The 72,089-nt window shown below is 39.4% G+C and overlaps 1 protein-coding gene and 6 gene segments (V, D, J or C); 4 read left to right on the forward strand and 3 right to left on the reverse strand.

The window, feature by feature from the left end:
* The first annotated feature begins 22,150 nt into the window (after nt 1–22,150).
* On the forward strand, nt 22,151–23,469 carry LOC128539803 (Ig kappa-b4 chain C region-like). The segment is given in 3 exon segments: nt 22,151–22,161; nt 22,281–22,315; nt 23,059–23,469. Coding segments are annotated over 3 exon segments (366 nt in total).
* A 3,775-nt stretch (nt 23,470–27,244) lies between these two features.
* On the reverse strand, nt 27,245–33,148 carry LOC128539820 (immunoglobulin kappa light chain-like). The gene is made up of 4 exons (XM_053510692.1): nt 33,130–33,148; nt 32,581–32,904; nt 27,712–27,780; nt 27,245–27,606 (listed from the first exon to the last, which is right to left on the reverse strand). The coding sequence occupies exons 1-4, from the start codon at nt 33,146–33,148 to the stop codon at nt 27,245–27,247; spliced, it is 774 nt and encodes a 257-aa protein (XP_053366667.1).
* A 245-nt stretch (nt 33,149–33,393) lies between these two features.
* On the forward strand, nt 33,394–35,206 carry LOC128539836 (Ig kappa-b4 chain C region-like). The segment is given in 3 exon segments: nt 33,394–33,423; nt 33,874–33,958; nt 34,712–35,206. Coding segments are annotated over 3 exon segments (435 nt in total).
* A 646-nt stretch (nt 35,207–35,852) lies between these two features.
* LOC128539852 (Ig kappa-b4 chain C region-like) lies at nt 35,853–40,446 on the forward strand. The segment is given in 4 exon segments: nt 35,853–35,861; nt 37,847–37,908; nt 39,175–39,254; nt 39,982–40,446. Coding segments are annotated over 4 exon segments (471 nt in total).
* Nucleotides 40,447–58,752: 18,306 nt separating this feature from the next.
* Nucleotides 58,753–60,185, reverse strand: LOC128510779 (probable non-functional immunoglobulin kappa variable 6D-41). The segment is given in 2 exon segments: nt 58,753–60,003; nt 60,116–60,185. Coding segments are annotated over 2 exon segments (423 nt in total).
* Nucleotides 60,186–60,501: 316 nt separating this feature from the next.
* On the forward strand, nt 60,502–62,184 carry LOC128539868 (Ig kappa-b4 chain C region-like). The segment is given in 3 exon segments: nt 60,502–60,522; nt 60,892–60,976; nt 61,760–62,184. Coding segments are annotated over 3 exon segments (426 nt in total).
* Nucleotides 62,185–65,433: 3,249 nt separating this feature from the next.
* LOC128510757 (immunoglobulin kappa variable 6D-21-like) lies at nt 65,434–66,834 on the reverse strand. The segment is given in 2 exon segments: nt 65,434–66,545; nt 66,658–66,834. Coding segments are annotated over 2 exon segments (447 nt in total).
* Between the last annotated feature and the right edge of the window lie 5,255 nt (nt 66,835–72,089).

Genomic DNA, 72,089 nt, shown 5'->3' on the forward strand with positions numbered 1-72,089 from the left:
TTTTAGACAAATTTAAAATAGTTTTTAGTAGATCAAATTTTGCTTTGTTTTGCTCTAATTTATTAATTGTACTGAAAATGTGTGTAAGAATAAATCATGAGCAATGTTGGTTTATTGATTATTTTTGATTGATGATAAGCCACAAAAAAGATTTTTAACATCATGTAAAAAAGATAAACATAGTTTAACCGTTACTGGGAAGTGATGCTAATTCATACACAGTGTGTTTTGTTCAGAAGATGGAGATTGTTTTGTTCAGCTGCAGGTTGGTTGGGTGACGTTATCAGAATTGTGCTTTGTTTTACAATGTGCAGATAAACTTCTGCATCTGCTCCACATTAACGTTAATATGACTGTGTGTGTGTGTGTGTGTGTGTGTGTGTGTGTGTTTTCTCCAGCTGGTCCGGTGGTGAAGCCCTCCGTGTCTCTGCTCCCTCCCTCCTCTCTGCAGCTCTCTGAGGGATCGGCCTCACTGTTCTGCCTGCTCTCAGCCTATTCTCCACAGGGGGCGCTGCTGACCTGGACCGTGGATGGTGCCGAGGTGAACGAGGGGATTGTGACCAGCACAGAAGAACAGAAGAACGGCTTCTACAGCCGCAGCAGCACCCTGACCCTCAGCAAAGAACGCTGGGAAGAGGCCGAGGTGTTCGGCTGTACCGTCTCCTACCACGACACGACTCAGATCACCTCGTTCCGAAAGAGTCGCTGTGACGCTCACTAGAAATCAAGTGTACACTTTAAAGCATGCTTAGTGGTCTAAAATGGTGTCAATGGTGTAGCTATGCTGAAATAAAGCTTTAATGTGGAAAGCATGTCTCCTTTTTCAGTTGTGAAGTGTCTTTGACAGCGATTTGGAACAGCAGCTTTAACAGCAGGTCGAGTGCAGTGTGTGTGTTGTGCTTGAGTGAGTTTGTCAGAAGAACCATGAACATCTGCTGAAAGTGCAGATCTATTTTGAGGACTGTTCATGCAAATGTGTGTGTGTGTGCGTGTGTGTGTGTGTGTGTGTGTGTGTGATCACTGAGTATCTGATGGTTAATGTGCTACTGGGTAAGGAGGATCACACTCATTTCTCATTTTTCTGACTGGTTAAAATGTGCCTAAAACTTTTAATAAAATCTCATGGAATAAAATATCAGGAATTTTCTGATCATAATGAAGCATTTACTGCTTTATTTAAAAAGTAATAGAGTCTTGATCTTTCTTTTCTAGAATTTGATCTTTCTCTCTGAGTCGATGTACATCATAGGAAATTTCCTGAATGTAAATGTAATTAAAGGAGCCTTCCACTGTAATATATGAGCAGAGCAGGTAATGCACTACACACACTAATCCCTACTTACCTCCTGCTGTGTATTAGGAACACATGGCTGTCTCTCAGCCCACTTTGTAGCCTGTTATTCACATAAATGTATTAGATTGTTTCATCGAGTGAATGCAGAATTTCGAGCAAACAGTGTAAATGACGGCTGGCTCTCAAAGCTCCTGATATCTGTTACTGAAGGTCTCCCTCTCCTCTCTTTAGGACAGAAGAAAGAGCTTGAACTGATATTTAATCTTTATTTAGTTCTGGTCATGTAATAATGAGTCTGTCAGCATCATCAAGCCCAGAGATAACAGACTGCTCTGAGTTAATAATGCTACTACTCAGCATATACGTACAGGAATGATGTGTATAACTTTTATCCAATTTTGAATGTGTTGATGTTGCAAAAGTCCTCAACCAAAACATTTGCTTTAAGCATGTTCATATACTGTATTTTTCGAGTAAATTTAGGAAATAATACTTTAGGGATGGAAGGAATTCAGTGTATTGTGCTAAGGACCACTGAACAGAATGTGGATGTAGTTTATCAACTTTGCAATGTGTCCTTATTTAACACATGGTTAGCTCATTAGTTAAGGTGTTGGACTAAAATTGGGAAGTCACAGGTTCAAACTATTGAGTAAGGCTCTTAACTCCTCAGATGTACAATGACGTGAATGTATGTCACTCTGGATAAGGGCATCTACCAAATGCAGTAATCTTCTCTAATAAAGTGAAAAGCAGCAAAGAGCACCAGGATAAAAACAGAACAAAACACAGGTGGGCAAACTGATGATAAAACTTCTATAAAGACAGGACAAGATAAAAAAAAGTGGTAAAGAGTTGTGTATAAAACTTGGCCATTAGCTGGAGAAATCAGATCACATTAAAACAACACCTTAATGTTATGTGATTCCTGACTCAATAAACCATCAAACAGGAGCGAGACCTGAACCGCAGCACAAGAAGTAGTATTGTCTCTCAAGCCTATTTACATCTACAGCACTGGGCACATCCCCTTATCCAGAGTGACTTACAGACATACATGTGTTTTTGTGGTCTATGATAAAATACCATCATAGACTAATGAAATATCATGTATGAATATTTATCAAGCTGAATTCATCTTAGGAAGGAGTTGATATTAGTGCTCATTTTAGTGCTTGGTGACTGAATGAATTTGGTATTTGTTTGAAGCCTGATAGTGATGCAGATGTTCAGTTATTCCATCACCTGTGGGCCAGGACAATAAAAAAGTTGTGAAAAATATGAGAAGAGAAAGTTATCTACTTTTGTAAAACTACCCAAAGTTTGCGGATCCTGTCAGATGTTAAACAATAGTTCTCCCAACAATCACTAAATACATCATAGTGATGCATCTCTAGTAATATACAGCACTTCAAACTTGATGAGATTTAGTTTCAGCTTAGGAGCTGCCATCAAGTATGAGTTGTCTGCCAAAGACACTGACATTCATACAGAAAAAAAATGAATACTGAAATCCACAGAGAAAGAAGAGAAGAAGGGGAGGACTGAGGGAGTGAGGAAGAGGTATAGTTACTTGTAGGAAGAGCAGAAAGAAGAAGAGTGCAGGATACAAAGGCCTGTTTGGAAAATAAAGCGGGATAACACTGATCCTGTTAAGAAATCAGAACGGACACAAGCGCAGCTCTCCTTCAATATTTTATTTGTTGCAGAGATGCCTTGATTCAGGCAGAAAAAACTAAAAATAATAATGATAAAAATAATAAAATCAGGAACAAGCTGCACTGTTCTTTTTAATCAAAATCCAGGAGCGCCAACATCCCAAAAAAACAAAAAACACTCCGAAGAGGAAAAAGGCCTTGACCAGAAGACATGGCTCTAGTTCCTAGTTCCTTCGGCGGCCAGCAGGCAATAGGGCCGAAGTCCGCTGAACTACACGGCTGCGGAGAAGAGCAAGAGCAAGCCGGCTTCGGGACAGGAAAAGAAAAACAGGACCCAGCCTGGATGCAAAAAGACCAAAAACAACGGGAGAGAGGGGGGAAAAAAGGGTGAAAAAAGCTAAACTGGAGGATACTAGCTTGAAGCCAAATTAGACTACACATACAGGACTAGACAGGACACGAAACGAGCAGGCGATATGGCTAGCGACATGGGACAACGATCTGACACAGGACAACGGACAGGAGGGAATAAATAGGGCGAATGATTATATAAAAAAAAAGGGAAACAGGTGAGTGAAATCATCTTGATAGAGTAATGAAGAAAAAGTGGGAGGGATGGTGGTGACATCACAGAGACGCAAGCAGATGGCGAAGGATCAAAACAAATGCCATGTGCTTGAATAGACATGTAAACACGGGGAGAGAGAGAGAAAGAAAAGATGAAAACCTTAACGTTCAGACCTGGGATTTGGCAGTATCCCATCTGTGATCCGGTACAGGCCGATGAACTTCGGAGCCAACTTGCGTGAGGCTACCCTGAGAGTCAAGTCCTTGGTAGAAAGCCATACTCTTTGACCACTAACATAGTTAGCGGCAGGAGTCCGGTGGCGATCGGCCGCGGCTTTGGTCTGTTTACTAGCCCGGGCCAAGACCTCCTTAGCTTTTCTCCAGGTGCGCCAGCAACGTTGAACAAAAACCAAGGCAGACGGAACTGCCACTTCGAGTTCCTGTAAAGGGAACAGAGGGGGTTGTTAGCTAACAGAACACTGAAATGGCGACATACCTGTGGCAGAAACCGGTAGAGTATTGAGGGCATACTCTACCCAGGACAGCTGGTAACACCAGGAGGTTGGATTGTGGGATGCCAGGCAGCGGAGAGCCTGTTCCAAATCCTGGTTAGCCCATTGACTGCCCATTGGTCAGGGGATGGAATCCAGATGACAGACTCGTTGAGGCCCCGATCTGTCTGAAAAATTCCTTTCAAAACCGAGAGACGAACTGTGGGCCCCTATCGGAGACCACTCCTACCAGAAGACCATGAATCTGGAATACTTGGTCAACCACCACCTAAGCAGTCTCTTTGGCGGAGGGGAGCTTGGGAAAAGGGATGAAGTGGGCTGCTTTGGAGAAGCGGTCTACCACCATGAGAATGACGGTGTTCCCCCTTGACTCAGGGAGGCCAGTGACAAAATCAAGAGCTAGATGTGACCATGGGCGGGTGGGGATGGCTTAATGGGCAAAGCAGACCAACGGGAGGCGAAGATGAACTCTTGTTTTGGGTGCAAACTGAGCAAGCTGCCACGAACTCCCTGACATCCTTGGTCATGGAGGGCCACCAAAATCGCTGACAGATGGAGGCCAGTGATCTCCACACTCCTGGGTGACAAACTAGTCTAGATGAGTGACACCACTGGATGACTTTGAAGCGCAGTATCAAAGGAACATACAACTTGCCTGCTGGAATCCCTCTGGGTACACGCAGGGCCTCCTGAACCTTCCTCTCGACATCCCATAAGAGTGCGCCACCTCCACGCCCTTGGGCAGGATGGTGTTGATGGAGACCTCTTCTCAGGGGTTTCAAACAGGCGAGAAAGGGAGTCCGGTTTGGTGTTTTTAGACCCAGCCCTGTAGGAGAGTGTAAAATTTAAACGGCCTAAGGAAAGGGACCAGCCGACCTGTCTAGAATTTAGTCTCCTGGCCGAATTAATGTATTAAAAATTTTTGTGGTCGGTCCAGACCATGAATGGTTAGACTGCGCCCTCCAGCAGTGACGCCACCCACCCAAAGCCAGTCTGTCTGCCAACAACTCCCAATTACCTATGTCATAGTTCCGCTCAATAATAAACTGTCGTTCAGGATCTGGAGTAGACAAGACAGGAGCAGAGACAAACCAGGACTTTAATTTATCGAAGGCCTCCTGGGCCTCATTACTTCATTTAAACAGTACCTTTGGAGAGGTGAGCACTGTTAAGGGTGCAGCCATCTGACTGAAGTTCCGGATGAAGCGCCGATAAAAGTTAGCGAACCCCAGGAACCGCTGCAGAGCCTTCCGAGACTCAGGAGTTGGCCACTCAGCTAAAGATGTCGCCATTAAGACTGCGCATGTTTTCCCGCGAGATGCCGCAATTTAGCGCGCAGCGTGCCACAACTTGCTGGAGGCAACATTCGGGAATTTAAAATAAATGTTTTGTGCTTCACTGAACATCCGCCAGATGGCGCATGGAAGGACTTTATGAATGCTGAAGCAAACATGAATTTTATTTTGTTTTACAACAGATATTTCATAATGAACGTGTTCATATGTGCTTCGTGTTATTTTCATAATGATGAAATGAGATACCCAAATTCGTCCTTTAAAAGTTTTTTATATAGTTTTTGTGATGTCTTAACAGGGACAAAATAATGAAAGACATTGCAATGCCTCGGTTTAAATGGTATTGAAATTATAATAAAATTTCCTGATAGTAGGCTATCTGATAGTGGTAACTATGCAAATGTCTGAGATCGTGAATATGCCAACATATCTTATTTAAAACATTAAATATTGGCAGGGGAAACTGGCAGAATTGAGAATTATTTAACAAGACTGAGCAGACGTCTCTGCCTAAAATGTATGTTGCCAGCAAAACGTAGAATAGGCCTATATAGAAATAAAATGTTTAATAGTACCAATCAAATCAGACTTCATTATTACTTTGAGTGTAATTCACAAATTTATACAGTATGTGTTTGTATGTGAATATATTATATAAGTATGTGTTTGTGCGCGTGTCTTATATGTAACATATCATATTAAATGCAGTTCATAATAAGTGCATGTTGTTAAAGTGCACTTATGTGCAGATTTGTGGATATGTATGTACAGTAATGACGCAGCTCGTGCGGGGGGCAGTGCCGCACATAAACAGTTTAGTGTGCGCTCTCGGGTTAAAACGCACAGAGCACAAACTCTCTTTTGCTATAAATCCTCGGTAAAGGCATACAGTAAGCCCCGAGAACATCTTTAGTTTTTTTTTTTTTTTTAGTTTCCAGAATCCCGTCCGTTCTCGCGTAGACGGCGGAGCTCTGGTTATTTTTATTTTTATATTTTAAGGTGTGTGTGTGTGTGTGTGTGTGCGGAGAGTTTGTGTGTGTCCGTGCACGCGTCTCATATACAATGTATGTACTTCATATTATTTTCATAAGGATGAAACGAGATGCCCAAATTCGTGCTTTGAAATAGTTTTTGTAATGTCTTAACAGGAACAAATTTATAAAAGACGCGGCAATGCCTTAGTTTAAATGGTCTTAAATTAATTTAATTACCTGATAGTAGGTACCTTATAATCTGATAGTGTTACCTATGCGAATGTCCTGATTCGTGAATATGCCAACATGTCTTATTTAAAACGCAAAAATGTGTCGTCATCATCAGAAGACATGAATGAACTATATATATATATATATATATATATATATATATATATATATATATATATATGTGTGTGTGTGTGTGTGTGTGTGTGCAGTATATACAACGAGACAGCATGCTCACATCCCTGTTCTCACATTTGATGTAGGTGTGAAGTTATCAAACCGGTTTCGCGGATGGGGGAATTGGCAGAATTAAGGTTTAAAACTAATTAACAAGACCAAGCCGACGTCTCTGACTAAAATGTATTTCGCCAGCAAAACAGAGAAAAAATAGAAATAAAATGTTTAATGGTCCAATTAAATCAGCCTAATTACTTTGAGTGTATTTTACAAATTTATTGAATATATTATGTTTTTATGTGTATACAGCATGTGTTTGTATGTGAATATATTATAGGCCTATAAGTATGTGTTTGTGCGCGAGTCTCATTTGTAACATTCATATAAAATGCAATTCATGATAACACGGAGAGTTTCTGTTGATAAGTGTATGTCAAAGTATTTGTGTACATGTAATTAGGAGAAAAATCTCAATTAAGAATGTCTTGAAACATAATGCAGTAACTCTATAAGCCCGCAATCTTATTAAAGTTAATTATCGCCAGCCGGCACACATAGGCGACTCCGTCCCTTTGCCGCCTATTCAGGGAGCCTACGAATGAGCGAGTAGCGATAGTAGATTTGGGCGCACACCCATCACAGGCGCACGCCGTCATAGAAAGTAAAGTTGAGGATCACGATGCTCAACATCCCGGAGCCCAAACCCCATTTAAATTAAATTAACAAATATTGTAAGTAAACAACAATCGCCCACATTTAGAAAAGCATTTTTATTTAGATTATAAAAAAATAATCCTGCATGTATTTTAGGTGTTCCAGCTGCCACTGTTCTGGTGGCTCTATCAGAGTCAATCATTCTGTAACAAACCTGTAAATTTTCATGTAAAACAGGAACATCTGTATGAATAAATTGATATGATGAGCTATTGATCAGTGACTTATGTAAACGACTCAGTTCAGATGTAAGTAAATGGAAAGAAAGTAAATGGCTGCGCTGTTTGGGGGAGGGACGTGCTAATGATTTGGTCTGCTGTGTGTGTGTGTGTGTGTGTGTGAGAGAGAGAGAGAGAGAGGTGTCAAGAGGTCTTACATACTCATGAAAAGTCAAGGATTATTTAGTGAAACAGAGGATCTGCTGAAAAATGTTAGCACATCAGTCACCTAACCCCAAATAAAAGGTCTTTCTGAGTGTTATGATATAGTTAAAATAACAGATGTACAAACGGTGCGCACTGAATACTTAACCTAAGCCAGGCACGAGGATTAATAAACCAAGATAGCCCCGTACCCGTTTTTATTTTTTTTATAAAAATACCAAAGAATTGTATTGTGTATAGAGTGATTAAAAACAATGCAATTTATGCTATCATACGGAAAATTTCAATTTCTTCCATTCCAAGGATTAAAAACAGTAACAATGTCAACTTTAGAATCTAGAATCCAGAAGATTAAAATTACACAAATTTAAATCACTGAAAGTCTCCAGAAGAGCTTCAGATTTAAGAGGTTTTTAAAGTGTGGAGAGGTCCATTTCAGTTTCTCTGAATGTATAGGTGAGAGCAGCTGATTCACACCTGGGGAGGGTGCGACAACCCAGGATTAATAGAAATAAGAGGCCCTTACTGCATAAATGGGTCAATATATAATTGAGGGAGATTTCATGTCCATGAGATTTATCTCGCAAACATGCTTATTAAAATAAAATTTTAAAAGTCTTCAGTGTTCTTCATGATCTTGTCTTTACAAATTCCATAGTTAATTATTATGGAAATAATCATTTATTTATAAAAATTTACTAGATATCCATAAAATGTCAACTAAATAACCGTCCGAAATGAATTGCAACCACAATCTCATTACCTAAAAAATACCAAAAAAAAATTATTCAAAAACAGTTTTAATCATATTATTTACATTAAGTTGAGGTAATTTTGAACAATGTGTCTTTTTGGGCAATATGTCACATTTTCAATAGAAATTGACAAATTGAATATGTGTCCGAGAAGTCGCTGTCATCTAAGTTACCCATAGCAAATACACCCCTCAAGGAAGAGTGTGTTTTCCAAATCACATGACCTGCTCCACATGATGTCATTTCCTCCTGAAGAGAAAACTAGCAAGACTCCAAGGTATGTTCTCCCTCCACATTTTCAGTTATTTCACCTAAAGTAGTGCTTGGGGCAAATGTGTACTTATCATATGTCAACAATGTTACTACAATAAATTTATAAATAACTTTGAATTTCAATTTTACTCAGTTGTACATATAATATTTAGAAGAACCTCTCTGTAAAATGCCATGTGGTGTCTGGTGCTAGGCAACCATTTTGATTTTATCCCTAAAAACAGCAAAAATGTCAACTAGGTTACCAGTCACCTATGTTACTCTGCAAAGGTAACTTAGTTGACTAAGAGTAACATAGTTGACATTCATGACATGTTCTTATAGTTTTCAGGAGTTCATTTAATATTCCAATTGTACAGTAACTATAAAATACTTTGCAATAAATATTATAAAAGTAAACTTGTTTTCAGGCAAATGCCACGATTATCTGCTGCAGAAAAGCAGCGCCGTTACCGTGCACGGCGAGATGCTGATCCTGCAAAAAGGGAGGCATACTTGGCAAAAGGCCGGCAGAAATGGAGAGAAAAGAGGGAGCAAGGTGCATACTATAAGCCCATATCTGAACAGAGTGAGAGGGAAAAACGTGCAAAGAGAAAGGCCTGGAGAAGAGCCCAGGAACAGAGCAGACGCAGAAAGAAACAGGCTTTTGCTATTGTTACCCCACCACTGAGTCCTGACAGTGAGGAACAACCAGTTCCACAACCAGGAAGGTTAGAAGGTTATGTAGAAAGAACCTCAAACAGTACTATGTAGGCAGGCTATGTAGAAAGTACCTTAAACAGAACAATGTCTCATGAAAAAGTACTTGTTAGATTATAATGTTAGATTAAAATGCAAAATTACATGGTGGCATGGTGACAATTAATTTCAAATGCTTTAAGTGACACCTGCAATGTTAAAAAATAATTTAAAAATGTCTTCATGTAATTTCAGACAGAGAATACAAGGAAGAAGGACTAGAAGAAGACAGTACCAGAAAATATACATTGAGAATCACAAACTCAAGGAAAAGCTTAAAGCTCAAACAAAAACATCAGACAAATACCGTAAGCGCTATGAACGGCTACTGTGCAGCGTCGACTCTCCTAGGAAAAGAACAGAGAGGATGCTCGGAACAAGTCCAGTCAGTAATGATGTGCGGAGAACTCTGGTCTATCATCATGCACTTGTGAAAAGCCTCAAACAAAAATTTCAGTGTGCAGCAAAAGAAAAGTCCAGGAACCTAATCGCCAGAATCGTATCTGGAAAAATATTGAAAAAATACAGGTTCCAGAAAATCATTCATGACACACTGGGTGTCTCAGCCAAACGATTCTGCAAGAATGTGAACACAAATGGGGACGAAATAGCCTGTTTTGCCAGGAAAAAATACATATCCACACAATCAAAACTGCAAGACCAGGTTGTTGCCTTTTACACCAGGGATGACGTAAGTCGTTCAACAGCAGGTAAAAAGCAGACCGTAACAAAGGGAAAAGTAAAAAAGCAGAAGCGGTTTATGACTGACACCATGAAAAACCTCCATAGGAAATTCCTGCTGGAAAACGTCTCTAGCAAACTTTCCTACACACTCTTCTGCCGAATGCGCCCATACTGGGTAGTCCATCCAACCATTGCAGACAGAGATACGTGTCTATGTAAGGTGCATGAAAACTTGGAATTTATCGTGGAGAAACTTCATGGACTTAAACTTCTGGAGAGAACAGAGTTGGAATCTCTTGCTGAGGAAACTTGCTGTAATCCAACATTTAAGCCATGCATGTAGGCGGAATGCAAGAACTGCAAACTACAAGACCTCAAGATTCAGTCTGGCTATGATGGTCAAACCCAAGTTTCTTGTGTGCAGTGGACAACTGAAACTGTCCTCAGAGAGAAGAAAAGTGGTGACAGCAAAGAAAAGTTGCCTGTGAATACCACCGTGAAGAGGGAAATGGAGAGTTCTTTGGAGGACCTGATTGAGACTTTCCAGAAACAGCTCAAAAAGTTCAAAAGGCACTTGTTCAACATCAAGACCCAGTTTAACTACTACAGGGAATTGAAAAAGAACATGAAGAGTAATGAATGCCTCATACACATTGATTTCTCTGAAAACTACTCTTGCAAGTTTCACAAAGAGATTCAAGCTGTCCATTTTGCCTCTTCTCATCAACAAGCAACTCTTCATACAGGGGTCCTCTACATTGGTGGTAAGGAAGACCACTTGTGCTTCACAACAATTTGCCATGCAAAGAAAAGGGTCCACCTGCCATATGGGCACACCTCTCCCCAGTACTTAACCATCTCAAGGAAACATGCCCAACAGTGTCAATTATCCACTTTTTCAGTGATGGTCCCTGCTCACAATACAGGCAGAAGGGCAACTTTTACATGTTGACAACTGAATTGTACAACCAGGGCTTCACTGCGGGCACTTGGAACTTTTTTGAGGCCAGTCACGGAAAGGGTGCCCCCGATGGGGTAGGAGGCCTTCTGAAGAGAACAGCTGACAGATTGGTGAGCCAAGGTGAAGACATTTCCACTGCTAAACATCTTTTCAATGCATTGGTAAACACCAATACAGCTGTCAAGATCTTCTACATTGAAGAGGCTACAGTGGAAAAGGCCATACAGCAGATGCCACAACGACTCCCCACTGTACCATGCACTATGCGGATTCACCAGGTCATCACGCAAGCACCAGGGAAACTGACATACCGTGATGTGAGCTGCCTGTGTTCAACAAGGCAGATTCTGCAATGTCAGTGTTACCAAGCTCAGGCCTTCGACTTCAAAGTCAACTCTGCTGTTCCTGCATTGCACCAAGAACAACCAGACCTTGAAGTACAGTGGGATAGAGATGACATTGTTGGTCAGTGGTGTGTCATCAGATATGACGATGAGGTTTACCCTGGAACCATTGTTGAAGTGAGTGAGACACATGTTCATGTTAAGTGCATGCACAGAGTGGGACACAATCGTTACTACTGGCCAATGCGAGAGGATGCGCTCTGGTATCCATTTGAGGATGTGCTCAGGTTGATTCCTGCCCCACAGCACGTGACAGCACGTCATGTTGAAATAAAAAGAGATGTGTGGGAAGATATTGCCAAATCATATCTTCATGGCTAAGGACATGCGCACACACACACACACACACACACACACACACACACACACACACACACACAAACAAACACACACACTCAAAGATTACTTGATTGAGCTTGACAAAGTCATTGAAAAACAAACCATAATTGGCCATGTTCTTGGGTTAGAAAATGGGGAGTGTGTTCTGTCTCCACCGGTTTCATGGGTGCCTGGAAGTTGGAGGGTATGCCAATGTTTTACTTGGGTTCTAACATATGAATGTTTTTGAGATACAACAGTTTGCACAATTAAAATTTTGATCCAATGCAGCACACTTATTCTGTTAACCAACAGAATAAAACACTAATTGGTTATTGTTACTTATTGCAGTGCACTATAATTTTTTGTTCAATACAATGCACTACTGTAATTCATTCCACAAACAAGATTTTCAAAATGTTTACATGGTGGAATTTTTGTGTAAGTGCTGTTTTTGTTGTTGTTGTTTTCTATGTTAGGATCTCTTGCTTATGATATATGTGCTTGTTAATAAAGTTGTGATTGATCCTTGTAAACTGATGTGTGTCTGTATTTCTCCTTTATGTCATGAAATATTCAACAGGTCTTGATTAAATGCAGTAAAAGATTAGCTAACATATAATAATTGATATAGTTTAGGATTGTTTTTGTTAAATACATCACCCTACTTTGTCATGTCCAGTCAACTATGTTACTTTTGTCAACTATGATACTGGGCTGTCAATTAAGTTACCATTATGTTTTTAAAAAATATATGTATTTCAATGGTTCCCTAATCTCCAAGTAAATATTTAGAAACTGAGTAGCTGTCAAATATATACCTCAGCATAATTTCATCAAGAAAATATCATGAATCAAGCAGTTTGGAAACAAAATATACAGACCGGTTACTTCAGTACTTGAAATTTGGGGTTTTAATTGAACAAAATGTGTATTTTCTTAATTAATTGGGTATTTTAATTGAAAAGGTAGGTAAATAGACACATATTGTTCCAAGAGTAATGCTTTTTTTAAATGTCTGACATTTACTTAAAGTTAAAACTTATAGGTTTTGTCCGTAACATAGTTGACCAAATAATGAGTAAACTTCTTGTTTTTAAAACTAAATATCTGAAATCAATTATGCCTGAGCTTGGCAATGACTAAAAACAAAATATTTCAGGGATGATTTATCAGGGAAGATAATAATATTTTGTAAATAAATATATTTTTTCCCAGAATTATTTAAACTCAAAATCTCCCACAATTATATATTGACCCAAATATTATTTAGTACAACAACATTTCTCCGCGCTCGGGAAAACGTTTTGGTGCGGTTGAGCGCTGATTAGACTGTAGGAAATGGAGGAAATTAAAAAGAAGAATTTTTATTTAGACTATTAAAAAAAATTACCTGCGTCTATTTTTAGGCGTGCCAGCTGCCACTTTTTAGTTAGAAGTTTTCAATACAAATCTTATAATGCCCACATGACAAACATTCCCCTTGTTAATATTTTAACTATTAATTTTACTATTTTAGCTATTACTATTTAGTTTACTTTCAAATAACATTAAAACAAGAATAAAATGTTTAATATATAGGCCTATTGTTGACTACATTTGGGCCGTGTAACAAGTTTGACTCTAAGTTCACGGGCAGCACCATGAAACACGGACTCACGGCAAGGTCGTACGAAAAAAAATGGGAAGAAAAGGGTTAAAGGAGTGAGGATGGAAAGGAAGAAATGTGCAGGTTTGGTTGGCATGCGGGCACGGCCTGGTGAGCGGTGGGCAGCGGACAGAGTGGCAGCGTGGGCCCGCGAGGACAGCAGCTCCTGCCTCCGTCCGCTCGCGCTGACTCTGCTCTCCGCGGATGGCCACACCGGCCCCTCCCATCTCTCGCTACGTTTGAAGTCCCTGGGGCGCGTTCCATTTGCCCCGCTTGCATGCCGCACTTCCGCGTTGTTGCGCGCGCGTCGCATTTGCACCGTGTAGTAAAATCCACTGTAACCCAACAAACCCCGAGGATTTTATAGCGCGGGGTGCAAGCCAGGGATCATTAGCAAGGATAGTTCACCAGCAGTGTCTAATTCTAACTAAGCCCCGCTTCTTCGCATATCTAAAGGAGAGGACGCCTAACTAGTGAGCGAGGAGCGATATTAATTTGGGCGCCCGCCGTGACAGGCTAAAAAACCCATTCTCCTCAAAAATGTAACAGATGAGCACTCTGATTAATGTGCAAAAACTATAATAAAACTATATAAGACTACATAGTCTTTATAAGACTTTTATTTAAGCGCACTCACAATAACGAAAAAAACTTTATGATTTTGTAAATAAGTTATCAATCATAAGCAATGTATTGTTTTTGGTGAACTTGAGCGCGTCAGAAAATGATGGCAAACGTTTTTTTTAAATGGTCAGACTTAGTCTGCCTGCTGTTTTTTCTGACGCATTTGCAATCATCAGTCAACTTCTGCCAGTGTGCTCTGGAAAACTTTTTGCGTGCGGCTGATTATTCACACCTGGGGAGGGTGTATTATTTGCATTTGAATGTGTCTGACATTGCAAAGCACGCACAGTAACACTTGGACAATGGAATATTGCAGAACGTGCGAGTTGACGCCCTTGCACCGGTCACTAACCATTAAAATGTTGGATTTGAATTAAAATGTCACTTATATTCGTGTTTAATTAAATTCTTAAATCATCGTGTTCACCCATGGGTTTACTGCATAAACACCAGAACAAAAGGTCTATGGACAAAACGGAGAAGTTTCTTTTTTCATTTTTTTTCATTGATTTTACTCATGCAGCACTTTTAGTATTCATAGCAAAAGCAACCCAACAGTGTGATTAAAGTACCCGAAATAACACAAAATTTTGACCCAGCATAAACAACCCAACGATGTGTTTACAGAAACCCAGCATTTCTTTTAGTGTACTACTACAGTACTAACGAATGAAGTGCAGTCAAAACCTGGGGATTCTGCGTGCTGTCGCGTTGTATTCAGAGAGTAGTACATATTTTTGTGGGTTTTTTTTTTCATGTCTGTTGTTTTATGGATAAATCTGCTCATATCTGCGCACGCGTTTATCAGCCTTTTGATTAAAAAGCCGCATGCGCAACTCACTTTCACTTTGCATAAGATTGTATATTTAAAGCACATAAAAACAATAGAACAATTGTTTTAGGCTAACATATCATCATTGTAGTCTTTTTGCACACACGCGCGGGTGTGTTACAATAATAATAAGAATAATAACAATAATAAATTCGGAGCACTACTACTAAAAATAATTATAACACTGATTGAAGAAAGCGCAGTCGAAGAAGTATCATCATTAAAGGAGAAAAGAAAATGAAGAATAAATACATATTAGTATTTACAGTTTGAGCTCAACACGTTTATGAGCTCCGTCGTTTGCTGTCAATAGGTGCCTAAGAGAGAGAACACATTTTCGGCTTCAGTAGACACAAAATACTTCAGACTGAATCACAACTGCCCCCTACAGGTAATGAAGGGCATTTTCACAGCTTGCCGCGCACAGCCGCGGCAAGTCGCGGGATCCCTTTTCTCGAAACGTGCGTTTTTAATGCCGACATCTGTACCGCTCTTATCTTAGCAGGGCTGGCTCTGATCTCACCCGCCAAAATCACGAACCCCAAGAATGAAACCGACCTTGCACGGAAGACGCACTTCTCCGCTTTCACGAATAGTTGGTTTTTCAAAAGCCATTGCAACACCTGGCAGACATGCTGAGTGTGTACCTGTAAAGAGGGAAAAAATATCAGGATGTCATCCAGGTACACATAGACAAATTGGCACATAAATGTCTATTAGCACATTATTGACCAGGGCCTGGAAGACAGCAGGAGCATTGGTCAGACCAAACGGAAGGACTCGGTAATCAAAGTGTCCTGTGGGTGTGTTGAAAGCTGTCTTCCACTTATCTCCCTCCCGAATACGGATAAGATGGTACGCGTTGCGCAGGTCAAGCTTGGCTTCCTGCAAATTTTGAAAGCTGAAGACACAAGAGGGAGGAGGGAGGGGGAACCTGTTCTTAATGTTAATGTCATTCAACCCATGATAATCCATACAAGGATGCAAGGAACCATCTCTCTTTTTGACAAAAAAGATCCCCGCACCCGTAGGAGATGAGGAGGGATGGATGAGGCCGGCTTTGAGGGACTCGTTAATATATGTGTCCATGGCGTCTCTTTCTGGACCTGAAAGGGAATATAAGTGACCCTTGAGCGGAGAAGTGCCTGGCAGGAGCTAAATAGCACAGTCGTAGGGGCCATAAGGAGGCAAGGACATGGCCCGGGCCTTGCTAAACACCAGCTGCAGGTCGTGGTACTCTGCCGGGACCCCAGACAGATCAGAAACCTCCACCTACAACACAGGACAAACAGAACCAGAAAAAGGGGCAGGACCAAGACAAGAAGCAAGACAATTTTGGCTCCAAGACAAGACAGAACTTCCAGACCAATCAACGTATGGGCCATGTTGTACCAACCACGGGTGCCCCAACACTATAGGAGCACTAGGAGAGTTCAGAAGGTACAACGTGGTTTCCTCACAGTGATTGCCTGAGACCACTAGGCTAACCTTGTGTGTCTGATGAGAGACAGTTGTAAGAAAAGGTCTTATTTAGGGGTCGGGCAGGGATGGGTTCAGGCAAGGGAATAGCTGAAATACCCAATCATGCAGCTATCGAACTGTCAATGAAATTACCCTCAGCCCCTGAATCAACCAAGGCCGAGTCAGATAAAAGTGTGCGAGAGGAGGGGAATTGCGAAAAAGCAATAGCACTCACCAGGATCCCCCGCTTCAATGGTGAGCCTTGGCTTTTGCTGGGCAGACTGCGGCAAAGTGGCCTGGCTTGCCACAATAGAGGCACAGACCCTTGATCAGACACAGTTGCTTCTCCTGGGGTGTTAGACGGAGGCATCCCACCTGCATGGGTTCAGGGTCTGGCAGGTCAATGGTCGCCAAGGGAGGGTAAGAACCCTCCACCCTGCTAGAGGAGCGGACCATCCGGCGCTGGTGCCGACGACAGAGACGAGCCTCGATGCCAAGTGCAGGTCGATGAGGTCTTCAAGATTGCGGGGCAAGTCGTGAGTGGCCAGTTTGTCCTGTATGTCCTCCTCGAGCCCGGCCCAGAACATTGCCCGACAGGCTGCCTCATTCCAGTCACAGGAGGCTGCTAAGGTCTTAAACTGAATGGCAATCTCTGTGACTGCCTTGAGCTTGTCTGCTGCCTGCTGTCCTTTGACAGAATGGTCAAAAAGCCTCAACATCTCGTGTCAGAGCTCGTTAAATGAGTCACAACATGGGGCTCTGGACTCCCAGACAAAAGTTTCCCATTCACGAGCTTTGCCCGTAAGAAGAGTCAAGACAAATGCCACCCTTGTCTCTTGCGCCGCGAACGTGCGTGGCTGGAGGGCGAACACTACAGAACATTCTGTCAGGAAGGCTTGGAAGGAGTTAGGGTCCCCGTCATAGGGAGGTGGGTTGTTGCAGCGGGGTTCATGATTAAACGCGAGGAGAGGTGGGCAGAACCTTCTTGAGCACCTTCCCGCTGGAGTTCCTGGATGCGCGCAGTGAGGTCTGCCACTTGGTTGGTGAGGAACACGACCTCTCGTGGTGCTGGTTAACCGGGTCTCATGCTGGCCCAGGAGCACCCCCTCTTGGGCCACTGCTGATCTGATGGGGTCTGGACCTGCTGTGTCCATGCTGGTCAGATCGTTCTGTCAGGAAATCAGAACGGACACACAGGTCTCCTTCAATATTTTATTTGTTGCAGAGATGCTTTGATTCAGGCAGAAAAAAAAACAAAAAATAATAATGATAAAAATAATAAAATCAGGAACAAGCGGCACTGTTCTGCAGCGCTGTGCAAACTAAGGAAAGAAAAACAGGACCCAGTCTGGATGAAAAAAGGACAAAAACAATGGGAGAGAGGGGTAAAAAAGGGTAAAAAAAAATGGAGGATACTAGCTTGGAGCCAAAATAGACTACACATACAGGACTAGACAGGGCACAAAACGAGCAGGCGATATGGCTAGCGACATGGGACAACGATCTGACACAGGACAACGGACAAGAGGAAATAAATAGGGCGAATGATTACAACGAAAACGAGGGAAACAGGTGAATGAAATCATCTTGATAGAGTAATGAAGAGGAAGTGGGAGGGATGGTGGTGACGTCACAGAAACACAGGCACATGGTGAAGGATCAAAACAAATGGCATGTGCTTGAATAGACATGTAAACACGGGAAGAGAGAGAGAAAAAAAAGATGAAAATCTTAACGATCAGACCTGGGGTTTGACAGATACGTCATGCTGGCAAGGGATGGATGCTCGGCTCCAAAATGCTTACATCAAGAGACAAGTTGTTAAATCTCAGGATATAGAAGTTCAAGAGGGGAAATGGAGTCAGAAGGACTGGAGGCTTAACTCCAGGGAATTTTTACAGTAGTGGACATGGTGTACTATGTGATGTTATAATTACTGAGAGTTGTGAGTTAGTATTTTGTTCTGCTCTACAAACATTATATCACAGTGTCCAGTATGTTAGAGTTCACATTAATATTAATATAACTATTTGTGTGTGTGTGTGTGTGTGTGTGTGTGTGTGTGTGTGGTTGGTTGGTGTTGTGTGTGTGTTCTCCAGCTGATCTAGTGGTGAACCCCTCTGAGTCTCCACTCCCGCCTTCCTTTCTGCCTGCTCTCAGCCTATTCTCCACAGGGAGCGTTACTGAGTTGGATGATGCCAAAGTGAAAGATACAAAGCAGTGGTATAAAACTAACTAATCATTTAAACAGTGATGGCAAGAGCTCAGCCCATTTATAACACACACAAACAATGTTCAGGTGAGGCCAAATAGAAAAGATTACTTACATGTACTTTGGAAGCTAAAGTTTGGGAGCAAATGTCAAATTAACAGATACTGACTGGCTGGAGTTTTCCCAAGAATATTAAAGCAATCTAATGCATTTCAGTAAAAACCAAGATGGCGCCGGTGAGGTTGGCTGCCGTCACAACTGCTCCGACCTATTTTACTTTGTTTTCATCTTTTAAGTTATCTTTCAGTAACTTTAAACAGGCTAATTCATTACCATTGAGTGCATTAGGTACTATAGAGACACTCTTGTTTCTGTTGGTATACAATGTACTCACAATTCTACGTTTTTAACTCTGAATCCAAGCTGGCCGAGTGAGATTCTGAGGGAGAACAAAGGACGCGACGCGGCGGCCCGCGAGGGAAACGAGCCGGCGTCAGGAACAGGCTGAGAGCCTGTGCACACTGCACACCTCTGCCTAGCATCCTGCTCGCCAACGTCCAGTCACTGGAGAACAAGCTCGATGACCTCAGAGCCAGGGTAAAGTTCCAGAGAGACACATTCGGGACTGCAATCTCCTCTGCTTCACCGTGACATGGCTGAACCTAGCGGTGCCGGACCACGCCATCTAGCCGGCCGAGTTCTTCTCGGTTCACCGCATGGACAGGACGCGGGACGTGGGAAAGTCAAGGGGAGGCAGCGTGTGTTTAATGGTGAACAACAGCTGGTGCAACAGGACAAGCGTTGTTCCTCTTACACTCTCCTGCACACTAAACCTGGAACTAATGACCATCATGTGTCGTGTCCTTTTTATCTACCTCGGGAGTTTACATTGGTCATCATTGAAATGTTGTATGTTGTATGTTGTATGTTTCCCAACCAGAAGCCGTGGGTGGATAAAACCATCCGCGACACTCTGAGATCTCTGCCTACAACGCGGGACTTTCGTCGGGAGACATGGAACCGTACAAGGCTGCGTCATAAAACGTCCCGAAGGTATAGAGCAGCGCTAGTGAAAGAGTAAAAGAGGCGAAGCAGCGCTACGGAAGGAAACTACACTCACAGCTCCAATGGAGTGATTCTAGGAGCCTGTGGCAGGGACTGAGAACAATAACAAACTACAAAGCACCCACATCTGGTATGACGAACGCGGATGTGACTCTGGCAGACGAGCTGAACACTTTCTACGCTCGCTTCGAAGCTGCAGCTAAAGACGCTAGTGATTCACAGTACAAAACAGGATTTTACAAAATTATACACTAAAGAAAAACTATCACCCACACAAATAGACACAGTTTGAGTCAAATTTCAGTCTGATATGATGCACATGTTATACTGTAGGAACATGACATTAGGAAATGTCATGAATATAACGGTCCTTAAAGGAGTCTTACACTGTGAGCAGGTAACACGCGTCCTCTAACGCCTAGCTGCTGTGGCCAGAGATAAAAGGGCTGTCTGGCAAGTAGGGTCAAGAAGGCTTTAATCGTCATTTCAACCATATATAGTTTAGTACACTGTGAAATGAAACAACATTCCTCCAGGACCACGGTGCAACATACAGTACATGCAACATAAGTTAACAGAAACTAACTAACTAGGACACCTAATTAGCTGACTATCTAAGACAAACCAAATTTACACCAGAAATTATCAAAAACTACTCTAGAGTACTATACAAAAGACATTACTATACAAAGGATAACAAAAAACAAATAATGTGCAAACAGAAGCAGCAACATGACATGATGCAATAAACTGTGATATACTGAGATAGTGGTTTGAGGTAGTGCAAGTTAATGGAATGATAGATAAAAAAAAAAAACACCAGTAAACATTGCTTATGAATTGCAAGTAGTGGCATAAATGAGAGAGAGTCCTTGTGCAAATAGCAGCTGAAAATATAAATATTTGCAAATATACACAAATATTGCAAAAAAAAAAAAAAATGTCAGCCTGCTTTGTAGCCAGTTAGTCATTTCATCCAGGTTTGAAGGTCTGCAAAAATCCTGGATCAAAAAAATTTTTTTTAATAAATTTGCAAAAATCTCAAAAGAAATTTTTTCATGTTGTCATTATGGGGTGTTGTGTGCAGTATTCTGAGGAAAAAAATGAATTTAATCCATTTTAAACTTAGGCTGTGACATAACAAAATGTGGAAAAAGTGATGTACTGTGAATACTTTCTGGATGCACTGTGTATGTATGTGTATATATATATATATATATTTACAGTAGTGGACTGTGTGTAGTGTGTTGTTATGAGAGATTTCTAATTCAAGATGAGAGTAAGTGTAGTGTGGTAGTGCAGTCTCTCTACAATCTGACTGAGGGAGGTTTTTGTGCGACTCTATAACACTGTGTGAACACACAGCTGCTAGGACAGTGAGCACTCTGACAGTAGTAATCTGCTGCATCTTCAGTCTGGACTCCACTGATGGTCAGAGTGAAATCAGATCCAGATCCACTGCCACTAAAACGAGCTGGAAAACCTGACTGTCGCTGATTTACAAGTTTCATAAGGAGTTTAGGAGCTTCTCCAGGTTTCTGCTGATACCAGTGTAACTCCTCACCAGCTGAGCCCTTGTACACTGCCTGACTGGTTCTACAGTTGATGGTGACTGTTTCTCCTGGAAGAGCAGATTTCACTGCAGGAGTCTGAGTTACTGTGACTTGACCTCTGCACTCTGTAAAAATATATTCACCATTAAACGTAAACATTATAATACATAAAAAGTGTATTTGTATGAAAAGACCATTATAGAGATAAAATCTGAAGCAGTGTCTGACCTTGAGTCCAGAGGATCAGTGTCCAGATGAAGACGGGGATCAAAGTCATGGTAGCTGTGGGTGAAGTTGCTGTAGCAGCAGCTCTCAGTCATGAAGTGTTAAAGTCACAGCGCTATAAACACTCCCAGAGCACTGAAGCATGTGCTGCTAATGCAAAGTGTCTTTGGAATGTTCACCACATACCCCCAATTTTACTGTAATTCTCACACTACTACAGTGTACCATTATTTTTGTGAGTTTTGCTTCTGGGGTCAGATGAAGATTTTTGGTAAAATGCCTGAGATGCATAAATAAGTGAATTTAGAGATAGAAGCTTAAACTTTCACTGGATGTGTTTGTACTATATATTAATTCAGCATCAGAGCTGTCAGTAAGTAAATACAGTACATACTGTTTTTAACTGTAAATTAATGTTTAGATTATTGCAGAATTTAAATATTACATCATTACTTTTAATCAGTCTAAAAATTGGAGGAATTGCACTGTTTAATCTAGTTACTGTATATGTCTAACAATATAGCTGCACCCTCAAATCTTTAAATTTGCAATTTTAGTGTATGAAAGTAAAAAAAAAAAAAAAAAACACCAAGACATGATAAAACAGTTAGAGAGTTAGTTTGTATCTGTTTTGTAATAAGGGGTTTAAATGGATGGAGAGAGCAGTGAGTTTAGAGCAGCAGGGTTTTTGTACGGCCACTAAACCTGTTTGTATCACTGTGGAGGACTTTTGGTGGAGGAACCAAACTGTCTGTGGGCCGTAAGTAACCTGTTTACTATTGACAGAAATACAGTACAGTGTGTAAAATGTAGTCTCTGCAATGAGGTAATGTTCACATTAAATATCCATGTGTAAGAATATGTGTTTCTTTTCTAAATTTACAATCCTTCTTAGTGATTTGTTTTCAGTCACAAATTATCCAGTTTCCTAAATGTTCTGTGTTTTACATGTTTTACAAAATGTATCTGACTGTAGTGCTAATGGCGAGTTTTTATTTAAATCCACAAACAAAATTTATATTGCTCTTTGTAAATATTATTTTGGGGTTTTTTTTCATTCAATTAAATACTAAATTAAATCTAATTTCTCAGAGACATTGGACCTATGAATATGAGTAACATGTAGAAGCCTAAAGTCAATTTATTTTAATGACAAACATTATTTATGCTAAACGGTGTTTAAGTTTAAATATTATTAAAAATTAATTTGAACATGCAATAATCTTGAGTAAAGAAAATAAGTATAGATTCATTGCAGGTAATGATTCTGAATACTGAATATTCAACATAATTCATGTTTAATGTTCAGCAAAAACAGTAATTTAACTCATGTAGATATAAGATGTAAAAAGTATTATAACTGAATATGAAATGTTAGTGATGCTCCACTGAACTCAGTTCTGCTCTATAAGATATTAAAGGAAGTGAAACACACAGTGAACTGAAATGAAGCCTGAGTGACTGACAGCTGTCCATTCCTGTCTCAACTGTACATGTGTGTAGGTCTCACCCGGCCCAGTGTGACGGTGCTGCCCCCCTCCAGTGTGGACCTGCAGCAGGAGAAGGTCACACTCGTGTGTGTGGCCAACAAGGGCTTCCCCTCGGACTGGAGGCTGACCTGGAAGGTTAATGGGAACAGCTGGACCTCGGGGGAGAGTCACAGTGCTGATGTTCTGCACACAGACGGCCTCTACAGCTGGAGCAGCACGCTGAGCCTTCACTCGGAGCAGTGCAGGAACAAGCTGGTGACCTGTGAGGCCTTCAAGGAGAACCAACCTACTGTGGTGAGCACAGTGAACATAGAGCAGTGCTCAGAGCTGTGAGCTCACACACACTTTACTCAGCTCATATTCTACTTCTTCACTGTGCTTCAAATGTCCTACTTTAAATAAAAGCTTTTGTTCAACAATGAAACAGCATTCTGATTTTCATTATTTTGTATTTTTATAGACATAACTTTTTATCACACACTTCTCAATGTAACTGCTTTGCATTTTAAAATATCATTAAACTCCAGAACAGAAACTTCTTAAGAAATGACAATTATGAGCTAGAAATCTAAGAACATATGATCCTGCTGGGATACTTTGCTGTAAAACAATAATTATGTAAACATTTTAAAGATTTGTTAAGAGTCAGATTATTGAGCTGATACTGAATCTAAAGTTACATGAAATTATTAATAATAATAATAACTTTAACTGAATCCATAATCCTGTTTAACATCTGCACACACCACTACTCTATTCTGGTAGCACAAACCCATCCCATGCAAATCCAGGTTGCACACACTCCTCACTTCCTGCAGCTGAATGTTTGTGAGGTTAAATATCTCTCAACCTGGAAAGTTGAAACTTGAAATGAGCAAAGATATCTGTATAATCTCTGTCTGCTTAAACAATGTTTAAATGATCCACATTTTTATTTATTATGAACTGATTAACAACAAAAAGTGAAATTTGTGACAAACTGTTTATATTGAAGCTTGCGGATGCCATATGAAAGAAATAAAACACTTAGGTCTGCATTTATAAGAAAATCATGAGCTTTGGGGTAATAAACACTAACTTTGCTTCCAGTTAAGCTATATTACACCATCACTGTCGGCTGTTTTTCAATAAAAGTGCTTATAAATTATATTACAGTGGAACCTTGGATTATGAGCATAATTCATTCTGGAAGCGGGCTCGTATTCCACAATGCTCGTAAACCAAATAAAGTTTTCCCATAAGAAATAATAGAAACTCTAATTATTTGTTCCACAGCCCAAAAAAATAAATACATAAAAATAATTAAGACGAAATATAAAGTAAAAATCAAACAAATTAACCTGCACTTTACCTTTAAAAACCTCCACCTCACCTTACCTTTTACCTCCACTCTTTTTACACACGCGCGCACACATGAAAACGCTGGTTTTTCGGAAAAATAAAGAAAAAAATCTCCCTAATGACACTCGGTTGGGTGACACACTAACAGAATCACTGCTGTCAAGTAAAAAGAAAACAAATTAACCTGCACTTTACCTTTTGAAAGAATCGCGACAGAGCAGTGTTTCTGTGGAAAGCAAAGAAAGAAAGTGTGTGTGTGTGTGTCTGTGAAGGCGAAAGTAGGAGGGTCGGTGTGTGTGTGTGTGTGTATGTGGCATGGTCTCCATTGACGCACGCGCACACAGACACACACACAGCAGGCAAAGAGCTGGCTAAGCCTTAAGCAGAGAGAAAAAATTGAGTTTTAACGTCTCTAATGAGACTTTCTTTTGCTTTACACGCGCGGTGTACACACACATACAGACACCAAATAAAAGATGTTTTACGCACACACACGTGTTCATAGTGTTATAGTAAACAGTACACGCGTTCACGGATGTTGATTATACCAGTAAGAGACTAGCACTAAGACCCAGCAGGGGAGACAATTACCCACAATTCGGCAGTGCAAGAGTGAGAAAAACCGTTGGTTTAGTTGTAATCATGTGACGGTAGGAAACAAGAAGCGCATGTGTGATATACGATACTCAGTACTCGTAAACCAAGACTTGTTAGTTTTCTAAATCAAAATGTATATAGTTATTTATAATTATTATGCTATTTTATTGTAATAGTATATATTTTGTGCTTTTAAAGTGTGCCCATAAAGTTGTAAAGTGACTCAGTGGTTTGTATTTTACATAAACATTTAGCAGTCAGACACAGTCAGACCCTGGATAGTTAGATGGGCTCTAAATTTTAATTTAATTTCAATTTATTTTATTTGTATAGCGCTTTTAACAATTGACATTGTCGCAAAGCAGCTTTACACAATCAAATGAATTATTTAAGTTTGCATGAAATGTGAATGTGTATGAATCAAAATGATAAGATTGTCTCTGATGATTAAGCCGAGGACGACGGCAACAGTGGCAAGGAAAAACTCCCTGAGATGGTAATAGGAATGGAAACTTTGAGAGGAACCAGACTTAACAGGGAATCCATCCTTATTTGGGTGATAACGGATAGCAGGAATTGATCTGCATCATACTGTGTGAGACTGGGAGTTCAGTATAACAGGAGATGTGTTAAAGTTAAAATGGAGTCTAGTTTGTTCCTGGAGGCTCAGGTAGACAATAGGAACTAGAGTTCTTGTCCATGCGACAAGATCTGCAACCAGAAGCAGAAGGGGTTTATACGTCAATAGTAGTATTTTAAAATCGATGCAAAATTTTACAGGGAGCCAATGCAGTGTGGATAAGATAGGGGTGATGTGCTCATATTTTCTGGTTCTAGTGAGAACTTTCGCTGCTGTTTCCTGACTAGCTGAAGCTTGCTTATGCACCTAGTTGAACAGCCAGACAGTAAGGCGTTACAATAGTCCAACCTAGAGGTGATAAAAGCATGAATTAGTTTTTCTGCATCATTTAGTGACAATATATTTCTTATCTTGGCAATATTTCTGAAGTAAAAGAATGCTATCCTGGTAATATTATCTACATGAGCTTCAAATGAAAGGCTGGAATCTATAATCACACCGAGATCTTTCACTGTTACACTTTATGAAACAGAAAGGCCATTTAAAGTTACAGCATGATCAGAAAGCTTACTTTTAGCTGCTTGTGGTCCTATGACTAGAAATTCTGTCTTATCAGGATTAAACAGAAGGAAGTTAATTAACATCCAATCTCCTATGTCCTGCACACATTGATAAAGTTGTAATAAAGTAAATGAGTTTTTTTCTCATCTGGTTTTGCTAAGACATATTATTATGTGTCATCAGCATAACAATAAAAAACTAATACCATGCTCATAAATTATGTTGCCTAGAGGAAGCATGTAAAGGGGAAAAAAAGCAATGGGCCTAAAACTGAACCCTGTGGAACACCAAACTCCACTGGTCATCATTTAAATCTACAAACTGATAACAATCAGTCAAATAGGATCTGAGCCACAAAAGGGACGTTCTCTTAATTCCTACTACATTTTCTAATCTGTGAAGGAGATCTATCTGATGACACAAACCTGCTTCAACTCAGAAGGGTCAAAAGCATAGAGCATGAAAGTATCAATCCCTAAATGATTGACTGAACATATTATACTTCTACAGTTTCATTTCTTAATGCTGTTTATTCTGAAATGCTTTAACGTATCTTCAATGTATTTTAGTCACATTACTACTCACCTCTTCTAGTCCTTCAACAGCAATAGAGTGCTAATACACACTAAAGACTTTATGACTAGAAGTGTTTTTTTGCCTTTCAACACATAATGTGACAGGATAGGCACCAGATCCAACATGGCCCTGACCACCTAAAGCATAAAGTGAAGATGAATAAATGAGTGTGAGTGATGTATAATTATGTAATTTAAGTCTTATTTAACTTAAAAAGAAGTCTACTGGATGCTTGTGTGACACATTTACAGAGGGACACACTACTGTAGCTTCAATAAATAAGGGGTTTATGTAATGGGAAACAGAAATAACTGATTGAATAAGCAAATATCCCAAGCAGATACAAAATGAAACTTTCAACAAAAACCTTTAAACACTTTTAACAAAAATAAATAAAACGGTGCTAAACACAAAACCAAGCCCTTATGTTTCTATCCTGTGTCCTGTGCAGCTACAATCATCCAAAAACTCATTCAGTTTGTGTCTTATCACATCCTCCAACTCAGCACCTGCAGTCTCTCCCAGCTGCAGCAGTGCAGTCTCTCTACAATCTGACTGAGGGAGGTTTCTGTACGACTCTATAACACTGTGTAAACCAGTAGCCAGAGATGTCATGGTAACTCTGACAGTAGTAATCTGCTGCATCTTCAGTCTGGACTCCACTGATGGTCAGAGTGAAATCAGATCCAGATCCACTGCCACTAAAACGAGCTGGAAAACCTGACTGTAGCTGATTTACAAATTTAATCAGGAGTTTAGGAGCTTCTCCAGGTTTCTGCTGATACCAGTGTAAGTAGTTGTTATTATACACTGCCTGACTGGTTCTACAGTTGATGGTGACTGTTTCTCCTGGAAGAGCAGATTTCACTGCAGGAGTCTGAGTTACTGTGACTTGACCTCTGCACTCTGTAAATATACATATTATTATGTAAAGTGAAATAGAAATATTATTTAAAAAATAAATTCTATGAAAAGATGATTGTAGAGATAAAATCTGAAGCAGTGTCTGACCTTGAGTCCAGAGGATCAGTGTCCAGATGAAGACGGGGATCAAAGTCATGGTAGCTGTGGGTGAAGTTGCTGTAGAAGCAGCTCTCAGTCATGAAGTGTTAAAGTCACAGCGCTATAAACACTCCCAGAGCACTGAAGCATGTGCTGCTAATGCAAAGTGTCCTCTAAGTATGGAAACACCTTTACCACATTCCCCCAATCTTACCATAATTTTCACACTACTACATAACTACAGAATTATTGTGTGAGTTTTGCTTCTGGGGTCTAATAGGGATTTTCCGTAAAAGACTTTTAAGCCTAAGATGCACAAATAAGTGAATTAGAGAGAGAAGCTTGAACTTTCACTTGTTAAAATGTAAAAGTTGTAATTTCTACAACCATATCAGTGGTTTACTTTATTTTTAGCATTGAGCAGCATTATAAAGTTATTTTTTAAAATATTTATGCATCACGTATATTGTGTTTCTGATTGTAGATATTATTCTCATCACTAGTCCATCATTTGGTATTATTTCTCCTCCAGTCATCTGCAAATATCTCTAACTTCATATAGTTTTGCCCTGGAAATATAACCACAAAGACTAACCTGTGTGTGTGTGTGTGTGTGTGTGTGTGTGTGTGTGTGTGTGTGTGTGTGTGTGTTAACTGGATTATATATATTTTTTTATGTATTACTGTGGTGGACTTTTGGTGGAGGTTCCAAACTCATTATAAAAAGTAAGGGCCTCCTCTTCAAAGAGCTCAAAGATTTGTGCTTCTTTTACAAATGTAAATGTAAATTACATTTAAATTACACAGAGATAACTTTACCCTGGTGTGATGCTTATTCGTGCACAGTGTGTTTTGTTCAGAAGATGCAGATTCTTTTGTTTAGCTGCAGTTTGGTTGGATGATGTTATCAGAATTGAACTACACAACAGTTTTAACAGCAGGTTGAGTGCAGTGTGTGTGTTGTGCTTGAGTGAGTTTGTCTAAAGAACCATGAACATCTGCTGATAGTGCTGATATATTCTGGGAGCTGTTCATGCAAATGTGTGTGTTGCTGTGATAATTTGATGCTTTATGTAGTGCACTGTTAGGAGGCTTGCTTTGACTTTCTTTGCCCAGTCCATTAGGATACCTAAAGGATCAGTGTCCAGATGAAGACGGGGATCAAAGTCATGGTAGCTGTGGGTGAAGTTGCTGTAGCAGCAGCTCTCAGTCATGAAGTGTTAAAGTCACAGCGCTATAAACACTCCCAGAGCACTGAAGCATGGTATTGAATGCAAATAAGTATTTTCAATACAGATACTTTAAATACAAAAGTAAAACCAGTAGCACAAAAAATTTTGTGGAAATTTTATAACATTTGTATTATGTTTATTTTGTTAATACATTATTGATGAAAGGATTAGGAGAAACGTTCTGTTTAATGTTGGTTAAAAGAGGCTCAAGTGTTGTAAATGTTATGTCCGTTGAGTTTCAGTGTGTGTGTGTAGTTGATTCAGTGTCGTGAAATGTTGTGTTCTGTGTTAGAATTTAGTTAAGTAGTGTTGAGTGTGTTCCCCCATTTGTGTTATCCTAGTGTGTCTAGTTATAGGTAAGGATAGCTAATTGTCTGTGGGGCTAAGTACATGTTTAGGTAAGTGAACGTGTAGCTAATTGTCATGCTTGGCTACTAGCTATGGTTAGCTAGTTATGTTTAGCTAAGGCCATGTGTAGCTAATAGCCATGGTTATCTAGTTATCATGTTTAGCTAATAGCCGTGCTTAGCTGATTGTCATGTGTCTAGTCCCCAGTCTGTGTGTCTAGTCCCCAGTCTGTGTGTCTAGTCTCTCAGTGTCCCTCATCCTCTGGTCCCTCCATGCCTCTGTGCTTGTCTTGTCCCTAGAACCTATGCATTGTATATTAAGTCATAGAGCATGTGTTTCGCCATAGAACCTATGCATTGTATGTTAGTGCCTAGAACCCGTGTTTCGTCATAGAGTCTCAGTCCTGTGTGTCATGTTCTAGAGTCTCTGTTTATAGTTGAGTTTGGTTCAATTTATTTTTTACATGTTTTATTATCTTATTAAAAGACTCTTTTGTTTAAAAACACCCTTCTGCGCCTATGCCTGCCCGTTTGTGCCCACGGCAACTACAACACCCAGAACCACCCGAATCATAACAATAATATATAGCAATGTGTAAAAAATATTGGTTGTTCTGTACATGTGAAATAAATTTCCTATATTTCTTGTACACTATATTGCTATAAATATTCGCTTGCCTGCCTTCACATGCATATGAACATCCAGTTCCACCCGAATCATGACAATAACATATAGCAATGTGTAAAAAATATTGGTTGTTCTGTACATGTGAAATAAATTTCCTATATTTCTTATACACTATATTGCTAAAAATATTCGCTTGCCTGCCTTCACATGCATATGAGCATCCAGTTCTTAATACATAGGGTTTAATATGATGTTGCCCCACCCTTTGCAGCTAAAACAGTTTTCCACAAGGTTTAGAAGTGTGTTCATGGGAATTTTTGACCATTCTTTCAGAAGCGCATTTGTGAGGTCAGATGCTGATGTTGGCGAGAAAACCTTGCTTGCAGTCTCTGCTCTAATTCATCCCAAGGAGTTCCTTTTACTGGAAGTAAGAGGACTAGCCCCCCAAAAGTAATCTCACACCAAAGTGCACAAAGCAAGGTCCATGAAGACAGAACGTGACTGGCCAGCACAGAGTCTTGATCATCACACCTTTGGGTGAATTAAAGACTGTAAGTCAGGCCTTCTCATCCAACATCAGCGTCTGACCTCACAAATGCTCTTGTGGAAAAAATGGTCAAAAACAATAAACAGACTCCTAAACTTTTGGGAAAGCCTTCCCAGAAGAGTTGATTTGATGGATGCAAAGCGTGTGCCAACATCATATGCATGTGAAGGCATGCAAGCCAATACGTTTGGCTATATAGGTAATGACTAGCCTACAGGGTAGGGTGCAAAACATGACCCATTCTTAACAAACAAAAACCCATCCAAATATCCAATCTTATAAAGAATAATGGAATATGGGTGTAATAAGACCAAAGTTATAGCAAATGACAAAAGTCTAGGTCTATATCCCCTCAAAATATGTAGGGTTAGTTGAGAGCTGTGAACAGAAGATGCCCAGACAAATTGACAGATACAAAGTTTTTGCAAGTTAAAATTGCAGGATATGCCAGATTTATTGACTCTTATCCAAGATGTTGAAATGTGAAAAGATCTAATTCTTCCTTACCTTTAGTATAGTGTTTACTTAGGGGTGTGCACACAGACAGGACCTGGTTATTTTGGAGTGTTTTTTTTTAATAGATTAAATGATTGCTTTGTTTTACAATTGCAATTTAACAGATAAAATGTTCTGACATTATATAACCAATAATAATCTCTGTAACTAGATGTAGCAAATAGAGAGCATATATCCAAACAAGTGTGGGTTTATGCACTACCCTTGTGTATTGTAAATATAAACATGTCTTTAGCTTTTAAATTTTCTGGTATTACAAAATAAAACTAAAATATCATTATGGTTGTATGTCATAAATCTATGCAAGACTGCACATAATTTTAATAAATAATTGAAAATTGATGGTTCACTTAATGTCAGTGTCTAGGTAAAGAAGGATATAAGTCAGGATTTAACTAAAAGGCCAGAGGTAACACTTAGCACAACATTACCTTCACCATGCTTCACTATGGACACTGGTTTCTGCCAAACATTATGCATTGTTCCAAGGTCAGAAAGTTTTGATTTCATCAGACCAAACATAATTTTACTGACTCCACCTGAGGCTAAATTTAAATTGCATTTTAGCTTTTATAATTAACTTACTCTAGAGCCTTTCAGGAAATGGGTTTATACTGAGGTCATGTGAGACTACTGGAGTTCATTCAACTAATTCTTCTGATAGGAATGAGCTGTAACGGATGTGATTTTACTATTGTGGGGTATTTTGTGTAGTGTTCTGATATTTATTAACACTTAGTAAGTGCATTTTACTTCCAGGTTGTAACACTACATGTTAAAAATGCATAGTGTGTGAATACATATGCAACTGTAAGTACTATGCAGGGACAGTAGGGTTATTGTGGACTGCAACAGAATTAGGAAAAATAGTAAGAAGCTTGGCGGCACGTTGGTGTAGTGATTAGAACTGTCGCCTTGTACCTCCAGGGTCTGGGTTTGATTCCCAGCCAGGCTTAATTCGTCTCTGTGTGCATGGAGTTTGTATGTTCTCCCATTCCAAAGACATGTAGGTAAGGTTAATTAACGTTCCCAAATTGCCTGTAGTGTATGTGTGTGTGCCCTGTGATGAACTGGCACCCTGTCTAGGGTGTACCCTGCCTCGTGCCCTAAGCCTCCTGGGATAGGATGCAGGTCCTCGTGACCCTGAATACAAGATAAAGCGGTATAGAAGATGAGTAAGTGAGTAAGAAGCTTAATTTATTTATTTTATTTCATTTTTATAAAAAGCCTTAGAGACAAAAAGGTCTTGTTTAATATTTGTAAAGCATTTTAATTTTGGACTCAAAAGAGAACAACACTAAGACATGGTTTTAGCATCTCAAGTTTAAGATACAGCCCCACTGTGACTGAGCTGTGTGTGTGCGTGCGTGCGTGTGTGCGTGCGTGCGTGCGTGTGTGTGCGCGTGTGTGTGTGTTTTCTGAATTCCAGTTCATTAGTTTTATTTCATAGTACTACGTAGGATTGTAGGCATTTATCCCTAAGCAGAATGTCCTTGTGTCGCATCACATCCTCCAACTCAGCACCTGTAGTCACTGCCAGCTGTAGCAGTGGAGTTTCTTTACAATGTGACTGAGGAAGGTTTTTGTACGACTCTATAACACTGTGTTATTGCCAGTTGCTACTGATGTAATGTTCACTCTGACAGTAGTAATCTGCTGCATCTTCAGTCTGGACTCCACTGATGGTCAGAGTGAAATCAGATCCAGATCCACTGCCACTGAAACGAGCTGGAACTCCTGAGTATAGCTGATTTACAAGTTTAATCAGGAGTTTAGGAGCTTCTCCAGGTTTCTGCTGATACCAGTGTAACACCTCACCATCTGAGCCTTTGTACACTGCATGACTGTTTTTACAGTTGATGGTGACTGTTTCTCCTGGAAGAGCAGATTTTACTGCAGGAGTCTGAGTTACTGTGACTTGACCTCTGCACTCTGTAAATTGAATCAGAATAAACCAGAAATGTTATAATAGAAACCATAAGTGTATTTGTATAAAGAGATGATTGTAGAGATAAAATCTAAATCAGTGTCTGACCTTGAGTCCAGAGGATCAGTGTCCAGATGAAGACGGGGATCAAAGTCATGGTAGCTGTGGGTGAAGTTGGTGTAGCAGCAGCTCTCAGTCATGAAGTGTTAAAGTCACAGCGCTATAAACACTCCCAGAGCACTGAAGCATGAGCTGCTAATGCAAAGTGTCCTCTAAGTATGGAAACACCTTTACCACATTCCCCCAATCTTACTGTAATTCTCACACTACTACAGAGTTATTGTGTGAGTTTTACTTCTGTGGTCAGATAGAGATTTTCTGTAAAATGCTTTTAGGTCTAAGATGCATAAATAAGTGAATTAGAGAGAGAAACTTAAACTTTCACTGGATGTGTTTGTACTGAATGTTAATGAGTTTCTCACTGTAGTGGATTTATGGTGGAAGAAGCAGCATCAGTGTTGGCAGTGAGTAATTTACAGTCAGAAACACTACTGTGTATTTAATGTTTATATTACTGTGGGATTCAAATATCACATCATCACTTTTTATCAAGTCTACAGAAAGAGTGGAGGGAATTATTCATGCTGCAGCTCCACACATTCTTTTATACAAATTTCTAGTTAGTAGTTCAGCATTTTTATTTAGTGAAGCATTATGGGTTAAACATTTGCAACTGTAGATCTATTTTTTGTCAATGTTTAGATTTTAGATTCAGTATTCTGTAAACCTTCTGTATATGTGTATGTCTTACACACTATTTGCCTTCTCAGTTTAAATGTCGATACAAACATAAAACAAAACACCAGACAGAGTTAACAGTTAGTGTATTAATCAGTTGATGTGAACAGAAGTTTGTGTTTTGTAGCTGTTCTGTAATAAGAGGTTTAAATGGATGGAGAGAGCAGTGAGTTTAGAGCAGCAGGGTTTTTGTACGGCCACTAAACCTGTTTGTATCACTGTGGTGGACTTTTGGTGGAGGAACCAAACTGTCTGTGGGCCGTAAGTAACCTGTTTACTATTGACTGAAATACAATGTGTTCAAATGTAATCTCTGAAATTGAGTGTGTTCAAATTTAATTTCTGAAATGCTGTGTGTTCAGTTTAAATTACATTGTGTAAGACTACAGATTGTGTTTCTTTATTGTATTCATTACCCTACTTAGTGATTTGTCAGCCGTCAAAAATCACTCCCTGTTTTTTAAATCTTTCTATATTTGAAATGTTTGAAAAATGTATCTGATTCTACTGCTAGTGGCTAATTTTTATTTTAAATCTAAAAAGAAATTTAATCCAAAGTTTGTGAAAATCAATATGACATTTTGTTCAGTTAAATTCATTTATTATCTCAGAACCTTTGTGTCTATGAACGTAGTTGACGAATTTATTTGAATGATAAATATTATTCATTGTAGATTTAGTTATTTTTTTATCATCAAGCTCAAATATTATAAAAGTACATTTAAACGAACAATGATCACAGTAACACAGATTACTGTAGATTCAAAGCTGTTGATGTTTCTATTGAATATTCAGCTTCATTTAGTTTTAATAATTAGTAAAAACAGTAATACCATGCATATAGTAAAACTCATATGAATCCATTTAAAATGTTTAAAGTAATGTAAAATGTTTGTGACTTTTTTACTGAACTCAGTTCTGCTCTGTAGGATATAGAGGGAAGTGAAACAAACACAGTGAGGTGGAAAGTAACTGCCAGCTGCCCATTCCTGTCTCATTCTTGTATGTGTGTAGGTCTCACCCGGCCCAGTGTGACGGTGCTGCCCCCCTCCAGTCTGGAGCTGCAGCAGGAGAAGGTCACACTCGTGTGTGTGGCCAACAAGGGCTTCCCCTCGGACTGGAGGCTGACCTGGAAGGTTAATGGGAACAGCTGGACCTCGGGGGAGAGTCACAGTGCTGATGTTCTGCACACAGACGGCCTCTACAGCTGGAGCAGCACGCTGAGCCTCCGCTCAGAGCAGTGCAGGAACAAGCTGGTGACCTGTGAGGCCTTCAAGGAGAACCAACCTACTGTGGTGAGCACAGTGAACATAGAGCAGTGCTCAGAGCTGTGAGCTCACACACATTGTGTGTTACATCTCGCCTTTACTGCTCACACTTTTAGATTTACATTTGTGTTATTTGTGTTACACCTTTTCTTCATAATTAGTATCAAACTATGTGTTAAGTGTGTGTCACTGGAATGTTCTGCTTTCAATTAATAATAAACGCTTTTGAATCAGTAAAGAGTTTTGCTTTATATTATTGATTATATACATCATACACAAAATCACCAAAGAATTTCTTTTAGTTTCTGTTATAGAACCTGTGTGTCCATGAGAAAAACACCTGATTGGCTCCATGATCTTCTCATTCCATTATAAATCCACATATACATATATTATCACCTAATGTTGTATTTTATTATTTTTTTTTATCAACTTTAGCTCTTGTGAACATTGCAAGTTTTGTATTTTTTGTGTATGTCCTGCAGGCATCATTTACCTGAGCTCACACCACTCATTTATTTAAGGAAAAACATTATATAGATATTATGTTGACTAGAACAAATACTAAAATGAAACCTAGTGTACCATTTATCAAAGTACTTAACTAAAATGTTTTCCAAAGTAATTTTTTTTAAACCAGTTACATTTTCTGAACTGTGGCACAAAATAACAACTTTTGTTTCCCCGGTTAAAACTAACCGGTAGAACTTTTTGGAAAAAAAAACTCTTGTTCGTTTTTTATTGAAAACAAAAACTCAAACATATAGAGGTAAAACTTATCTATATTACAAAAGTAATGCTTAAAATAAACACTGTATAAACACATTTAAAAAATTTTCATGTAGCTCTGAATACAAAATTTTGTCATGTAGCTCTAGATATACAAGATGGCGCCGGTGAGGTCGGCTGCCGTCACAACTGCTCCGACCACCTCTTTGTTTTTGTTTTCTAAATTAGTTTTTAGCGTTTTAAAGCCAGTCAAATTACCACAGTTGAGTACATTAGGTATGATAGAGACATCCTTGTTTCTATTAGTATACAATGTACTCACAATTCAACATTTTTTAACTCCGGATCTGAGCTGGCCGAGTGAGATCTTGAGGGGAAACAAAGGGAAACGAGCCGGCGTCATGGACAGGCTGAGAGCCCGTGCACACCGCACGGCTCTGCCTAGCATCCTGCTCGCCAATGTCCAGTCACTGGAGAACAAGCTCGATGACCTCAGGGCCAGGATGAAGTTCCAGAGAGACATTCGGGGCTGCAATCTCCTCAGCTTTACCGAGACATGGCTGAACCCAGCGGTGCCGGACCACGCCATCCAGCCAGCCGAGTTCTTCTCGGTTCACCACATGGACAGGACGCGGGACTCCGGGAAGTCAAGGGGAGGCGGCGTGTGTTTAATGGTGAACAGCAGCTGGTGCCACAGCGCGAGCGTTGTTCCTCTTACACACTCCTGCACACCAAACCTGGAACTACTGTCCATCATGTGTCGTGCTTTTTATTTACCTCTGGAGTTTACATCGGTCATAATCAGCGTCGTTTATTTTCCACCACAAGCAGACACGGACACTGCCTTGCGAGCTGCATGAGGCACTCACACAGCAACAAACACAACACCGGGACACTGCGCTTATTGTGGCGGGGGACTTTGTTTTTTAACAGGCGTGATTTCCGTACGATAAAAATTATATTGCGGATAGGTTCCAATGAAGGTTAACAAAAAGGGACATAAAGTGTGTGTATCTGTTTTGTGTCTGCTCAAGACACCAGTATGTTAAGGTGTGGGAAAGGAGTGTAGAAATGTGCTTGAACACTGTTTTATACACTAATTGTAGTCTTTCCCATTAATTTCCAATGACCTGTCATTTTTGACCGGGAACACCAAGGTGCATACATGTTCCATAAAACGCAAAATCTTTGTAAAACTTGTTAAAAATTAATTTTGTGTTCAAATGCCATATGTGAACAAAGTCAAGGAGCCTCATGACAAACGGATGTTATTAACTGCACTTTTTTAGAGAGGAAACTTGTAAATCGGTCAGATTTGACCATGACACAACATGAGGGTTAAAAAGGCTTCCATCTACCCTTTTGTATTACACTAACAGACAGAATAAAAATTAAGAGGTCGGTGGTAACTCTCAACATGATGTTACGATGACTTCACGATGCTGCACTAATGACATATGTTTCTACCAAACATAGCACATTGTTCCAAGGTCAAAAACTATATTGGAGTTTCATACAGCTTCCATGATAAAATAGCTGGTCTTCATGATAGCGTTTGTTTCAACATTGGTATTTAGGATAGCGTATGTTTTCTAACAAGCTCTAGTGCCGTCTGAAAAACAGTTGTATTTATATTAATAAATAATGTAACACACCCATTACATTTTTGTTGCAGGTTGTAGCACTAAATAATGTTCAAGAGTGTAAGAAGTGTGTATAATTACTCAAATGACACAGTGTATGCTTAATGGTCAGTAATGTTTGTGTGTTATGCACCAAAATTGGCAAACTATTTAGGTTTTTCAGAACCATGATGGCATAGTGAGAATTTAAATTGATTAATGCATGTGCAGCATTTTTTAATATGGCCTTAAGTGAGAACAACACCAAGCCATGGTTCATGCTTGAGATATGGCCTCACTGTGACTGACCTGTCTATAGGCAAATGATGGGTAGAAGGTAAACTTATAGCTATATTAATATATTGCATTAAAAAAAATAATAACCTTAGGGTCTCCTTATAATTTCTTCTTGCTGAGACTACTTAAAGTAAATTCTGTATAACTATACTTAGCATTCATATAATGATGATTATTGGGATATTTCTATTGTGACTTGTGAGTTAGTGTGGTGTGGTTCCTCTCCTCCACAGAGTGTCATTGTGTCGTATCACATCCTCCAACTCAGCACCTGCAGTCGCTCTCAGCTTCAGCAGTGCAGTCTCTCTACAATCTGACTGAGGGAGGTTTTTGTACGAATCTATAACACTGTGTAAACAAGTAGCCAGTGATGGGATGGTGACTCAGACAGTAGTAATCTGCTGCATCTTCAGTCTGGACTCCACTGATGGTCAGAGTGAAATCAGATGCAGATCCACTGCCACTGAAACGAGCTGGAAAACCTGACTGTAGCTGATTTACATATTTAATCAGGAGTTTAGGAGCTTCTCCAGGTTTCTGCTGATACCAGTGTAAGTAGTTGTTATTATACACTGCCTGACTGGTTCTACAGTTAATGGTGACTGTTTCTCCTGGACGAGCAGATTTCACTGCAGGAGTCTGAGTTACTGTGGCTTGACCTCTGCACTCTGTAAAAATATATATTATATATACTTGTAAAACTAATATAATATAACAGAAATTATTCTGTATGAAAAGACCATTATAGAGATGAAACCTGAAGCAGTGTCTGACCTTGAGTCCAGAGGATCAGTGTCCAGATGAAGACGGGGATCAAAGTCATGGTAGCTGTGGGTGAAGTTGCTGTAGCAGCAGCTCTCAGTCATGAAGTGTTAAAGTCACAGCGCTATAAACACTCCCAGAGCACTGAAGCATGTGCTGCCAATGCAAAGTGTCCTCTAAGTATGGAAACACCTTCACCACATTCCCCCAATCTTACTGTAATACCGAGTTATTGTGTGAGTTTTGCTTTTGGGTCCAGATGGAGATTTTCTGTAAAATAATTTCAGATCTAAAATGCATAAATACAGTAAGTAAAGGAGAGAGAGAAACTTAAACTTTCACTGGATGTGTTTGTACTAAATGTTAATGACTTTCTCACTGTAGTGGATTTATGGTAAAGCAGCATACTCAGTGAGTAAATACACAGTAATGTTTCTGACAGTAAATCAATATTTGAATTATTTTAAGTATTTCATGATAAATCAGTCTAAAGCAGGTGTGGAGTTATTATTATGACTTTAGCTCCAAAAATTTAGTCATATAGTGGAAATGTTTCAATAGTAAATTAGCATCCATTAAGTTTTAAACGTGTGCGATTGCAGGTGCTTTTATTTTGTGTTAGTTTGCAAATCCTCCACAAAAGTGGCATTGTCGGGTTAGACAGACAAAATTATTGTTAAAAAAGAATTAAGTAATATACCATTTGGAGTGTGTTAATTAGCTAATGTGAACAGAAGTTTTGTATCTGTTCTGTAATAAGAGGTTTAAATGGATGGAGAGAGCAGTGAGTTTAGAGCAGCAGGGTTTTTGTACGGCCACTAAACCTGTTTGTATCACTGTGGTGGACTTTTGGTGGAGGAACCAAACTGTCTGTGGGCCGTAAGTAACCTGTTTACTAATGACTGAAATACAGTGTGTTTAAATTAATGACTGGAATGGAGGGTGTTTAAATTTATTTCATAAAGTGTAAAAAAATATAATTGCTATTTCTTCTAAACAAGACTACTCAAAAAAATGTGCTTTTGTCGAAAATCCTTTGTTATAAGATTTCTCTTAGTTTACACAATTTCTAAAATGTGAAGTATATGGTTATTATGCTAGTATTTTATTTAATTACAAATCAAGAAACAATAGAGGTATTGTATTTTGTGAATACTACTATGACATTCATTATTATATTTATATCTTTGATATTTTGAGTCTAAAAACAATTGAATTTGTAAGCCTAAACATAATTTATTTAAATTGTGAATATGGTTTATATTAAATCCTACTTATTTGTATTATCAAGGTTAACTATTATTAAACTAAATTTAAACTTTCATAGATCACAATATGAAAAGTCGTTATAGATGGAATTCTGTGGATGTTTGTGATAAGTAAATGTTCAGTACAGGTCAATTTTAATGTTCAGTAATCACACTAATATAAATAATTTTTACTCTTTATATTTAACCTAAATGAGAAATGTTTGTAACGTTCCACTTAACTTAGTTCTGCTCTATAAGATAAAGGGGGAAGTGAAACACAACCAGAGTGACTGACAGCTGTCTATTAATGCCTCATCTCTTTGTTTGCGTGTGTGTGCGTTTGTGTGTGTGTGTAGGTCTCACCCGGCCCAGTGTGACGGTGCTGCCCCCCTCCAGTGTGGAGCTGCAGCAGGAGAAGGTCACACTCGTGTGTGTGGCCAACAAGGGCTTCCCCTCGGACTGGAGGCTGACCTGGAAGGTTAATGGGAACAGCTGGACCTCGGGGGAGAGTCACAGTGCTGATGTTCTGCACACAGACGGCCTCTACAGCTGGAGCAGCACGCTGAGCCTTCGCTCAGAGCAGTGCAGGAACAAGCTGGTGACTTGTGAGGCCTTCAAGGAGAACCAACCTACTGTGGTGAGCACAGTGAACATAGAGCAGTGCTCAGAGCTGTGAGTCTTTACTGCTCACACTTTTAGATTTAGCTTTGTGTTATTTGTGTTACAGCTCTTCTTCATAATTAGTACCGAACTATGTGTTAAGTGTGTGTCACTGGAATGTTCTGCTTTCGATTATTAATAAAAGCTTTTGAATCAGTAAAGAGTTTTGCTTGATATTAATGCTTACGCACATCATACACAAATTACCAAAGAATCTGTTTTAGTATCTGTTATATAACATGTGTGTGCATGAGAATTTCTGCCATGTACATTATTTAACAGTGTATAAAATGATATTTTTTTATGGCAATATTAATATTTTTAAAAACTCTTTCATCTAAACTCTTGTACTACATTAACAATCACACAAAGAAAAGAAAAACCTACTGCAAAAATTGTAATAGAAAAAATTATATAGATTGTAGATAATATAAGAACAATGTCAAGCCTGGCTAAATACCCACACAACACAAACACACACACACACACACAATTGATTCTCCTCTAATGGGACTTTCAGTTCAAGGTTCAACTCATTTATTTTGTATTGAATTATTTTTGCACAAATCTCATCCCATACATGTGGAACTTTAATTTGTTATGGTCTGAAAAGACACGTGATCATTAGAATTACACACTCCTCACAATAAACATGGAGGTGGAATCATGTGAGCTTCAACTAAGCTTTAGTTTAGGGGTGTGCACACTTCATAAACGGCTTACAGTAATTTTTCATCTCATCTAAAATGTTTATTGTTTTTCACTTCAAATTTTAAGTTCAAAGATGTGGAGACTCTTTGATTTAATTTCTTCAAAATCTTAATGTGACAAACAAATATCTCAGAAATTTTACATAGTGGTAAAGGTTCTAATTTAACTAACGCTTCTCTTTACTTACATTTTAAAAGCTGCCAGGCCAGAGGTAGCTCTCAACATGAAGGTTCAATAATTAACAATAATGGCGTAGGGGAAAATGAACCTTATTTTATACTAGTATAGCATTTTAAATTTGGGCTGGCAGGGGGTGGGGGGTGGGGGTTGGGGCAGATGATGGGCAAAAGGGGCAGATCGTAATTTCATACATATTGTGGCGTGGGCGGGGTCTCGATTAGGAACCATCATGCTTTGCGGGAGGGGTTGTTATGTGTTCACCCTGTTGGGGAAAGGTGTTTGGGTTAGTGGCTTTAGCCAGGTTTTGTGTGTGTGTGTGTGTTAGAAGTGTGTCCTGTTGATGTGTGTTTAGTGACTGTGAATGTGTGGTTTATGCTGGTTCGTGCTGGTGCTGAATAAAATACTCCCAGCCATTTGCATTGGGCAGCAAGGAAGCTCACTCGTCTCTCCAAGTGCCTTCTTAGCGGTGAAAAACGCTACAATATATTAAATAAGTGTATATTGCCTGAAAACACTGATAACAATATTAAGGTGTATTTATGAATCATTTGCAATTACCCTGTGACCCTGAATACAGAATAAAGTGATAAAACTGATGAGTAAGTGAGTGGTTCCTCTTTTCTTACAATAAGTGTCATTGTGTCGTATCACATCCTCCAACTCAGCACCTGCAGTCGCTCCCAGCTGCTCTCCTGGAAGAGAAGATTTCACTGCAGGAGTTTGAGTTACTGTGGCTTGACCTCTGCACTCTGTAAAAGATGTACCATCAATTGTAAGTAACTAAAATATTACAGTAGAAACCATAAGTGTATGTGTAAGAAGAAATGATTTAAGGGATGAAATCTGAAGCAGTGTCATCAGCGCCATCAGTGTCAATGTACATTACTTCCCTTATGCAGTTAGAATAGATCCATATGTGCTAGAAAAACGTCAATAATTTTTGTTCCTAGGGTTAAATAGCTGATTGAATGATGACAGTGCCTCTCTCACACTAGTCTGCTGTGTATTTTGATTGCCTTCGGGGCCATTCATGTGTCGCATATTTTGCCTGCTCAATTCTTGTGGAGATGAACAATGCCAAATTTTCAAACCAATTAGCTTCACTCTTTTTAATTTTCCTGGATCAGCTGGTAAAATTCTCTGTGTTTTCTTCATGTTAAAGAATGGGGTGTACCCAAACATGATATTTTCCCCTTGTATCTAAATGGAAACCAATTAGCAGAGCTACTGAAAGTGATTTTATTTCAAGGTTTTGTTGTGTTATTTATTAAGGTCAGTTAGTTTAATCAGTTTATTAAGGTATCAAAACAAACACACTTTGCTTTTTTAGTTTGTTTAGGCATGAGAATTGGTCAAAGTAATTAGTTTGTGGTAAAAAAAAAACTTATTCTAAATTCTTATTTTGTTTTTTCTAAAACTTCTATAAAATGTTTTAGGTTCATTAGCATTCCTGCTATTATGCTATAAAGTTGTTTTGGGGTGACCATCTGAATGCAGTCAAACAGTGAAATTTTTTGGATGTATGTTGGTATAATGTTCATTCGCTTATCACCAATCGTTCTGGGCATTTTACCTCGAAAAAAAAATCAGGGAACATTAAATATTAAATTTGAGAACTCCTGCTCTAGTACCTTTTTTTTTAAAACAGGTGGATTTATATTTATGATCATGTAACACACTGCATTCAACAAACTCTGTGACTTCTGATAACAATCTCTTGCATCAGAATTAATTTAGGCGTTGCTCAGAAACTAAATGAATATTTATACAACCATCACATTCACGTTTTTGTTTATTTGTAAATAGTCAACTTCAATATTATGGGATGTTTTATAGCTTCATGATATTTAGTCCCAGTTAAGTGCATTTCAGTTCCAGGTTGTAACATTACAACATGTAAAACAGTGGAAGAAGTGTGAATGCTTATGCAACTGACAATGTGTTCAGCCAGTAGTAATGGCTCAATGTAATGCACCAGAATTGGCCAAACATTAGGGTTTTTCAGGAAAATATTGACGTACAGACAATTAAAATCCTTTAACTGATATATAATTTTATATTTGGGCTCTAAGGAGAATAGCTCAAAGTCATGGTTCATGCTTGAGATAAGGCCTCACTGTGATTCAGATGTGTGTGTGTGTGTGTGTGTGTGTGTGTGTGTGTGTGTGTGTGTGTGTGTGTGTGCGTGTTGGTTGATGGTAATTTCATGCGTATATAAAATGAATATATTGCATAAAAACACTGATGACATGTCTTTGTTAAAGTTACAGTAACTAATGGAAATTCTGTATAACGTACTACTGTAAATACTTAGTACTCATAATGATGAATATTGACAGATTTCAAATGTGAGTTGTGAGTTAGTGTGGTGTTGTTCCTCTCCTACACAGAGTGTCATTGTGTCGTATCACATCCTCTAAGTCAGCACCTGCAGTCGCTCCCAGCTGCAGAAGTGCAGTCTCTCTACAATCTGACTGAGGGAGGTTTTTGTACGACTCTATAACACCGTGTGAACCAGTAGCCAGAGATGTCATGCCAACTCTGACAGTAGTAATCTGCTGCATCTTCAGTCTGGACTCCACTGATGGTCAGAGTGAAATCAGATCCAGATCCACTGCCACTGAAACGAGCTGGAAAACCTGACTGTAGCTGATTTACATATTTAATGAGAAGTTTAGGAGCTTCTCCAGGTTTCTGTTGATACCAGTGTAAGCGATAACCAGTTGAGTCCTTGTACACAGCCGGACTGGTTCTACAGTTGATGGTGACTGTTTCTCCTGGAAGAGCAGATTTCACTGCAGGAGTCTGAGTTACTGTGGCTTGACCTCTGCACTCTGTGAAAAATATATGAGTAATAATGAAATGAAACTGAATCACAAAACAAAAAATGTATTTGTATTAAGAGATGATTGTAGAGATAAAATCTGAAGTGTCTGACCTTGAGTCCAGAGGATCAGTGTCCAGATGAAGACGGGGATCAAAGTCATGGTAGCTGTGGGTGAAGTTGGTGTAGCAGCAGCTCTCAGTCATGAAGTGTTAAAGTCACAGCGCTATAAACACTCCCAGAGCACTGAAGCATGAGATTTAAATGCAAAAAAGTGCTCACTTTGGATGTGTTAAAAAGAGTACTGAAACCTGTAGGATTAGGGGAAAAAAAAACTTTTTGTAAAGTTGTATATAAGATGCTTTTCTGGGTAAATTTCCTTGCATTTGAAATGATTGGTTTAACACTATATGTTTTAATGTTTATCCCTTTGCCTTATCAATGCCACTTATTATTAAAAGTTTACCATTTGCACAACCTCTGCTAACATACAAACAACTGTAAAGATAAGTGTTTCTAACTGCGGGTTTATAATATTATTAAGAAAGAAAAGAAAATGAAAGCTTGCCACAGATTGTATCCTCAGAGTTTGAAGTTTGGGATTCGAACAGTGTAATTGCATTAGATGTGCAACTAATATAACACTGATTGCTACAATTAGATTTAGGGCATCTGGTAGACGCTCTTACCCAGATCAACTTATATTCATCTCATTATACATCAGAAGAGTGGTTTAAATTGTACTGTAGCTCAATGGCCCAAATGTGGAAGCTTGATAGAAGCACTCAACTCTAATCAATAGTACAACAACTTACAGTACCTACTAAGATACCCCTTCCCCAAAGACAATTACTAAATGGTTTACACATTGTCACATGTTTGGACCTTAATCTTACTAGACCCCAACTAGACAGGTTACTATCCAAGAGCTTCCATTGAAATTATTGCAATAATAAAATGTAATGAATTTTATGTCTTCTACTTTTAAACATAAACATCATATCATCAATAAACTGTTAGTTTTGTAGTCAATTTGGAGATCGCTACAGCATTCCCTTCCCCACATTCAAATGTCTAATGCCTAACAGGCTTTCTCTCACATTGTGTTCTGCAAGTGTGAAAAAGTAAGTCATCAGCGCCATCAGTGTCAATGTACATTACTTCCCTTATGCAGTAAGAATAGATCCATATGTGCTAGAAAAACGTCAATAATTTTTGTTCCTAGGGTTAAATAGCTGATTGAATGATGACAGTGCCTCTCTCACACTAGTCTGCTGTGTATTTTGATTGCCTTCGGGGCCATTCATGTGTCGCATATTTTGCCTGCTCAATTCTTGTGGAGATGAACAATGCCAAATTTTCAAACCAATTAGCTTCACTCTTTTTAATTTTCCTGGATCAGCTGGTAAAATTCTCTGTGTTTTCTTCATGTTAAAGAATGGGGTGTACCCAAACATGATATTTTCCCCTTGTATCTAAATGGAAACCAATTAGCAGAGCTACTGAAAGTGATTTTATTTCAAGGTTTTGTTGTGTTATTTATTAAGGTCAGTTTGTTTAATCAGTTTATTAAGGTATCAAAACAAACACACTTTGCTTTTTTAGTTTGTTTAGGCATGAGAATTGGTCAAAGTAATTAGTTTTTTGTGGTAAAAAAAAAAACTTATTCTAAATTCTTATTTTGTTTTTTCTAAAACTTCTATAAAATGTTTTAGGTTCATTAGCATTCCTGCTATTATGCTATAAAGTTGTTTTGGGGTGACCATCTGAATGCAGTCAAACAGTGAAATTTTTTGGATGTATGTTGGTATAATGTTCATTCGCTTATCACCAATCGTTCTGGGCATTTTACCTCGAAAAAAAAATCAGGGAACATTAAATATTAAATTTGAGAACTCCTGCTCTAGTACCTTTTTTTTTAAAACAGGTGGATTTATATTTATGATCATGTAACACACTGCATTCAACAAACTCTGTGACTTCTGATAACAATCTCTTGCATCAGAATTAATTTAGGCGTTGCTCAGAAACTAAATGAATATTTATACAACCATCACATTCACGTTTTTGTTTATTTGTAAATAGTCAACTTCAATATTATGGGATGTTTTATAGCTTCATGATATTTAGTCCCAGTTAAGTGCATTTCAGTTCCAGGTTGTAACATTACAACATGTAAAACAGTGGAAGAAGTGTGAATGCTTATGCAACTGACAATGTGTTCAGCCAGTAGTAATGGCTCAATGTAATGCACCAGAATTGGCCAAACATTAGGGTTTTTCAGGAAAATATTGACGTACAGACAATTAAAATCCTTTAACTGATATATAATTTTATATTTGGGCTCTAAGGAGAATAGCTCAAAGTCATGGTTCATGCTTGAGATAAGGCCTCACTGTGATTCAGATGTTTGTGTGTGTGTGTGTGTGTGTGTGTGTGTGTGTGTGTGTGTGCGTGCGTGTTGGTTGATGGTAATTTCATGCGTATATAAAATGAATATATTGCATAAAAACACTGATGACATGTCTTTGTTAAAGTTACAGTAACTAATGGAAATTCTGTATAACGTACTACTGTAAATACTTAGTACTCATAATGATGAATATTGACAGATTTCAAATGTGAGTTGTGAGTTAGTGTGGTGTTGTTCCTCTCCTCCACAGAGTGTCATTGTGTCGTATCACATCCTCCAACTCGTTCACTCGCTCCCAGCTGCAGCAGTGCAGTCTCTCTACAATCTGACTGAGGGAGGTTTTTGTACGACTCTATAACACTGTGTGAACACATCTTTACTACTGATGTAATGTTCACTCTGACAGTAGTAATCTGCTGCATCTTCAGTCTGGACTCCACTGATGGTCAGAGTGAAATCAGATCCAGATCCACTGCCACTGAAACGAGCTGGAAAACCTGACTGTAGCTGATTTACATATTTAATGAGAAGTTTAGGAGCTTCTTCAGGTTTCTGTTGATACCAGTGTAAGCGATAACCAGTTGAGTCCTTGTACACGGCCGGACTGGTTCTACAGTTGATGGTGACTGTTTCTCCTGGAAGAGCAGAATTCACTGCAGGAGTCTGAGTTACTGTGGCTTGACCTCTGCATTCTGTGAAAAATATATGAGTAATAATGAAATGAAACTGAATCACAAAACAAAAAATGTATTTGTATTAAGAGGTTATTGTAGAGATAAAATCTGAAGCAGTGTCTGACCTTGAGTCCAGAGGATCAGTGTCCAGATGAAGACGGGGATCAAAGTCATGGTAGCTGTGGGTGAAGTTGCTGTAGCAGCAGCTCTGAGTCATGAAGTGTTAAAGTCACAGTGCTATAAACACTCCCAGAGCACTGAAGCATGAGATTTGAATGCAAAAAAAAAACGCTCACTATGTACGTGCGAAACTGAAACTGAGAACTGAAACGTTTAAGACGAAAATAAAACATCAGCATCTGTATGTAAGGTGCTTTCCTTCATAATTTTCCTTGCATTTGAATTGATTGAACACTTTACATTATACTATTTATCCTTTTGTCTTATCATGGCTACATGTTAACTAGTAGCCATTTGCTCTACTTTTGCCAACATAAAAACAACCGTACAAAGTAGTGTTTTTTTTTATTAGAAACCTATTTAATCATATTAATTACCTACATATTAATTAACTTACATGGTCCTTAGCAGCACCTAAGGAGTTATTTTTACCTGGCCCACCTCAGCCTTGGGGAATAAGATCTGGCTTGCCGGATTACTGAGCTGCCGCTTTGTCTCCTCCTATTGTGTCTACATGTGTACTTGTTTCACTATATGTCTTTAGCACCAATTCAAGTGCACCTGTGTCTACCTCGTGTGTCTCCCTATCTATGTCGCGTGTCGAACCCATAGCCCTTTGTCTGTTCCCCGTTGTGCACCTTCATGTTTGTCCTTAGTGTTACGTGTGTTTGTGCATCTTATTCCCCCAGGACTGAGCAGGGCCTGCAAAGCGGGCATGGTGTGTTTTTGAAGACTTCCGCCAAGGTCAAGGCTGAGAGCGTTTCAGCCCTTCATGGTCGACGCGAGGCGAAAGGAGCAATTTCTTTTGTGTTTCCCTTTTTTTTAGTTTATTGATTTCTTCTTGCCCGCCTGCAGACCCAGCCTGGGGAGGAAAAAAGTAGTCGTTTCCTTTTCTTTATGAATGAATGAATGCCTTTATTGTCACTATACACATGTACAATGAGATTAAAGCAACTCCTACAGTGCAAACATATAGATCACCAAAAAAAAAGAAAAAACGTTATAGGGTTAACTATATAATGCTATCCAATCAATGCAGGTGTAAATTTAAAATAGTTACTGCTTTTGGAAAAAACTGTTCTTGAATCTGTTTGTCCTTGCGGTGATACACCTGTAGCGCCTTCCTGAGGGCATCAAGTCAAACAGATCAAAACCCGGGTGCGATTTATCTTTAATAATGTTTTTTGCTTTACTAAGGCAGCGGGTGATGTAGACATCCGTCAAGGAGGGGAGAGGGCAGCCGATAATCCTCTGTGCTGTCTTTACTATTCTTTGTAGCCTCACCCTGTCTGCCATGGTGCAGCTGCCATACCATACCGTGATACAGTATGTCATCAGGCTCTCAATAATCGAGCGGTAGAAGGTCAGTAGCAGCTTAGGATCCAGATTGTACTTCCTAAGCACCCTCAGGTAGTGTAGCCGCTGCTGAGCCTTCTTAATAACTGCTGTAATATTGTCTGTCCAAGACAGGTCAGCAGAAATAAGGATACCAAGAAACCGGAAAGTATGGACCACTTCCACACACTTGCCATTTATATAGAGGGGGGCTAAATTGGTGTTGTGCCTCCTAAAATCGACTATAATCTCCTTAGTTTTCTTGGTGTTCAAAGCCAGATTGTTTTTTGAACACCATGCTGTTAATTTCAGGACCTCCTCTTCGTAAGCTGCCTCATCTCCCTTTGAGATAAGTCCAATCAATGTCTTGTCATCGGCAAACTTGACTATGAGATTATTATTGTGAGTTGGATTACAATCGTGAGTGTACAGACAGTACAGGAGGGGGCTCAGCACACACCCTTGTGGGGATCCGATGTTCAGTGTACAAATGAACATTGAACTATAATAAAAGTGTGTGTATTTAAACCCTGCATTTGCGTTCGTCCCCTCTGTGAGCAGTGGTGGGGGGGATAAACACAAAATATTGTAATGTTCTATAAAAGTGCTAGCAAGGTATAAATTCAAAGTTCTGTTAGAAAGGTAAGGAAATAGCAAAAAAAAAAAAAACTAACACAAATCTAACCAATGAATTTTAGTGTAGCCTTTGCAATAAATGCAATAATTGGTTTCTTGTAAGTTATAAGCAAGTTGTAAGATAGTCATTTGATTGTCACCAGTCTTTGATCTTAAATAGAAGTTAGATTTGGATTTTGAAATATAAAGTTTGAGAATCCTTGCTATAGATTATTTTTAAGAGCAGGTGGATTTACATCAATGATCATGTAACTCACTCCATTCAACTAGTAACTACTATGTTACTTCTGATAGCAATAGTTTGCATCAGAAGTTAGGGGTTGCTTAAAAATGAAATCAATATTTAAACAACCATTACATTCATTTTTGTGATTACAGTGGAACCTTGGACCACGGACATAATTCATTCCGGAAGCGGAAGTTTAAGTGTGTGTGTGTGTGTGTGTGTGTGTGTGTGTGTGTGTGTGTGTGTGTGTGTGTGTGTATGAAGCTAAAGTAAGAGGTGAGGGGGAATCAGCCCCTCCCCACTCCTCCTTTTCCACTTTTCATCACACACATTAATGAACATTGCTAATCACACTTGCATTGTATGCGCATACTAACGAAATCACTTCTGTAAAGAAAAAAATAAACAAATTAAATTGTACTTTACCTTTGAAAAGAATCGCAACAGAGCAGTGTTTCCATTAGAGAGAAAGAGAGAGAGAGAGAGAGTGTGTGTGTGTGTGTGTGTGTGTGTGTGTGTGTGTGTGTGTGTGTTTGTAAAGGCGAGAGGAGGAGGAGAGGTGTGTGGGTGTGTGAAGGGGCACAGTGTCCAATGACGCGCGCAGACAGTCCAGGCTGATACAAAGAGGGAGAGGGAAAATGGATCTTTAACCTCTCTAATGAGACTTTCTTTTGCTTTACACGCGCACACAAATTTGTGTTAAAATAAACAGTGCAGGCGCGCTGTACACATACAAACACAAAATAAAATATGTTTTATGCGCATACACGGTCACAGTGTTACAGTATAGTAAAAGGTACACACACGCACAGATGTTGATTAAACCAGTGAGAGACATGCACTAAGACCGAACAAGGGAGGCGATTACCCACAATGCCACACAAGAGAGAAAAAAAACATTGCCTCAGTTTTGATCACGTGACCCTCGGCATCAAAGCAAGAAGCGCATTCGCGCTACATAATAGTCGGTACTCGAAAACCAAGACGTTTTTCAAGACAAAATTTATGAAACATTTTTCTTATCTGGTAGAACACTCGCAAACCGTGGTACTTGCAATCCAAGGTTCCACTGGATTTGTAAATAATTTTGCAAACTATTAATTTCACAGAGACTTTAACATTATGGGACATTTTTTGTAGCTTCATGACTAAAAATTAAAATTATTTATTGCTGATTCAGTTTAAATTTGGCTCAAATTAGAACAACTAGTTCATGCTTGAGATACGGCCTCACTGTGACAAGCTGTGTGTGTGTAAGCAGATGATGAAAAGAAAAGACATGGTAAATTCATACGAATATTAAATGACTATATTGCATAAAAACACTGATGATAATCTTTAGGTCTACTCATCATTATTTGTTGTAGCTAATTAATGTGTTAAATTATTGTAAATACTGTATAACTTAATAAATACTTAGTGCTAATTAAATCATGATTATTGAGAGATTTCTAACATGAGTTAGTGTAATGTGGTTCTGAGTGTCATTGTGTCATATCACATCCTCCAACTCAGCACCTGCAGCAGTGCAGTCTCTCTACAATCTGACTAAGGGAGGTTTTTGTACGACTCTATAACACTGTGTGAACAGGTGGGTGCTACTGATTAAATGGAAGCTCTTACAATAGTAATCTGCTGCATCTTCAGTCTGAACTCCACTGATGGTCAGAGTAAAATCAGATCCAAATCCACTGCCACTGAAACGAGCTGGAAAACCTGAATGTATCTGATTTACATATTTAATCAGGAGTTTAGGAGCTTCTCCAGGTTTCTGCTGATACCAGAATAAGATATCACTATATGAGCTGTGATAATACACTGCCTGACTGGTTCTACAGTTGATGGTGACTGTTTCTCCTGGAAGAGCAGATTTTACTGCAGGAGTCTGAGTTACTGTGACTTGACCTCTGCACTCTATAAAAATATAAGGATAATGTATCAAGAAACTGAAAATCTATAAGAGAAACAATATATGTATTTGTTTAAAGAGATGATTGTAGAGATAAAATCTGAATCAGTGCCTGACCTTGAGTCCAGAGGATCAGTGTCCAGATGAAGACGGGGATCAAAGTCATGGTAGCTGTGGGTGAAGTTGCTGTAGCAGCAGCTCTCAGTCATGAAGTGTTAAACTCACAGTGCTATAAACACTCCCAGAGCACTGAAGCATGATATTTAAATGCAAAAAAGAGCTCACTTTGCTCATGTTAAACAGAGAACTGAAACCAGTAGGAAAAAAAAAAAGATCTCAGAATTTGTATTTAAGGTGATTTCCTTGGTACATTTCCTTGCATATTTAACAGGTAGATAAAGACTATATTTATTCCTATCAAAGACAACAGTAAAAAAACAGTGGTTATTAAAATAAGAAACGTCAATCCTTTTTAAAAAATCTCAGTTTCTTACCTGTTGGCTTGCAATATTATGTCATGCACACTCGGTTCGCAACTGGCACTAGGACCCGGAAGTAATGCGGTCGTGAACCAGGAAGCATAAAAGGAGTAAACAAACCACAACACATCGCTCAGTCATTGAGTTCGCCCATGCCACTTCGGATTCGTTCGCCAATTCGTGAGTACTCACTTTCTTGGGTTTGTTTTTAGATTGAGTGTGTATTTACAGTATAGGACGTGGGTTAGATTGTGTCTTTCCCTTGCTCCCCATTTGTGAGAGTCCTTAGACTAAACAGCGTGATTATCCTGCCTACTCGTGTTCTTCCACGTTTGGGTTTACCATTTACGCAACAAAGGGCTAACCGCTAAAGCCACGTCTTCTGGTCACCTAAGGTTAGTTCCTGACAGAATGACTGAGCCATCCGCGGTAAACCCAGCGGATCATGCACGTCTCTGCGACGTGGTAGATCAGCACGCCGAGCTAATCAATAAGCTAAACGGAGAGATCGCTAATCTGCGAAAAATGCAGAGCTCTGTGCGGCTGTGGATAGCGCGGCTAGCCGGCCTCCTGTCGCGGCGCACCAACCCCCTTCTGATGTTTTTCTTGCACTTCCAGATAAATGGGATGGCATGGATGGGAAGTGTAGTGTGTTTTTGACAGTGCTGGATCTGGTGTTTGAGTTCAATTCCACCAAGTACTCCACTGACCGGCTACGCATTGCTCTTCTTGTCTCGTTGCTATCCAGGCAGGCACCTAAGTGGGCCATGGCAGTTCTTCAGGCGGACACAAACACCGCCCATTCATACAATGAATTCTCCCGCCAACTCAAACTCACCTTCGAACACCCAGCGGGTGAGGTGGAGACCGACACCAAACTCTACCACCTGCGGCAGGGAGGATCATCCGTGAGCCGGTACACCGCCGAATTCCGCACTCTCGCAGTACAGACCACCTGGGGGCACGCCGCGCTCCGGACATCCTTCTATGAGGGGCTTCCCGCCACACTGGAAGGACTGATCCAGCTCTCTCTAAGTATTTATCAGCGCCTTCTCTCTCGTCCAAAGCCGGCCCCGAGGACCCTGCCGCCCACACCCACCTTCTCCTACCCCACACCACGACCACCTGCAACCTTCACTGCCACCATTACTAGACCTGTTGGTTCTCCCCCTCCTGCCGTGGTTAAGCCGGGGAACCCATGCAATTAGGAGGCGCCTCCCTGACCGTAGCCGAATGCGCATGCCTGTTTAGAGAAGGTCTGTGCGCCTATTGTGGGTCAGCGAAACACCACCAGATGGACCAACCAACAGCTGGAGCTCTACCTGAGATGTTTTGTTTCTGATCGCCAGCGCTCCTGGGCCCGCTACCTCACATGGGCAGAACTGTCCCACAACCTCCACCTCGATTCGTTGGCCCATACCGCATCACCCTAAGGATAAACCCTGTCACCTATCGGCTCCAGCTGCCTTCAGCGCTCCAAATTCACCCCATATTCCATACATCACAACTAAAACCCTTCATCACCTCACCTATGATGATGACCGGCTCCATCTGGAGCTGGTCCTGAACAGGGGGGTACTGCCATGCACACTTGGTCCGCGACCGGCACTAGGACCCGGAAGTAATGCGGTCGTGAACCAGAAGGCATAAAGGTTGTAAACAAACCACAACACATCCCTCATTCATTGAGTTCCTCACTCATGCCACTTCGGATTCGTTCGCTGATTCGTGAGTACTCACTTTCTTGGGTTTGCTTTCAGATTGAGTGTGTGTTTATAGGATGTGGGATAGATTGTGTCTTTTCCTTGCTCCCCATTTGTGAGAGTCCTTAGACTAAACAGTGTGATTATCCTGCCTACTCGTGTTCTTCCACGTTTGGGTTTACCATTTACGCAACAAAGGGCTAACCGCTAAAGCCACGTCTTCTGGTCACCTAAGGTTAGTTCCTGACATATTATTAAAATGGAAGAAAATATATGAGATGCACAGCAGCACCTAAGCGGTTATTTTAACTGGAGATAGGGCTTTAATGCTGCCTCTTTCCTGGCAAATATAGATGACAAAAGCTGAAGTGATGAAAGACTATTTTTAATTATAATTTGGTAGCCTAACACATATGACGCATATTGTTAGTTGCAATCTGGCATAGTCAGTCACTTCACAAGTATAGATGATTCCCAGAGTGGTGCAGGCTAAGCATGAAAAGTGATCAGGTGATCAAACTGTACTCCAGATTTTACTTTCATTCACTGAGGAGATTGTGACCTCTGGTGTTTAAACAATGCAATTATATTAATTGGATAATTAATACAAGACTGATTACTACGTTTAGATTTAGGGCATCTGGCAGGAACCCTTATCCAGAGTGTCTTAGATTCATCTTTATATACATCTAAGGAATAAAGGATTGAGGATGTAGCTTGAGGGCCCAAAAGTGGCAGCCTGATGGTACTGCAGTCTTTTAACCCTCGACCTTTTGATGAGTAGTGCATCTTACCTACCAAAGTACTCATGCCTGAAAGACTTAATTTAGTTTAAGTTAAAATACACACAGACACTGTGACATTTTTAGATCTCAATTTTACACCCCAACTTGGCAGGTTACAATCCAAAAGCCTATGTGGGAAAAAATATATAGACAAAATATTGTAATGTTTCATGAAAGTGCTAGCAAGGTATAATTTTACATTTCTGTTAGAAAGTGAAGGAAAAAGGGGAAAAATAAATAAATAGATAGATAAAGCTAACACAAATACAAACGTATTTTAGTGTACCCTTCAACCAGGTTAAAAAAGACAGAATTTTTTTCCAAATGTGCACAATTAATATTGTGCACTCACAAATATGTAGTAATTTAAAAGATTGAGAAACAGAGTGGGGGCGGGGAGAAAGGGGAATGGATCGAAAAGATTTTTTTAAAAACCCTTTGGAATCATTTGTAAAGGTTCAGTGAGACACAAAGTGAAATGTTTCTCTAACACACACTTGAGGGTTTTAAGAACAGTTGGATTTATAGTTATGATCATGTAACACACTCCACTTAGCTAATTCTGTGACTTCTGTTTTGTATCAGAACTAATTCAGGGATTTTTCAGTAACAGAATGATTATTTATTTTGTCACCTCATTCACTTTTGTTAATAATATTTTTGAAAACTATTGATTTCCCCCAAACATAAATATTATGGGATATTTTATGAAGCTTCATGATATTTAGTCCCAGGTAACAAATTTTTTTTTCAAGCTGTAACATTACTTGTCAAATAGTTTAAGGTAGGTGGCACGGTGGTGTAGTGGTTAGCACTGTCGCCTTGCACCTCCAGGATCCGGGTTCGATCCCTGGCCAGGCTCAATTCCTGTCTCTGTGTGTTCTTCCTGTGCTTCGTAGGCCTTCCTTCGGGTACTCTGGTTTCCTCCCAAAGACCTGCAGATTAGGCTGATTGGCATTCCCAAATTGCCTGTAGTGTGTAAACGAGTGTGTGTGTGAGTGTATCTGTGTGTGCCCTGCGATGGATTGGCACCGTGTCCAGAATGTACCCTGTCTCATGCCCTAAGCCTCCTGAGATAGGCTCCAGGGCCCTGCAATCCTGAATACAGCGGTATAGATGATGAGTGAGTGAGTAGTTTAAAGTATGTTAATACTTAACCAAACTGACACTGTGTACACTTAAGAGTCAGTAATGTCTGTGTGTAATGCACCAGAATTCGCCAAACATTTCAGAACAATAATGGAGACTAGTAACCTCATTTAATCCTAGTACAGCATTTTAAATTTGGCCAAAAGAAGAACAACTCTTCATTATGGTTCATGCTTGAGATACAGCCTCACTGTGACTGAATTGTGTGTGTGTGTGTGTGTGTGTGTGTGGGGGGGGGGGGGGGGGGGTATGCTGGGCAGAAAGGGACAGATGTAGATAATATCTCCAGTATAGCATGCTTCACCTCACGAATATTGCCAAGATAAGGAATATATTGTCACTTACAGTAACAATGCAAAAAAAACTAGTTCATGCTTTTATTACCTCTAGGTTGGACTATTGTTTATTAAGCAGATCTGGGGGACTCATGGATGTAGAGTATTATGGTGAACTGGTATGTTTAGATGCTGTTTCCCCACTCTGATTAATCACCCAGTTTTGTTGACGGTGAGGGGATTGGTTGCTTTACATCTCAGGGAGCCCTCATATCTGTGGTTCCGTCTGGCTCTCCCTTTTAGTTATGCTGTTATAGTTAGTCCTACCGGAGTCTCTGCTTTAACCCTGCACTAAATATACACTCATACATTTTGTGACTGTGACAATACCTAACTGTTATCTCTCCTTTTCTTCTTCTCTTTCCCTCCCTCTTTCTCTCTTCCTGTCTCTCTGTCAAGCTATACATGTCGCTACTAAACTGCCAGTGATCCAGACCCCCTCTGGCCTCTGGACCTGTCTGACTCGTCCTGGTGTCCCGCTTCTGGTTGGAAATCTCGTCGCGTGGATCCTTTGTGTGGTCTGTTTGGGATACGTGTGGTGACTGGAAACAGTTCCATTTTTCACAAAGATCGCTACAGTCGCTCGATAGTTCAGAAGTGGAATTTCCTACATTTCCACCTGTTATACCAAACTTCCAGCCTCCTAACACACAGTATGACTGCTGATCAATTCCTGCAATCAGATCCACACCTACATTAGGATGGGTTCTCTGTTAAGTCTGGTTCCTCTCAGGGTTTCTTCCTATTTCCATCTCAGGGAGTTTTTTCTTGCCACTGTCACTGTCGCCGTCGGCTTGCTCATCAGGGACAAACTGATCATCTTGATTTATACACATTCACATTTCAAACAAACTTACCTAGGTCTTATTATTCCCTAAAGCTGCTTTTGTGTCAATGACAATTGTTAAAGGCGCTATACAAATAAAATTTAATTGAATGGTGAATTAATATAGGTATTAAATTACCATATTGCATGAAACCATTATATTACATAATATATAAATACATTGCATTATATTTATATAAACATAATTATTGGGAGATATGTAATGTAAGTTGTGAGTAAGGGGAGTGTGGTTCGTCTCCTCTACAGAGTGTCATTGTGTCGTATCACATCCAGCACCTGCAGTCGCTCCCAGCTGCAGCAGTGCAGTCTCTCTACAATCTGACTGAGGGAGGTTTTTGTACGACTCTATAACACTGTGTGAACAGCCAGTTGCTACTGATATAATGTGCACTCTGACAGTAGTAATCTGCTGCGTCTTCAGTCTGGGCTCCACTGATGGTCAGAGTGAAATCAGATCCAGATCCACTGCCACTGAAACGAGCTGGAAAACCTGACTGTAGCTGATTGGCAAGTTTAATCAGGAGTTTAGGAGCTTCTCCAGGTTTCTGCTGATACCAGTGTAAATAGTGACCATATGAGCTGTGATGATTCACGGCCTGACTGGTTCTACAGTTGATGGTGACTGTTTCTCCTGGAGGAGCAGATTTCACTGCAGGAGTCTGAGTTACTGTGACTTGACCTCTGCATTCTGTTGAAAAATTAATAATAAATAAATCATGATACAGAATCGCTTCACTAGAATTAATAAGTGGATAAGCAATAAATTAATGTGTATGAAGATATGATTGTAGAGAATAAAATCTGAAGTAGTGTCTGACCTTGAGTCCAGAGGATCAGTGTCCAGATGAAGACGGGGATCAAAGTCATGGTAGCTGTGGGTGAAGTTGCTGTAGCAGCAGCTCTCAGTCATGAAGTGTTAAAGTCACAGCGCTATAAACACTCCCAGAGCACTGAAGCATGAGATTTAAATGCAAAAACGAGAACTGAAACCAGTAGGAAAAAAAAACCAATAAGATCTCAGAATTTGTATTTAAGGTGGTTGAAGACTATATTTATTTCTATCAAAGACAACAGTAAAAAAAAAAAAAAACAGTGGTTATTAAAATAAGAAACCTCAACCCTATTTAAAAAATCTCAGTTTCTTACCTTTTGGCTTGCAATATTATTAAAATGTAAAAAAAATATATGAGATGCACAACAGCACCTAAGCAGTTATTTTAAGTGGAGATAGGGCTTTAATGCTGCCTCTTTTCTGGCAAATATAGATGACAAAAGCTGAACCGATGAAAGACTATTTTTAATTATAATTTGGTAGCCTAACACATATGATGCATATTGTTATTTGCGATCTGGCATAGTCAGTCACTTCACAAGTATAGATGATTCCCAGAGTGGTGCAGGCTAACCATGAAAAGTGATCAGGTGATCAAACTGTGCCTCAGATTTTACCTTCATACACTGAGGAGATTGTGACCTCTGGTGTTAAAACAGTGAAATTATATTAATTGGATAATTTTTGGATATCTGGCAGGAACCCTTATCCAGAGTGACTTAGATTTATCTCTATATACATCTGAGGAGTAAAGGGTTGAGAATGTAGCTTGAGGGCCCAAAAGTGTCAGCCTGATGGTACTGCAGTTTAAACACTCGACCTTCTAATGAGTAGTGCATCTTACCTACCAAGTTACTCCTGCCTCAAAGACTTCTATTAAATGGTTTGCACATTGTTACATTTTTGGATCTTAGTTTTACACCCAAACTAGGCGGGTTACAACCTAAGAACCTCCATGTGGGAAAAAATATATAGACAAAATATTGTAATGTTTCATGAAAGTGCTAGCAAGGTATAATTTCACATTTCTGTTAGAAAGTAAAGGAGAATACAAAACAATAAATAAAAAAATAAAGCTAACACAAATACAAAAATGTATTTTAGTGTAGTCTTTAACCAGTGTCAAAAAAGAGACAAAAAGAAAGTATTTTTTCAAAACGTGCTCAATTCATTCTAAACTCACAAATATGTATTCATTTAAAAGAGCAAGAAACAGAGAAAGAGAGAGAGAGAGAATGGAATGGAAAGACAATTTTTCAAAACTCTTTGGAACTCTTTGGAAGGTTTAATGAGACACAAAGTGAATAATGTTTCTCTAACACACTCTCAACGCTTTTAAAAACAGGCGGATTTTTAGTTGTGAACACACTTCACTTACTGTAGCTAATTCTGTAACTTTTGTTAAAAGAAATTTGGATCAGAATTAATTCAGGGATTTCTTAATAACAGAATGATTATTTATTCAATCACATAATTTACTTCATGTTCATTTGTTATAATTATTTAAACTATTGATTTTCCCCAAACTTTATTATTATGGATATTTTATGAAGCGTCCCAGTTAAGTGCATTTCAGTTCCAAGTTGAAACATTTAAAATGGTGCAAAGGGTGTAAATACTTATGAAACTGACACTGTGTATACTTAACAGCCAGTAATGTCTGTGTGTACTGCACCAAAATTTACCAAACATTTTTGAACAATAATGGCTTAGAGACGATTAAACTTATTCAATACTAGTACTAGTGAATCATTTTAAATTTGGCCTTAAAGGAAAACAACTCTAAGTCATGGTTCATGCTTAAGATACGGTCTCACTGTGACTGAGCTATGTGTGTGGGAAGATGAATGGCAAATTCATATATATATTAAATGACTACATTGCATGAAAACACTAATATAAATCTTAAGGTGTACTCATGAATCCTTCGTTGCTGAAGCTAATGGAAATTTTGTTTAACTTACTAAAAAGTCAGTATTCATATCATTATAATTATAGAGGGATTTCTAATGTGAGTTGTGAGTTAGTGTGGTGTTGTTCCTCTCCTCCACAGAGTGTCATTGTGTCGTATCACATCCTCCAACTCAGCACCTGCAGTCGCTCCCAGCTGCAGCAGTGCAGTCTCTCTACAATCTGACTGAGGGAGGTTTTTGTACGACTCTATAACACTGTGTGAACAGCCAGTTGCTACTGATGTAATGTGCACTCTGACAGTAGTAATCTGCTGCATCTTCAGTCTGGACTCCACTGATGGTCAGAGTGAAATCAGATCCAGATCCACTGCCACTGAAACGAGCTGGAAAACCTGACTGTCGCTGATTTACAAGTTTTATGAGGAGTTTAGGAACTTCTCCAGGTTTTTGCTGATACCAGTTTAAACGGTCACCATGTGAGTCTGTGTACACGGCCTGACTGGTTCTACAGTTGATGGTGACTGTTTCTCCTGGAAGAGCAGATTTCACTGCAGGAGTCTGAGTTACTGTGACTTGACCTCTGCATTCTGGAAAAATATAAACATAATGCATCAAGAAACTGAACCTCTATAATAGAAACAATGAGTGTATTTGTATAAAGTGATGATTGTAGAGATAAAATCTGAAGCAGTGTCTGACCTTGAGTCCAGAGGATCAGTGTCCAGATGAAGACAGGAATCAAAGTCATGGTAGCTGTGGGTGAAGTTGCTGTAGCAGCAGCTCTCAGTCATGAAGTGTTAAAGTCACAGCGCTATAAACACTCCCAGAGCACTGAAGCATGTGCTGCCAATGCAAAGTGACCTCTAAGTATGGAAACACCTTTACCACATTCCCCCAATCTTACTGTAATTCTCACACTACTACAGAGTTATTGTGTGAGTTTTACTTCTGGGGTCAGATAGAGATTTTCGGTAAAATACTTTTAGGTCTAAGATGCATAAATAAGTGAATTAGAGAGAGAAACTTAAACTTTCACTGGACGTGTTTGTACTGAATGTTAATGAGTTTCTCACTGTAGTGGATTTATGGTGGAAGAAGCAGCATCAGTGAGTAAATACACAGAAATGATTCTGGCTGTACATCAATGTTTAGATTATTTCATGAAGTATTACATTGTAATTCAGCCAAAAGCAGGTGTATAGAAATTATTCTCACTTGAGCTCAAAACATTTAGTCATTTATTTCAAATAGTAAATTAGCATCTATTAAGACTTGAACCCATGCCATTGCAGATGCTTTTATTTTGTGTTAGTGGCAAGTGGAATTCTTACTTTAGACTGAAAAATTGTTGTAAAGAAAAAAGAAAATATAGTCAGAGAGTTAGTGTATTAATCAGCTCATATGAAAAGAAGTTGGTGTTTTGTATCTGTTCTGTAATAAGGGGTTTAAATGGATGGAGAGAGCAGTGAGTTTAGAGCAGCAGGGTTTTTGTACGGCCACTAAACCTGTTTGTATCACTGTGGCACACTTTTGGTGGAGGAACCAAACTGTCTGTGGGCCGTAAGTAACCTGTTTACTAATGACTGAAATACAGTGTGTTTAAATTAATGACTGAAATAGAGTGTATTTAAATTAATGACTGCAATAGAGTGTGTTCAGATTCATGTTATATAAAGTGTAAAAAAAATACATTTGGTATTTCCTTGAATCAAGACTTTGTCTTTTGTTTGGACAAAAATACTTTGTCATTCGATTTCTCTTAGTTTACACAATTACTAAAACGTACAGTATATGGTTATAATGCTAGTACTTTATTTATTTTTAAATCAATACACAAAACAGGTATCATATATAGTGAATATTAATTTGACTTTCATTACTATATTTGACATTCCAGATACTTTGAGTCTAAAAACAGTTAAATATGGAAGCCTAAGTAAATTTTATTAAAATGATGAACATGATTCATATTAAACCCTACTTAATTATATTATCAAGGTTAAATATTATCAAACTAAAATTGAACTTCCATAGATCACAGTAAGAACAGTTGTTATAGATAAAATGTTGTGGATGTTTGATTAGTGAATGTTTAATACAGGTCAATTTTAATGTCCAGTAATCACACTAATATAAATCATTTTAACTCTTAAGATAAATTATTTGAACTGAATATGAACTGTTTGTGACGCTCCACTGAAATCAGTTCTGCTCTGTAGGATATGATGGGAAGTGAAACACACAGTGAACTGTAATATAACCAGAGTGACTGACAGCTGTCCATTAATGCCTTGTCTCTGTGTGTGTGTTTGTGTGTGTGTGTGTGTGTGTGTGTGTGTGTAGGTCTCACCCGGCCCAGTGTGACGGTGCTGCCCCCCTCCAGTGTGGAGCTGCAGCAGGAGAAGGTCACACTCGTGTGTGTGGCCAACAAGGGCTTCCCCTCGGACTGGAGGCTGACCTGGAAGGTTAATGGGAACAGCTGGACCTCGGGGGAGAGTCACAGTGCTGATGTTCTGCACACAGACGGCCTCTACAGCTGGAGCAGCACGCTGAGCCTTCGCTCAGAGCAGTGCAGGAACAAGCTGGTGACCTGTGAGGCCTTCAAGGAGAACCAACCTACTGTGGTGAGCACAGTGAACATTGAGCAGTGCTCAGAGCTGTGAGCTCACACACGGCTCTTCTTCTTAATTAGTACCAAAATATGTAATAAGTATGTGTCCCTGGAATGTCTTGCTTTGAATTATTAATAAAAGCTTTTGAATCAGTAAGCAGTTTTGCTTTGTATTATTGATTAAGCACACCATACACAAATCACCATCTATTTTAGTATCTGTTATATAACCTGTGTGTGCATGAGGAATACTCCATGACCTTAGTGAAGGTTTTGCCCAAATTCTGTCATGTATATTAATTAACACAATTACAGTGTATAATCTTTTCCTTGCATTGGCAAAATAATAATATATTTTCTACACTATTGTACTCAATAGTCAAATTGTAAAAAAAAATCAGGGGGGAATTTGTGGTCAGGTATTTTTTTTTTGGCAGAGGAGGGGGTGTTAATAAAAATATAAGCTTAATTAAATCAACTAGGAGCCATCAATACATCATTTGCATTTAAACATGCAATTGTCAAAACAATTCTTTGATCCTTTTCATGACTTTCATTTGGGGAGAATTATAAGAGGTGAATAAAAATCTACATAAACATTATTAATTAAATAATACACACACACACACACACACATAAATAATCAAATTACTATTATAGCATATAAAAATCTATTTTTGATACTTTGTACCCTGCCATGTAGGTAAAGCCACAAAATGTAATAATAAAAAAAAACTCTTCTCATTCTTCTTTAAATTACAAATGAAATGACACAAATTGAGTGAAGAACTTTTATAATCATTAAAGCCATCAGTCATTTAGAAAACTCCTGTATTAAACTGAATGCTTCCTTTTCATTGTGTCTCCGCTGAAAGGAATTTGTGTGTATGTATCATACCTTTAGTTTTCTTCTTTTTGAAATATGTCAAAAGCTTGAACTTTTCTCTTGGCCGCTGCGAAAATGCGATGTGCGAAAAATAACGCAAACTTGTGTGAGCTCATGAGCAGCGTGTTATCATACTTTGAGAGATTTAATATTTTATATTTATGACAAATTTTACATAAAACACAGCATTATTAATCTAAAGGGCATGGTAAGGGGGATGCTGGTTTTATAGAGGGGATTCTTTTTGTCATTTTTTTAACAGGACACCACCCCCCTCCCCGTCCCCCCGAGCTCTCACACATACATAATCGGTGAATCCCCCTCGCATCCCCCCTCAAATCGAGCCCTGATTTAAAGTTTAAAGTTTAACTTATTTATTTTATGTTTAATCATTTTTGTACGAATCTCATTTCATACATGCACTGTTAAAAGTGGTGTTAAAAACAGCCAAAATCTGACAGTAATGTACTGTTTTCCATTAAAGTAGTAATGTGCTGTAGAAAACAATATATTCTGGGAAATATTTTGCACTCATTAACTGTAGTTTTCTGTATTCATTTAATACGGGTATCTTCTGTATTTTGCAATGCATTGTGGTATAGTCTTATTTGCTAATGTTTTAAATCACGGTACATTTCAGTATTTTTTGTAAACTGATTGGAGTGTATGCTGCAAAGCATAAGTGCAAAGCTGATTAAATCTTATGATTTATCTCATCTCTGTTCTATCGAAGTAATTAGTTTTCCGTTATTTTTTTAAACATAACTTTTAAAAGCAGCAATTAAATTTTCAGTCAAGTATACGTGAACTTGCCGCAACGACATTACTTATTTATAAACTTTTATTCTGAAGAGGACACACGAGGAAGTCCTTCGTCTTCAACTATACGATTAAGTGTTGTCATCCCAAAATCCCAGCAGTTATCATGGCCTTGAATGTAAATTTTCTTAGAATTGATCAAATATTGCACGTTAAAAGTTATTTACTATCATTATTTCTGCTGAAAATAATGATAGTAAATAATTTTGATAGAAAAATGACAATGCTGTGTGAATATCACCTTATTATCTTTGTTACCGTTGCGTGACAATTCTAGAGAAAGTTGCTAAATGACTGCTTACTGTTTTTTTGCAGTGGTACTGCAAAACAATGAGCCAAGGACTGATTACATATGTCCCCTAACAGGACCCGTAGAAAGTGAATACCAAAATGTTACTTGTACTGTACTGTTTTGTTATTACTTGAATTGTTATTATAACAACATTTTTACAATGTTCTTATTTGTTGCCTTAGTTTGAGCAGCCATTATGATGGTATTTAATGCAAATAATAATAATAAAATTGCCTCTGGTCATGCCTTTGATATGCAATTTAAGAATTATTTATGGCTTTTGTTTTTACTTTTTTAATTAAAAACCTTTTTAACATAAAAGTTTTCTGTGGCTCGTTCCTTGGGTCATTTTTTAACTCTACCTTTTAATAAAAGTTTTTGATTTATATCCTTTCTGACTTGTATATTGTATATTTTATAGATATTTACAGAGCAATACTTTTTACTTTTATTTGAAATTTTTTATACATATTTTTTATTTTAAACCTAAATTTATTTAATTATTAATTATACCTTTGCTTAATTAACAGAAAAACAGTTACGCATTTAATTTTTTACAGAAAATTACTGTAAATATTGTAAAAATACAGGAGATTGCTGGCAACTGTGCTGCCAGTAATCTACTGTAAATCGTAAAAAATACAGAAATTCATAGAAAAAAATACAGAAACTGAACAACACTAATGTTCATTTACCGTGTACACTGAATAGACACAAAGTGAATTTTGTGCAAAATCAAAATAGCACATCAGTACAATCACACACTCCCAACTATGAAGCATGGAAGTGGAATCATAGGAGCTTCAATTAAGCATTAGTTAAGGGGCATGGACACTTCATAACTGGTTTACAGTAATTTTTCACCCCAATCTTGATATGACAAGCCAACAGCTCGAAAATTCGGAAATTTTACATAGTGTTCCAAAATAAAATAGTTAATATTTTCAGTAGTGTTTGTTTAACTTGTGTTCTCTTAACTAACGTACCCAAGCATCTATTAATAATCTTTAGGATCAGAACTCAGAAATGGGATGATGGATCCAAAAGCAGGCGAGAGGCATGCTGATGAAAGAGGATGGCATGGGGAAGTTGCTAAGTGCTAAGTAGAGACGTGGTCAAGGAAGCACAGATGTGAATTTGAATCCGTGAGACCAGTCAGCGTTGTGATCAGGCAAGTTACAGTGTGTCGTAGCTGGGAGACGTGGAAGGTAGGATTGATCCATCACAGTGAGAAGGGGAGCACAGGTTGACTATCTTGGTCGCAGTGAAGGGGCCGATGAAACAGGGTAAGAGTTTGCATGAGTGTGTTTTTAGAGGGATGTCCATGGTAATAAGCATGACTTTCTCCACTACACAGTACTTGGGGGCCTTGGTGTGATGGGATCAGCATGTTTCTTGTGCGACCTGGTGGATCGTAGCAGGCTATGTCTTGCTTGTAACCATGTCAATTTATAACTCATTTTACGTGGTCAGGGTTTTTAGACAGTGAGATGGCAAGATAGTTTCACACAGTGTGGGGTCTTGAGGAGAAAAGAACTAATAAGAGACAGCATCTGGCTTGGAGATAGACACAAGTCTTCCCCGAGACACAAATGTATTTGTGACAAACATTGTGTAAGATTACAACATTTAAAATAATGCAAGAGGTGTGAATACTTAAGCAACTGATACTGTGCACACTTAAACTAACGTATGTGCGTAATGTACCAGCATTGCCCAAACATTAGGGTTATTCAGAACAATAATTTTTAAAACAATTAAATGCTGATATTGATCATTCTAAATTTGGCCTTAAAGGAAAACAACGCTAAGTCATGGTTCATCCTTGAGATACAGTATGTACAGAAGGGGTAAGTGGTAAAGGGGTAACTATATTAATATATTACAGAAGGGGTAAGTGGTAAAGTAATATCTATATTAATATATTGCATAAAAAAACTAATAACCTTAGGGTCTAGTTAAAAGTCCTTCTTTGCTGAAGCTACTTAAAGAATAACTGGTATTCATATAATCATGTTTGTTGAGAGATTTCTAATGTGAGTTATTCTGTTAGTGTGGTGTGGTTCCTTTCCTCCACAGAGTGTCATTGTGTCGTATCACATCCTCTAAGTCAGCACCTGCAGTCACTCCCAGCTGCAGAACTGCAGTCTCTCCACAATCTGACTGAAGGGAGGTTTTTGTACGACTCTATAACACTGTGTGAACCAGTAGCCAGTGATGCTATGGTAACTCTGACAGTAGTAATCTGCTGCATCTTCAGTCTGGACCCCGCTGATGGTCAGAGTGAAATCAGATCCAGATCCACTGCCACTGAAACGAGCTGGAAAACCTAACTGTAGCTGGCTTACGTATTTAATGAGAAGTTTAGGAGCTTCTCCAGGTTTCTGTTGATACCAGTGTAATCGATAACCAGTTGAGTCCTTGTCCGTTGCCTGACTGGTTCTACAATTGATGGTGACTGTTTCTCCTGGAAGAGCAGATTTCACTGGAGTCTGAGTTACTGTGACTTGACCTTTGCACTCTGTAAAATTATAAGGATAATGCATCACAAAACTGAACATCTATAATAGAAACAATGAGTGTATTTGTATGAAGAGATGATTGTAGAGATAAAATCTGAAGCAGTGTCTGACCTTGAGTCCAGAGGATCAGTGTCCAGATGAAGACAGGGATCAAAGTCATGGTAGGTGTGGGTGAAGTTGCTGTAGCAGCAGTTCTCAGTCATGAAGTGTTAAAGTCACAGCGCTATAAACACTTCCAGAGCACTGAAGCATGGGATGTGAATGCAAAAATTGCTCACTATAGACATGTGAAATTGAGAACTGAAACGTGTAAGATGAAAAAAAAAAAATATCAGAACTTGTATTTAAGGTGCTGTCCTTTATAAATTTCCTTGCATTTGAATTGTTTGAACACTTTATATTATATTGTTTGTCTTTTTGTCTTATCATGGCTACATATGAACTATTAGCCATTTGCACAACTTTTGATAACATAAAAACAACCGTAAAGAGAAGTGTTTAATTTAAATTAGAACCTATTTAATCATATTTATTACCTAGCTGTTGGTTTGTAATATTATTAAGATAGAAAATAAATTTAACCAATGGTTGGCCATATATTTAGTTAAAAAGATCTCTTAACCTAAACATTACATGTTTTATTTCATAACAGGAGTTATTTCTACTGGAGAGCTTCAAATGAGGCTAAAATGCTGCCTCTTTCTTAAAATATTTAAATTACAGAAGGTGAAATAAAAAGCATTTTTTTACTTTTATAGTCTTTGTAATGTAAAGCATTCTGCATATTGCATTAATGCATATTGTTATTTGTGATCTGGTACAATCAGTCTTTTTCCACAATGGCCCAGAAGACCCATAAAGATTACTAAGTAATCAGGTGACCAAACCTGGCTTAGACTTTATCTTTACAGACTAAGCAGCTTTTGACCTTTGGTGCTCAAACAGTGCAATTTCATTAGATGCATAATTAAAAGAAGACTGTTTGCTACTTTTACATTTAGGGCATCTGGTAGACGCCCTTATCCACATCAACTTATGTTTATCTCATTATACATCTGAATATTAAATAGTTGAAAATGCAGCTCAAGGGCCTAAAAGTGGACGCTTGATAGTATAGTCCAACATCTTACCTACTAAGCTACCTTTGACCAAATACCTCTTTTTAAATGCTTTGCATGTTTTCATGAGGGGGGGACGACACAAAATATTGTAATGTTCTATGAAAGTAAGGTATAAATAAAAAATAAAAAACCTGACACAAATCTAACAATGAATTTTAGTGTAGCCTTTGCAATAAATGCAATTATTGGTTGCAGTTATAGGCAAGTTGTAAGATAGCCATTTGATTGTCACCAGTCTTTCCGGACCTTTGATCTTAGAACTTAGAAAATAGAATTTAGATTTGGATTTTATATTTTTGCAAAATATAAAGTAAAAATAAAACTAATTTGTCATGCGCACTTTCTCGGTGTCCAGCACTAGGACCCGGAAGTAGTATGGTTGCGATTCAGGAAGCATAAAGGAGGCAAGATGGCGCTTCACTTCGCTCAGTCATTGAATCTGTTAGTGAGCACTCACCATTTCTGGTCTTTTTCCTGATTGAGTGTGTGTCGCTAGAACGTGGGTTTAATTGTGTAAACTCTTGCTTTCAGCATAAGAGAGTTCTTATAGTAAATCACATAGTTATCCTGCCTGTTTGCGTTACTTCCGCGTTTAGGTTTACCATGGACGCTACAAGGGCTAAATGCAAGTCTCCTGGTCTGCCTCCGGTTGCCTGTGACAAAATTAACCTGCACTTGGAAGAGCAGATTTCAATGCAGGAGTCTGAGTTACTGTAGCTTGACCTCTGCATTCTGTTAAAAATAAAAAGATAATGCATCAAGAAACTGAAAATATATAATTAAAACAATAAGTGTATTTGTATAAAGAGATGATTGTCCGGCTGGTGAGGTGGACGTAAATCTGAAGAGCACGTACTGGACACAGTAAGTGAAGTCTCTCTTGCTCCGGAGCTGTAAAAGGCAGAGGACAGAAAGCTTCAAGAAAAACAGAATGCCTGGTTGAGAATGGAACCTTTCGGAAGAAAGTTCGGTTTAGGAAGCCAAATGGCCTTGACTAGCCAGGGGCAAAGTCTAGGCAGGATGGGGAGACTGACAAAGCGTACAGATCTCCAATTTTTTTTCAGAGAGGTAATGGCCACAGAAAAAACATCTTAAGGGTCAAAAACCTGAGGCGCCGACTCTAGTGGTTCAAAAGAGGTGTCAATCAGACCTTCGAGCACAATAGATAAATCCCACGAAGGGACAGTGGCTCTGGTGGGTGGCCTCAACCGTTTAGCTCCACGAATGGAACAGGCAACTAAAGGGTGCTTTCCCACAGAAACCCCATCAATCAGAATGTGGCAGGCTAAAAAAGCGGCTACGTACATTCTGAGAGTACTAGGGCACAAGCCCGAGGACAACTTTTTCTGCAGAAACTCCATCACTGAAACAATTCGTCAGTGGACCGGGTCTAAATGTTTTGTCATGCACCAACATTTTATCTGAGGGCATAAGCTCTTCTAGTGGAGGGAGCCCTAGCACTTACAGTAGAATAATGTCAATTTTACGCTGGCTGGAAGACCAGCTTGACTTGGTCCCGTTCAAGAGCCAAACATGAAGGTTCCAAAGCTCGGGCCGGGGATGAAATATTGTTCCCTGCGCCCGAGACAGGGGATCCCTCCTCACTGGAATCACCAACGGTGAGACGTCGAGGAGAGATATTAGCTCTAAGATCCAACCCAGCCTGTGAGGGAAGCATCTGTTGTTAGCATCCTACGACGAAAAGATGGACTTAGAGTGGGACCCAGAGTCAGAAACCGGGGTCTGACCCACATAGAAAGGGTACGAAGCTCCTGGCACGTAACCCTTATTGGGGATTGGCCCTCAGGTAAAATTCCATAGTTCTTAGCCACAACTGAGATGCTCTCATGTGTAGACGGCCCAAAGCTATCACCGTGGATGCAGCTGCCATAAGAGCTAAGATCTCTGAAAGCGATGAACAGTCACTAGATTTCCTTGAGGTTGAGAATGAGATTCAAGATGAGCGGGAGACTGCTGTGCCCGCCTTACGACCGAATCCCCTGTGACACCCAAATATGTTCCTTTGAACAGGAAAGAGCACGCTTTTCGTGGCGTTGGGTCTCAATCCTAAGAAACAAAGAAATGAGCTAGGATGACATCCTGATGTCAAAGCGCTAGCTACTGAGACTGGGCCAGCCAGTCATGTGGGTGAGAAAGCTAGACGAAATGAAAGGACCCGAGACTGGTAAGCTTTGTCCCCAAAGCGAACCTCAGGAACCTCCTGTGTTGTGGCAATATTTTTATGTAAAAGTATACGTCCTTCAGATCGATTGTCACAAATCAATCGCTTGGTAGGATTTGAGAACATTTTGACATAATTTTGACAGTCAACATTTGAGGCTGTATTTACTTTTAGATAGTAGTTCAGCTCGCGAAAATAAAAAAATTGGACGCAGCCCCCCGTTTCTCAAGAAATACCAACTGTAGTAGCCTGACTCTCTGTCTGGTAGGGGAACATGTTCTATGGCCCCTATTCCCAGCAACTTCTGTCAGCAGATGCGCCTTTTCTGGCTTCACAGAAGTGGAGACCACAGCAGGATATGACCAAAGGACTAAGGTGCTGTTGGAGACTGGTGTTGTCCGAAACACCAAAGGTGGCGGAAACTAAACACCGACCCCCTGGGGGTGCCAGGGAGGGCACCTTCTTATAGGAAAGAATGTCACACGCCCCTCCCCGGGGGGGTCCACCCTACGGTCCTGGGCGCATAAGCTTCAGAACAACTTCGAAAAGAAGAAGTGCGGCTTGTGAGGGGCGGCGAGCCGTACCCCAGTCTTTACGAGGGGGTGTCCGCCTACTGACGCTTTCTTTCTGTGCCTCCCGCCTGGCGAGAATCAGATCTGATCGAGACTGGGTGGCCGACAGTCTCGACTCTTCAGCACAGCGTGGGAGAAATTTCCCAAAAGCCTGTTCGTACAGCCTAGCCTTCCGAAACCTGGTGACGAAGAAATTTACAGCATCGCCGAACAGGCCGGAAGTTGAGACAGGGGCATCGAGGAGGAATGTTCGATCCTTATCCTTGATGCCTGTCAGGTTCAACCACAGGTGCCTTTCTGCGGACCCCTGGAAGGCCATAGAACGGCCGATAACACAGGCCGTCTGTTTGGTCGCACGAAGGGACAAGTCAGTAGCCCGGCGTAATTCTGCGAATGCTTTATCATTTACGGTGCCACTCATGCTCAAATCCTTCAGCAGATCAGCCTGGCACACCTGCAAAACCGCCATGGTGTGCAAAGAAGCGCCGGCCTGACCTGCTGCTTGGAACGACTTTCCTACCAGGGTAGAAAAAGTTCTACATGGCTTGGAGGGAAGTGATGGCTTCTTAAGTGAGGATGATGTCCCAGAAAAGAGATAGCCCATGAGCGTCTCTCTTATCTGGGGCATCACCATGTAACCACATGCTTTTGCATCAACGATATTCACATAAAACGAAGTTGATGGTACAAAAATACGGGATGAATAAGGCTTGCTCCATGAACGAATGAATTTGTTGTGGAGGTCATCAAAAAAGGGGAGAGAGCGGCGTTGTGGGTCCATCTCCTGGCCACCCGACAGGAATCTGTCGTCTAATTTTGAACATTTGGGGAAGGCTTGCTCCTGTGGCCAATCAATGTGCAGCCGCTCGACTACACACGTTATGACTTCAAGCAGCTCCTCATATTTTCTATCTTCCTTAGAGAAGCGTTCTGAGGTAGCTACTTCCATTTCTACAGAAGCAAGAGAACGAGTCTCTTCTACACACTCACGAGACGCACCGGAGTGTGCTTGTGAAGTGGAAGGAGAGACTTCGCGATCGGAAAAAGGGCGAGAGAAAGGAGGGGAGTCTCCATCTTGCGCGCCTCGGCCAGATTGGCTTGTGATCCCCAGGAATGCAGCACGGCTCGTGGCTTAATTTGTTTTTGATTTGTATGTGACACCCGCGCACAATGCAGTCATGAAGACAAAAGATCTGAGAAATGTTTCTGGTTTACTCCTATTTATTCAATTTTCAATTCAATTTTATTTATATAGCGCTTTTAACAATGGTCATTGTCCCAAAGCAGCTTCACAAAAAAAAATTAAAGATTTTTTTTTTTTTTTAAGAAAAGAAAATATTTGGAAGTGTGTATGTGTGAGAAAAATGTGACTAGATAATAATTAAATGAATGAATGATGAATGAAATGTCTCTGATGAGCAAGCCAAGGGTGACGGCGACAGTGGCAAGGAAAAACTCCCTGAGATGGCAATAGGAAGAAACCTTGAGAGGAACCAGACTCAACAGGGAACCCATCCTCATCTGGGTGATAACAGATAGAAATAACATCAAGTGTGTTGTGCAGGTGAAAGTTAAATATATCAGAAGTTGTGTAGATTCAGTTCAGCAGTAGGTGCAGAGGGCAGATGGGGTCAGGATCACTGGAAGCACAGGAGCAGGATGTGTAGC

The sequence above is a fragment of the Clarias gariepinus genome, chromosome 2 (assembly GCF_024256425.1).
Source record: "Clarias gariepinus isolate MV-2021 ecotype Netherlands chromosome 2, CGAR_prim_01v2, whole genome shotgun sequence".
Classification (NCBI taxonomy): Eukaryota; Metazoa; Chordata; class Actinopteri; order Siluriformes; family Clariidae; genus Clarias; species Clarias gariepinus.

Excerpts from the sequence above, each read along its gene's own strand:
- LOC128539820 (XM_053510692.1), bottom strand. Across the intron at positions 27,781-32,580 it reads CATCAGTAGCAACTGGCAAT|CAACTTCACCCACAGCTACC; the intron begins AACACAGTGTTA and ends CTGCTTCTACAG. Across the intron at positions 27,607-27,711 it reads ACTGATCCTCTGGACTCAAG|AGTGCAGAGGTCAAGTCACA; the intron begins GTCAGACACTGC and ends GTATATTTACAG.